The sequence below is a fragment of the Apium graveolens genome, chromosome 7 (assembly GCF_009905375.1).
Source record: "Apium graveolens cultivar Ventura chromosome 7, ASM990537v1, whole genome shotgun sequence".
NCBI lineage: Eukaryota > Viridiplantae > Streptophyta > Magnoliopsida > Apiales > Apiaceae > Apium > Apium graveolens.
This window is the reverse complement of record NC_133653.1, coordinates 86,758,781-86,830,869: the sequence shown is the minus strand read 5'-3', so window position 1 is coordinate 86,830,869 and position 72,089 is coordinate 86,758,781. Positions and strand designations below refer to the sequence as shown.

General features: G+C 36.7%; 1 protein-coding gene and 1 non-coding gene across 3 annotated transcripts; one reads left to right on the top strand and one right to left on the bottom strand.

Moving 5' to 3' along the window:
* Positions 1-28,410: 28,410 nt before the first annotated feature.
* On the bottom strand, positions 28,411-38,489 carry LOC141672837 (uncharacterized). 2 transcript variants are annotated; one of them, XR_012555717.1, is made up of 3 exons: positions 36,358-38,489; positions 30,389-34,545; positions 28,411-29,052 (listed from the first exon to the last, which is right to left on the bottom strand). XR_012555717.1 is itself a non-coding variant. In XM_074479520.1 (2 exons), exon 2 carries the CDS (start codon positions 31,870-31,872, stop codon positions 31,057-31,059), a length of 816 nt encoding a protein of 271 aa, XP_074335621.1. In that variant the 5' UTR covers positions 31,873-34,545; positions 36,358-38,489; the 3' UTR covers positions 29,871-31,056. The 2 variants fall into 2 exon arrangements, 1 of the variants encoding a protein (XP_074335621.1); XM_074479520.1 differs by lacking the exon at positions 28,411-29,052 and having other exon boundaries at positions 29,871-34,545.
* LOC141675503 (small nucleolar RNA R71) lies at positions 32,597-32,703 on the top strand. The gene has a single exon (XR_012556152.1). It is a non-coding gene; the product is annotated as a small nucleolar RNA R71 (small nucleolar RNA).
* Positions 38,490-72,089: the final 33,600 nt, after the last annotated feature.

Here is a 72,089-nt window from a genome sequence, read left to right as displayed (position 1 = left end):
TACTAGTATGACAATCGGTATGACAATTGATAGTCATACCGAAAGTCATGCTAATTCAGTTGATTGTCTTGATAGAATTATTATTTAGATTAAAATCACTTATTAATTCAGTAAAACAATTTCATTTGAACTAATATGACAATCGGTATGACAATCAATAGTCATACCGAAAGTCTTGCTAGTTCATTTTAATTGTCTTGCTAGCTCTAAAAATTGTCACACCGAAAGTATTATTGGACAAAGGATTGTCATACCAGTTCATTAATCTCGGCTGTGTTGATTAAAAAGCAGCAGAAGCATCCAATTAACTTACACACATACAGAGAGCAATCAAACAGAAGCCAAGAACAAAAAGAGAACAAGCAGCCAAATATTTCATCTTATCTGCTAATTCAAGATTACAATTTCTAGCTTGTAAAGTTAAATCCAATCAACTAGAAATCACTCTCTTGTTCTTGTGTATCAATCTAGCGGATTAAAATCCCTAGAACTTAATCTCAAATCGCATTTAGCATTTGATCTTTTAATTACAAAAATAGAAAAAGTTCATGTCGAATTTATTCTAGATTTGTAATAATTGATTTGAGATTAATCCCTTGTAACCGATACCGTAGTTGTAACACCTTTCAAGTTTAATAAAAGTTTTATTTAACTTGAATTTTGTTTCACAATTTTATTCCGCATTTTATTCGACTAAACGGTATTGTTTGCATTCAACCCCCCCTTCTACAAACAAATTGGGACCTAACAATTGGTATCAGAGCCTTCTGATTAACGTACAAATCTAGATCCTAGACTTTTGTGTTTCTTTCACTTCTTGAATTTTTTATTCACTCAAAAAATTCATAATGACTACACAAAAAGTTGGAACCGTTAAAATTCCACTTTTCGATAAAGAAAATTATGTTATGTGGAAGAAGAAGATGCTACTGTTTTTACAGGTTGCTAATCCCAAATATTTGCAAGTGTTGAAGAAGGGTCCAAAAATTCCTATGGTTATGGAACCAGAGGTAATAGAAAATGATGTGGTGATCACCAAAGCGAGAACTTATGTGAAGGATCCTGAGGACTTCTCTCCTGCTGAAATAGAAGAAGCTTCCCTGGATGCTAGCCTTCAATTAATCTTAGTAGATTCCCTTAATCCCCTGATGAATAGACATGTGATGAATTGTAAAGATTCCAAACATATCTGGGAAACTATTGAGATTATTAATGAAGGCACAGAGGAAGTTAGGGAGAACAAACTAGAAATCCTAACCTCTGAATATGAATATTTCAAATCAAATCCAGGAGAAGGAATCACTGAAGTGTTTGAGAGGTACAATGCATTGATCAACAACCTGAACATTAATGGTAAATACTATTCCATCAGGGAGGTCAACAAAAAGTTCCTTTTAACACTGCCAACTCATCTCGAACATAGAATCACTGCCATAAGAGAAGCAAGAGATCTGAGTGAGATTTCTTTGGAAAGGCTCTATGGTGTGTTAAAGACTTATGAGTTGGAGCAGATTCAGCAGAAGGAAGTTTACGGGAAAGGAAGAGTGGTCAGCACGTCTACTGCTCTAGTAGCTGATGAACAACAACAACAACCACAATATCAACAACAATCTCAACAGTCAGAAAGAATGGTACAGTCTTCCAAGGTTGAAGATAATGTGATAGTACCAGAATTTGATTCTCCTACTACAAATCAATCAGGAGATGATTATTATTCCTTGGAAGAACTGGAGCAATTGGAGGATGAGTCAATGGCCCTGATTGTCAAGAGATTCTCAAATGTCAGATTCAAAAGGAATCCCAAGTTCAAGTACAAGTCCAACTACAACAGATTCCAGAAAGGTGGATCTTCATCCTCTAACACCAGCAGTGGTGGGTATAAAACAGGGATGGTTGATCGAAGCACCATTCGATGCTTCAACTGTAATGAGTTGGGACACTTTTCCACAGAATGCAGGAAGCCAAAACAAGCTAGGAAGAACTCTTACGATTCTAATCAGAAGAGTAAATCTGAAAGGGCGTACCTGGCAAAGGGAAGAAGCTGGGATGATACTGACAGTGAAGATGAAGAAGTTGGGAATCTTGCTCTCATGGCTAGTAATGCAAGCACCTCATCGTCAAGAAAAGAGGTAAAACTTTCTGATGCTGAAATGGTTTATCATCTAAGAGGTAACTTAGATTGTGCTCGTCGTGATAATGAATTGTTAAATCAACAAATCAAAGACCTTGAGAAAGAGGTCAATGAATTAAGACTTGTGCACATTAATCAAGATAAACTAAAAGAACAAGTATCTTTTCTAGAGAATAGAGTTGACTGTTATAGACAACTCGAAACTATTCTCAAAGACAAGATCACCGGTCTTGAGGCTAAGGTTAAAGCTTACTTTAATTCTTGTTCGAAGTCCAAAGAGTTTTACAATAAGCAAGCTGTTAATCAAACACATGGAATAGGTTATGATTATAATGCTGCTATTGGAAAATTAGGCATAAACTCCCCTCCTCATGTATGTGCTAAAGGCAGGGAAGTACCACATGTGCTTAAGGGTGTTGATGAACCCCTCTATAAAGAATCAATTGCTGAACCATTTGATGAGACCTCTTTTATTATTCAAGAAGAAATCCGTGCTGAAGATAATGCTAATGGGAAAGCTGTCTCCAAGTCAAGTGTGTCAAAAGTTCCAGTCAAGGTTGTGAAAGCAACTGAGACTAACTCAGACACACATGAGTTGGATAACACAAATGCCATGTCTGCCATGCATAAGTTGCCTATTGTTAATCCTTCTCATAAAGCATGTGGTGTTCCTGATTGTATGTCTTGTGCTTTTAATCTGTTGTTTGCTTATTTTAATGGTAAGCATGTTTCTAATGATAAGACTACTCCTCGTCAGCATGTGAATAATAGAAAGCATGATAGGTCTAAGACTGCTAGTCCTCCTAAAGCTAGAAAGGAGACTTTTGTACCTAAGCCTAAACAGAAATTTGATAAGGCTATTTTAAAGGTCAAATGTTCAGTCATTGAGAATGTTGAGAATAGTGAAATTAAGAATGTTGTTTTGCCTGATAAAGGCCAATTTTACAAGTATGCCGGACCCAGCCAAGCTTGGGTTCCGAAGAAGTTCTAATCCATTTGTATTGCAGGGCATTAAACAGGTACAACCGGTAGTGTGGATTCTTGACAGCGGATCGTCAAGACATATGACCGGAGATAGAGCCCTGCTATCAAATGTGGTTGAGAAAGCTGGCCCAGTGGTTACCTTTGGAGATAACAGCAAAGGTTTAACGGAGGGATATGGCTGTTTGCAAGCTGGAAATGTTATCATTGAAAATGTATATGTTGTGCAAGGACTTGAACACAATCTGCTTAGCATTAGTCAGTTCTGTGACAACGGCTACAATGTTTTATTCGACAAGCTGAAGTGTCAGATTCTGCACAAGAAAAGTGAAAAACCCTCCTTAATGGGAATCCGGAAAGGAAATCTGTTCGTAGCTGACATGAACTCTGGAAGCAATCTTGAAGTCAATTGTTTCTATGCAAAGGCATCGTCAGATGAGAGTTGGCTATGGCACAAGAGACTTTCCCATCTCAATTTCAAAACAATGAATTCTCTTGTCAAAAGAGAATTGGTAAGAGGTTTGCCTCAGCTGGAATTCTCTCCAGAAGGACTATGTGAGGCTTGCCAGAAAGGAAAGTCAAAGAAAGCAAGTCACAAAGGCACTGACACATCTTCCATAACTGGTGTTCTGCAATTATTGCACATGGATTTATTTGGTCCAGTTAATATCCTTTCTATGTCAAAGAAGTGTTACTGTCTTGTGATAGTTGATGACTATTCCAAGTATACGTGGGTTTTATTTCTTCACTCTAAGGATGAAACACCACAAGTTGTGATTGATCATATCAAGATGATTGAGTTAGATTCTAACGTCCCTGTTAGAGCAATAAGGTCAGATAATGGGACAGAATTCAAAAATACACTTCTCAATGGATTCTGTACAGACAAAGGGATTACCAGACAATTTTCAGCTCCTAGAACCCCTCAGCAAAATGGAGTGGTAGAAAGGAAGAATCGTACATTGATTGAAGCTGCAAGAACAATGTTAAATGAATCAGGTCTTCCAATGTACTTTTGGGCTGAAGCTGTCAATACTGCATGTTATACTCAGAATCGAACTCTAATCAACAAAGACTTCATGAAAACTCCTTATGAGATTTTGAATGAACAGAAACCTTCTATCAAATACTTTCATGTATTTGGTGCCAGATGCTTCGTGCTCAAGGATGGAGATGATCGTCGTGGTAAGTTCGAGGCAAAGGCATATGAGGGTATTTTTGTTGGATATGGAAGAAGATCATATAGAGTGTATATCATTGATCAACACAAAGTAACTGAAAGTGTCAATGTTACATTTGATGACACTAAACTCCCTAGTATCCAAACTGAAGATCCTTCTGAGAAACTGAAGTTTGATGATACGTCAGATTCAGAATCAGAACATGGTCAAGAACCTGAGGTTGTTGCTGGTGAAGAACCTGTTAATCCTGATGATACTCAAGGTAATAGTGATGGAAACTTTGGCAACAATGGAGATACCACTGCTACTGACGGAGAATCTTCAAGTCAACATGGCAACAACTCAGGGGGAGATGCTGAAGGATCATCTAGTAGGACACAACATCACAATGAATTTCAAGGCGAATCATCAAGATCACATCTTCCAAGACAGACAGTCTGGAATAAAGCTCACCCTTTTGAGTTGATTATTGGTGATCCAGATGTTGGAGTTAGAACTAGACGTGCTACTCAAAATGAGTGTCTGTTCTCAGGATTTCTTTCTGAGATGGAACCTAAGAAAATTGAAGAAGCACTGACTGATCCAGATTGGGTGATTGCTATGCAAGATGAACTCAATCAGTTTGAAAGTCAACAAGTCTGGAAACTGGTACCTAGGCCTGTACACAAGAAAGCTGTTGGTACTAGGTGGGTATTCAGGAATAAACTAGATGAAGATGGTGTGGTTACAAGAAACAAGGCAAGACTGGTAGCTAAAGGGTATTCTCAAGCTGAAGGCATTGATTATGATGAAACCTATGCTCCAGTGGCTAGACTTGAGGCCATCAGAATATTTCTGGCATTCGCAGCATTTTCAAACTTTAAAGTTTATCAAATGGATGTCAAGAGCGCCTTTCTGAATGGAAAGCTGGATGAAGAGGTATATGTAGAGCAACCTCCTGGTTTTGAAGATCCAGATCATTTGGATTTTGTCTTCTTTCTTTTCAAGGCTATCTATGGGCTAAAACAGTCTCCAAGAAAATGGTATGACACTCTCTCTGAATTTCTTATTGAAAATAGCTTTATTAGAGGTGTCATAGACAAAACTCTCTTTTCTAAAAAACATAAGAATGATACTATATTAGTCCAAGTCTATGTGGATGATATAATATTTGGGTCTACTAATGATAATCTCTGTAAGAGATTTGCTAAGTTAATGCACAGCAAGTTTGAAATGAGCATGATGGGAGAGCTGAAGTTCTTTCTTGGATTACAAGTAAATCAAAGGTTAGATGGAACATTTATTTGTCAATCCAAGTATCTCAAGGAACTCCTCAAAAAGTACAATCTAGAGGATTCTGCATCAGCAAGGACTCCATCAACTACAGCTGTCAAGCTTGGACCATGTGAAAACTCCATTAAGGTAGATGTCACAAGCTACAGAGGTATGATTGGCTCGTTACTCTATCTTACTGCAAGTAGACCAGATATTATGTATGCTACATGTTTATGTGCAAGGTTCCAAGCGGATCCTAGAGATATTCATCTCGTTGCTGTTAAACGAATCTTAAGATATCTTAAGGGAACACCAAATCTAGGTATTTGGTACCCTAAAGAATCTGGTTTTAACCTTGTCGGATATACAGATTCAGATTATGCAGGAAGTGTTGTTGATAGGAAAAGCACCTCAGGAAGTTGTCAATTCCTAGGAAGCAGGCTAGTCTCATGGTACAGCAAGAAATAGCAAACAGTTTCCAACTCAACGGCCGAGGCTGAATATATTGCTGCTGGAAGCTGCTGTGCTCAGATCTTGTGGATTAGGAACCAACTACGAGACTATGGCTCTGTATTGAACAAGATTCCTATTTTATGTGACAACACAAGTGCAATAGCCATCACCAACAACCCTGTGCAGCACTCGAGGACAAGCACATTGACATCAGGTATCATTTTATTAGAGAGCACGTCATGAATGGTACTGTTGAACTATTTTTTGTTCCAACAGAAGAACAAATAGCAGATATTTTCACTAAACCACTTGACGAATCCACATTTACCGGATTAGTTGGTAAATTGGGCATGTTGAATAGTTTTAGTGATTAATTTAGTTAATATCTGGGATCTGTTCTTGAATGAATTTACAAATGAATTTTTCATAAATGAAAAATTCATTTGCAAATTTATTTTATCATTTTATCATATTTCTTGCTTATTTCTATGTAATATATATTATCTTATCTATTTTTATTTTCCCTACTTGTTAATTTAAAATACCTCAGAATATTTTATTTCCTCTAAAAATATTTTTCTATGAATTTTATTTGCTAAAATTCAATAGAAATCTATTTTTGGAATAAAAATAATAAATTCTGATATATTGTCTTTGTTTCTGTAAAAATTATAAGTTTTATTTTAGTTTTACTATTTTGTAATATAGTTTCAGTACATATATAGTAGTCTGTTCCTTTTATTTTATTTTCTACTGCAATGACAATCGGCAAGACAATTGAATTGTCTTGCTGAAAGTCATTTCAGTATATGTTTGTATATGTTTGAATATGTCAGTATAGTTTATACTGGCAAGACAATCGGTATGACTATCAATTGTCTTGCCAGTTATAAACATTATATATATATATTTCATTTTATTATTATACTGGTATGACAATCGGTATGACTATCAGATTGTCATACCAGTTATAATTTTAATATTTATTTTATTGTTTTTCTTTCTCCTTCTTTTGCCTGGTATGACAATCAGTATGACAATCCCGGATTGTCATACCGGCTGTAATATAAAGGCATGTGTTTGTATTGTTTTTAAACCATTTCAACAGTTCAGTTCATTTCAAAAAAATCGAACAGTTTTTCTCTCTTTATTTTCTCTCTTCTCTCTCTTCGAACTAAAACCAACAATCTGCTATTTCCTTGCTCGAGTTTTTACTCAGCAAACTAATTCATCACTTTGTGATATATACATACAAGTATATATATACAGAGGTGCTGTTGGATTTTTCTTAAATAAAAACAAAAACAAATAAAAATCAGTTTGCCCCTTCAAATTCAATTTGTGTTTGTTGATTTTGAACTTTTTATTTTTATTTTCAATTTCTGATTTGTGTCTTTTGGTTTGTCAAAACTGTGTTTGTGAGTTAGGAATTTTAACGAGATACATTTCTGTCTAAATTTTTCGATTATAATTAATTTAATTCGAATTATTAAATTAATTTAATTAATTCGAATTTTCTTAATATTATTCTTAAAATTCTGAAAAGCGTGTGTCTTATTATTATTTTAAATGGCTCTCAATTTCCAAATTGTCGCGCATAATCAGGTTGGTTATTTTAATCCGGAAAAATGTGATGTTGAAAAATTTAAGCCATGGATTAGATTTTTAAATGACCATTCGATTGTTAGCTCTGCTATTAAATCAAATGTGATTTTAAACGTCGATCTACTTAGACTGATTTGCACAACTTCTACTGTGGCCGATGATTCAAAATCTTTTTCATTCACCGTCGCAAACACACAGTATGTAGTTGATGAAACAGTCGTCAATCGTGCGTTAAATTTTCCACTAGACAATTTCTGTAATTTACCCTCTGAAAATGATATCACAAATTTTTTCAATGCTATTCACTATCAGGGGGTGATCAATTTAACCAAACTTTCTAAATCAAATTTGGTGTCTGAATGGGATATTTTCTTCGATACACTTTCCAAAGTGTTTGCCAACTGCACAAAATCCAATTTTCATAACATCACTTCCACTCTGCAGTATATTGGTCTTGCGGTTGTTTTCAATCAAAGGATCAATTTTGGCAAACTACTTTTTCCCATTCTCTTGAGACGTCTAACTTCTGCTTTACGTGATCATTCTACAAATCGTAGGGTATCATGTTACTATGCTCGTTTTCTCATGCTTATAGCAGATCATCTACTCACCCCTGAACACAAAGCCCTTTTTGCTAACTCTGCAGTAACCGAACCCCCTCCAGTTAGCAAAAAGATTTACACTCGCCAAGACACAACCTTCAAATTCATGCAAGTTCCAGTACTTGTATCTGCTTTCATGGCCACTTATATTCCTTTACCTATTTTCAATCTTCCCGGCCATGAACAGCAACCTCAACCTCCAGTGGTTCAAGCCACCCAGGCTCTTCCATTACAGGTAGTAATTCCTCACTCTCACTCTCTTCCTACTTCTGTTGAAAGACCCCCAGTGGTTGATAGGGCTGACCATGAAGTTGTAGAACCACAGCTTCAATCCCAGGTCATAGAGCCAAACACAGAGTCACATTCTATCTCAACCTCTCCCCCACTGTCTAAAATGTTACCCAGGAGATTACTAGGAAGTAGTACATTGTTAAATATGAGTGAACCCTCAGCTCTGCCTCCTCCTAAGAAAAGAAGAACATATTCTGAGGCATCTGAAAGCCCATCCTTGTCCTCCCAACAGGACATGGACTTTGAAATGGCCAATGAACAGTTACTAGAGGCATTCTCTCAACAGGATGCATCTATTGAAATTCGCCATAGGGCCATGGCATCTTGTACTGAGTCAAGCACAATTCCATTACTCACAATGGAACCATACACTTCCCCAGCTCATACTCAGGACACACAGCGAGGAGTGCACGTAGAGTCGGTTACAGTGCCTGCCATAGTTACGGCAGAAGAGCAGTCACATGCTTCAGAGGGAAAATCTGACTCTCCGCCATCTTTAATAGAGTCATTTTCTCCCCTCCCAGATCCAACACCTCTGGCTCCCTTATGGGATTCTCCACTCGCAGCTTTATCTGGAGAAAGTGGAGGGCAACTCGGTCAATCTATCCCTGAAGCAATTCAAACATCTATTCCAAAAGATTTGATAGGTTTGACTGAGGATCGGGACTCGCGAATTCCCATTGCACCACCACTGACCTCTTTTGAAGAGGCTAGGGTGATTTTTAATGCAGGTACAGAAGAACAGCAACTGGAAGACTCCTCACGAGCAATTATATTGAGAGAAACACATGCACGTGAGATGAGTGAACCAAACACGAGTGAAGTTCAGGTGAGAGCACACACAGACACTGATACTGTAAACCTGTTAGCTCAGATTGCTGCCCTAAAAGAAGAACTTGCTAAAAGCCAAGCTGAAGCTCAAGCATTCAAAGCACAAGTGGTTGAACGGTCTTCTTCTTCCACCTCTGTCAACAATCAGCTTGCAATCATAAGGAATGACATCTCAGATCTAAAGACCACTGTAATACCAAAGCTCAATTCTATTCAGGACACTCCAAATTTATCAGCTGATGACATATCCAACTTCTGCTCTCTACATACAAGAATGACTTCTCTTGAAGACCTCGTTGAGATGAATCATTCACTGGACTCCTCAAGATTTCTAAAGATAGAGATGGGCATGGAACATCTCAATGAAGGGATGAAGCACCTATATTACATGATCAAGAATTCTCATTGCCCTAATGAAGAACAAAGAGCTTATTTTGAAGGACCGTCTGGTGGAGGATCAGGCTCTGGAGGTGATGGAGGTTCCAAAGGAAAGTCAGTAGAGGATCCCTCAACTAAGGGGGAGAAGAAAGGGAGTAGTGCCAAAGGAAAGGAAAAAGATACCTCTGCTGGAAACAAAGGAAAGGCTGATGATGTCTACTACAGTGGAGAACAGGATGACTTTGACATTTTTGACATTCCCACTGAACCAGTTCAGGAAGATAAAGATGGGTTATTTGAAGCTGAAGAGGAAAGTGATTTTGAAGATTGGGAAGAGGAAGATACAGTGGATCCTAGGTTTGAGAAAGAATTTCAGAAAGAGCAGTCAGAGATGCTAAGAAAAGAAGCTGAACTCAAGAAGGTCTCTCAGATCATTGACAGGAGGAAAGACATACAAAGAACAGAAACTCTTCAAAAGCAACGTCTTCATGACATTAAGGCTCAAGAAAGGAGAAGATATGTCAGACTAAAGATTGGTGAAAAATGGGATGAAGCTAGGAGAGTACTTGATATGCCTCAGCTGAGCACTAACAATGATAGGCAGTTCTTACATCTTCTTGACAAGCTGGAAATCTCAAATCCTAACAATGACATGTACATGAATGCTATCAAGACTGAAGTCTCAAGGATCACAGCTGCTTTTGATAGATCCCTAAATGAGATGAGCATTTTTGTATATTGTCAGAGTGAAGGATCATTCAAGGTGTCACTTCATCTATTTGAGAATCGTTCTTTGTCAGAGATTTGGGTTCTTTTAAACAAAGTCAAAAGAAGCTCAGAATTGAATGAAGTTCTTCGAGAAAGGCTTAAAGAGTTTGCCAGCAGGGCTAGTCCTCAAGTGGTCAACAATCCTCATCAGGTGAGATTCTTTAAGTCTGATTGTCTTCAAATCTGTCAGCTAGATGTACAATCTCTTAAAGACTACTCAGCTAAGCATCTGGTCTGGATGGAACATCATTTGAGAACTGCTGGATATTCATCCATGTTGAAGACTCAAGCTGCTGACTTGATTCAAGCTTATTGTGAAAAGAATGTTAAAAGGTACAATCAACTCAAGAATAAGCTGAAGTCAGTTGGAGTTCAACCAGTCAGACCAGCAAGCTTCACTTCAGAAAAGGATCGTGTCTTTGACAAGGAATTGCTTCAAGATTTAGAAGAAGGTGAAGTCAAAAAAGAAGACAACTGAAGTCAATTAGCTCAAGACTCAATGTAATATGATTAGAGCTTTATGAATCAAGATAGTCTAATGTAGTTATATGTTCAGGCTAGAGGAACATCTATCTTGTATTCACTTGTAAATTTCATTTGGAATCTGGAAAATGTTAAATATAATCCAGAACTTTTCTGCTATTTACTTTACATTACTGTTTATATCTTTTTCTTATTTGTTAGTTGAGTTATCCTCTAGGTATTTGTTGTTATTGTCTAACAAGCAAATAGGGGGAGATTGAAAGGCATATGTCATAGCCTACTCGTTTATTCGAGTATTTAACTCAACTCAAATAAGAATGTAATAAGTAAATAGTGGATCTATCATCAGAGAGATCTCACAAAGTAACATCTGTCAAAGAATAAAGAAACATTGTTCATCTGCAGACTTGAAGATTCACTGGAAGAAGTTCAAGAATTTGATCATGCCTCAGTGATATAAATCAAGATCGTGGATTTAATCAAGTGACAGAGATCTCGTCAGGGTATCATTTATTACAAGGATTCAATCAGAACAACAAAGTCAAGACATGAAGAAATGTCACGAAAGTTAGTCACTCATGAACCAGACAGTACATCGAGTGTCAGCATTGAAGTGGCGGAATTGATTCATAAGTCTCAGTGACTTTCAGAAGATTGTCAGAAGAATGGATGCTGCTCAGGGTTAGTATTAATTCTCTATTAATTAATTAAGTCATATAATTTAATTAAGAAAATAAATTATATCTGCAAGGATTAATTTATTGATTAATTGAATTAAATTGATTAATTAATTTAGAATTAATATTAAGGATTTACAGAATTTTAATTGGTTAAAATCTGTTTTAATTCTAAAAAGACAACTGATTGTACTAGTATGACAATCGGTATGACAATTGATAGTCATACCGAAAGTCATGCTAATTCAGTTGATTGTCTTGATAGAATTATTATTTAGATTAAAATCACTTATTAATTCAGTAAAACAATTTCATTTGAACTAATATGACAATCGGTATGACAATCAATAGTCATACCGAAAGTCTTGCTAGTTCATTTTAATTGTCTTGCTAGCTCTAAAAATTGTCACACCGAAAGTATTATTGGACAAAGGATTGTCATACCAGTTCATTAATCTCGGCTGTGTTGATTAAAAAGCAGCAGAAGCATCCAATTAACTTACACACATACAGAGAGCAATCAAACAGAAGCCAAGAACAAAAAGAGAACAAGCAGCCAAATATTTCATCTTATCTGCTAATTCAAGATTACAATTTCTAGCTTGTAAAGTTAAATCCAATCAACTAGAAATCACTCTCTTGTTCTTGTGTATCAATCTAGCGGATTAAAATCCCTAGAACTTAATCTCAAATCGCATTTAGCATTTGATCTTTTAATTACAAAAATAGAAAAAGTTCATGTCGAATTTATTCTAGATTTGTAATAATTGATTTGAGATTAATCCCTTGTAACCGATACCGTAGTTGTAACACCTTTCAAGTTTAATAAAAGTTTTATTTAACTTGAATTTTGTTTCACAATTTTATTCCGCATTTTATTCGACTAAACGGTATTGTTTGCATTCAACCCCCCCTTCTACAAACAAATTGGGACCTAACACTTTAAGTCACTAAAGCTCTCCGAGTTCCAAGGAACAAGTTGACCCAATGAGGCAAGAGCCTGGCTAAAGGGAATAGAGAAATCAATTAAGATTCTAAATGATTGACGAAGTGAAAAAGACTGTTTTTGCCACTTACCTTCCTAAGAGAGAGGCCACTCGCTGGTGGAAGGCTAAGGAAGATAGAGAAATAGTGTAGAAGTTTTAAAACCAGGCCAGAGGCAGACAAGTATGATGAATCATGAATCTAGGTTGTGAAAGTCGTCAAGGTTCGTCTGAAGGACATGAATCCAGAATGACGGGATGTTTGAAATCAATGCTTATGTTGTGTTGGTTCATGAATTGGTTGTAATAGAAACGAAAATAAAAGACTGAAAGGGGAAGGAGTATATAGGGATATAAAGGAAATAGAGTTGAGAAGCGATAAGGGAGTTAGGTATGTGAAACCCTAGCAATAAATATAGAGAAGTGTGTCATCATCAGCGCAATGGTGACTGATCATGAGATAAATTCAAGGTTGAAGGCGTAAGCGATACACATAATTAATCCCCTTTAAGTTGAGAGTATTCGATGAAACTTTGAGATAGACCGATGGATTAATAAGGAAACACAGATGGGCTAAGGAGACAGGATAACAAGATATTATGAAAATGGGATGAAGGAAGTGACCTTCAATAATGGGAAGTGTATGTAAGACCTGTGACTGATGCCCAAAAAGGGAGATGCCGAGATAGAAGATATCTCAACATTGAGATGACTGTTGAGATAAACAACAAAAGTAAATGAGGATTTAGTAAAAAGAAGTTCACGTTGAACACGACCAATATCTTCCAGAACATCCCTGTTATCATTACCAAATCAGGCAAGAAAAGTGGATAACCGTTGTTATCTTTTGGAGGCCATATGGATTGACCTCATTTTGGATAAGGATATTATTATGAAATTAGGCATAGACTATCAATGTGAGAATGATTGAATAAAATACCCTTATTAGGTATATATGACTTGATTCACCTATGAAAGGATACAAGTACCTTTTTAAAGGTGTAATTAAGGATGGAACCACGATAACTTGAGATGAACCATGGGGGAATGCATACATGTTGGCATTTCACCCTTAATAGGGATAATATGAGTTTTGAAAATAAGAAGTGGAAAGGATTAAGGTAACACCAACCTTTAAGGATCAGTGGAGAAATTTTTTTCAGAAGTATATTGACAATGGTTCTAGTATCAGTAAATGGTGTCTTGATATGCCCTGTACCTAGGGAGTACATGAGGGATGATTTAAGAATAACCTTGGAGAAGTTACAAAAAGAGTGGTGATATTTAAGTTTTTTTTTACAAATAGAAACTTTGGTAAAGGAAATATGACGTAATAATAATGCCAAGTGGGGCACGTGTTGAACCATGAGAAAGTATGGATCAGACCATTAAAGGTCGAAATTGTTTAAGGCAATTAAGATCTAAGATAAAAGATGTCCTAAGTATGACCGAGAGTCAGTCGTGACAATGTTAACCTCTAAAGACGGAGGCAATAACTTTTGGGAAAAAATGGTGATAGTTTTTTTCCTTACCAAAGCGTAAGGAAGAGCATTTTCGCACAAGCAGTGATTGGAAATGAGTTAGAAAATTTAGTTGGAGATCGTTCAAAAGACATTGATTATAAGGAACTATTACTATCAGGAAAGGCCAATGAGGTGGCCGACACTCGAAGTGTAAGAAAGCAATTACAGGCGCTCGTGCCAGAGGAATACAATGATGATGATTAAAGCCGTAAAGGTTGTATTATGGTGTGAAAGATTGACATTCCTTCTAATGATTATGCGATACACAACCATAATAGTAGTTGGGTAAAGATTTAATTCATGTAATCGTCGTGAGCGGGCTATCTATCTTAGAAAGTCCTATCTAGAGAATAAGCCAGGACCATGTTACGAAAGGACTAAATGAACCTTTGAGCTTCATGTCTCCTAATATAGACATATGGTTAATAATTGTATTAACCTGCTATCGTTGCTTTCATTGAAACTCCTCTGTAATTTTATCTGCTTCATGTCATATGTACGTCAAGTTCAGGAGTGTTCTTCATGAATCATGAACGGTGATCATGTTGCCTCCTTAGAAGAATTCAATACGATAGCTATGGATTTTGTATGGTTAGATATTAAGATTTCATGGAAAACGAATGACTATAGTAGGTCTGTGGTGGACTATAGTAATGCATCAACGATTCTTTGAATAATGAGCCGATTACAACCGTGAGAGTTGTATTGTAATGGATGTTGAGATTGGGTACCATTAATCGGGTTGTGGTGATGTATAAGTTATCATTGATAGACTAATTAAGTCGATTATCTACCTATTGAATATTTATTCCTTCTTATGAATAGAGAGCCATATTAGTATACGAGGAAGGTTGTAGTGCAAGCATAGAATTCTAGTAACGATGATGTCTAGAATGAAATCCCAGATTCGATTTTTGCTGTCGAGGGAGTTTCAACGGTGATTGTTTATAAGCTCGAGCAAGAGCATGGGTCCATAGAATGATGGACGGAATAGTGAAAGATTCAAGAACATGAATTGCGATGCTATAATACTTGATGTTGAGATATATACATACACATATATATATTGTTCTCCAGTGATAAACCTCTATAGTTCAGAGGTAGATTCCAAGCCAGATATTTTGTGGTAGTATATTTTTTTATATAATGCTCTTAAATTCATTCTTTTCTCTCCTTTTTATTTTGTATAAGCTGAGAAGAACAACCCTTCCAGAAGGGGAGGTATTTCCGAATAACTATCTATCTATGTGATAGAAGCCTAGTAGGATACCATCTATTGTTTAATTGCTTATCAAGTACTAAAGGCTGGCCACCTTCTATACTAACTGTGCGATGTAACAAGTGTTCATGATCATAGTGATCTCTCAACAAAATCTTTTACTTCTATACGATGGATCAAGCTTTCGAAGATGGAAGCAGCTAAAGGAATCAGTGCGGTGGTATTCCGAATCTAACGCATTCGTGATACTAAGGTTGACACAATTATTAAAAGGTTATAGAATACTAACGAGCAAAAGTGTAACCAGTATAGTATTATGTACGGAAGATAGTAATGACTATAAACTGGAAAAGAGTGGGTATTGAGAAGTAAAACCTATAGCGTAAGAAGCTATGATGAGAGTCTGTGCGATAGACTTGAAAGAATTTGGAATGATCACTTAGCACGTATCGAGTTTTCTTACGACGATGGATGATATGACAGTGTCAGACTGTCGCCTTATGAGGCCCTATACAGAAAGAGATGCCGATCTCCCTTATATCGGAATGGAGTTTGAGAGCGCAAGATGCTCGGACCAGCAGTGGTCCAAAGGACCAAGGATATAATAGATCTAATCAGAGGACGGCTGGGAGTAGCCCAAGATGGATATAAGAAGTATGTTGATTTGACAACGAAAGGACAAAGAGTATGAAGTAGGGGACCTATTGTTGTTAAAGGTATCCCCTTGAAAAGCCTTGGAAGGGAATGATAAGGTTCGGAAAAAAAAGAAGCTAAGTCCACGATTTATTGGACCCTTGGATGTATTAAGACGTATTGGGAAGTTAACATATGAGCTAACCCTACCCCGAACCTGTAGCAAGTTCATAACGTGTTCCACGTATCAATGTTAAGGAAGTGTAATCCGGATGCCAGACAAATAGGGGCGTATGAGCGCATAGACATGCAACCAGACTTAACATATATGGAGCAACCAGTGAGGGTTACGAATCAAAAAGGAACATGGTGATCAAGCTAGTCAGAGTTTTGTAATAGAATCAAAATGTGGGAAAATTGACTTGATTTAGAAAGTGCAATGCTAGAAAAGTATCCACAACTGTTTTCTATCTGATTCTGGGACGGAATCCTTTTAAGGAGGGGAGACTGTAATAACCCCAATTTTTGGAATTTTTGAAACACTAATGAATAGTAACTTTTGTTGATGATGCTGATTAATGAAAATTATCAGACCACGCTATATAGAAGTACTGCTATGGAAATTCTAAGATCATATTAGTATTCCATAAAGTAAATGAGTGTATATAAAGGTCGTCAGAATTCAGATTCGAAAAGTTTGATTTTTCCCAAAATCCACCAGATACCGAAAGAATTGAGTATAAGGTAATAAATTAAAAGGATTTAAATTCAAGAATTATAAGAGAGGATCATAAAAGGAATATAAAATATTGATAAAGGTTAGGGAACCCAAGTAATAAAATCACGGATACATTTCCTCGAACGACCAACGAGAACGAACGATAAGCGAATCGTATAACCATTAAGCGATTAAGAAATGCAAGAGAGATTAGTGCAAAGATCAAGGCTATAAATCAAACAAATAAGCAAGGAGTAAGCCAAGGATGCTTCCACCACCAAACATGGACAAGTGGCAAAGAAATGAGGCCATCATTGTGACACCAAGCTTAATTATCATCCACTCAATTAATCAAGCCATTAACCACATAAATATCAACAACACTTCATTTCTCACCACACAATCAACCAAGATAAGTCAAAATACTCTCTTCCGGTCTTCCCCCTTTTTTGCAAGCTCTCCCCCATCTTTTTTCAAGAAACCTGAGAGGAGAAAGAAATGAAAATGGAGGAAGATAAAATGCTTGTATCTTGAGTTTCCCTTGGCCGTTTTGCGCGTTCTACCTATCAAATTGAATCCCTCGAGAAGATCTACACAATTAGGGTAATCATTATGCTCACCTTCTTGATTTCCATACCCGTTTTTAACGTTTTACAGTTCATTGGAATAGTGTTTCAAGAATTAACTTTGTGTTCTTGATTTTGTTTTGAGGTTTTAATCATTATAAGGCTAGTTAAGGATCATCTAAGGTTTGTTAAGAATTACCCACTCTCCAAGGAAGGTATAACCTCTTCTCCTCTTTGTGTTTAAGCCATACCATGAGTTTTAAACTTGTTCTTTAAGAGTTCTTGGATGTTTGTATGATTTTAGAGTAGTTATGAACTTTAAATGGAAGTTATGAGTTATTATGTAAATGGATGATTGTGAGGAACTTGTTTTGGTGTATGATGAAGTTGAGGGGCTGTTCGGAATGTTATAATGTAGTACGTTGATTGTTGGGTTGGTTTGGTATGGTTGTGGTCTTGTAATAAAATTTGGTAATCGCGTAAACATAGCCGTCGTAATGCCCGTTTTCATTCAACTGCTTGTTTTAGTGTTCGGGACATAAATCTAACTGACCAATCTATAACCTTTCCATGTTTAGCTATATCGTGTCGTAAGCTTCATTTTGGTATGTGGTTCGCTTGAATCCGATGTACAGTTTAGGAGAAACGACCGTTTTAAGTAACGGCGTTTCGTGAACGAACCATTACCCCCCGCCTTACTTTGAAACCTTGGTTAAGATCCTTAAATGACTAATTGGAGTATGAAACAATTATGTAATGTTAATAGGTCAGTTGGTAGAGTATTCGCGAAAGATTCGCCTTAAAATTCGTAACGGTTAATTTATTAAAAAAGGTGGAGCCAAGGGTACTCGAGCGACTAATGTGGTTCAGTAAGCGCAAAAGCGAACGTTAGGGTCCAATTGGTTAAAGTCTAGTTTCTTAAGCGATCATGGTTTTATTCCAACTTATATGTTGTTTATAGGTTACCAGACTCTCCCCAGGCCTTTTACCACCCCAGTCGCTTAGGCAAGTTTTCTACCTGTTATACTGTTGTTGTGATGTATATGTGTATATGCATTATCTTGTGATAAGTGCATGATTGTTATTAGCAAATCTTGCGATATATTGGAGCATGTTGATATGATATATATATATATGCATTTCTGTTTCACTAGTCAGCATCGCTAGTCTATAAATACAACTCAAAAGTCTACTGATACACACTACACACTACTGTACATACTATACAACCATAACAACACTGCTCAGCATCTCCAACTTTGAATCTCTGTCTCAACTCCAAGGAAACTCTGGTCCTGCCAGCCTCTCAAGGTCCTCCATCACCTCAGTAGCCCAGCCCATCAGTACATCAGGGCCTCTGCCAGGTAGCGTAGCTCCATATAGCCTAGCCTCAAGAACCCTCTGTGTCACATGAATCTCCTCTCGAAGCTCCCTCACACCACGATCAACATCTGCAGTCCTGATGATATATTGTAGCTCCCTAATCTGAGCCAACAAGGAATCACGCTCCAATATAAGAGCCTCATACCGGTAATAAGGAACTGGGGGCAATGTAGACTGGAATGGGGCACTCGCAACTGAATTCCCAGTGGAATCTGAATCAGCTGGTGGGGGTCCTCTAACAGGTGGCCTCATGCCTGGGGGTGGAATAGCCTGCAGTGGTACGGGCTGCAACACCGGTGGAGGTAAAATAGCCAATGCTGGTGGAATAACAGGACGTGGATCTGATGCTGGTGCTCCAACTGAAGGCTCTGAGTGATCAGCTGATACGGGAATAAAAAAGTCGGCCATCACTGCTATCTGAAATCATATCGCAGTATAAGAATCTCGAACCATGACGCGAATTATACTACTACTAGTTATAGCATAACACTCAACCTCTCGACGTTCTATCATTCTATTACTTACTTCTAATCCTAACCCTCTACCCATTCCCGTCAACCTAGGCTTGTGTCAGTGACTTATAACCTGTAGCTCTGATACCAAACATGTGGCGCCCCCCAAACCCAGGTCAGAAGTTTGGGGTCCACACACACCTTATTTATAACCTGCTTATATCAATAATCAAGATAATAATAATATGCAGTGACCCTACTTACCAACTACCACGGATCGCAACAGGTTAAAGTATGCACACAAGCCAAACACATCTACTTATATTACATATCGTTCAAATCCCAATCATTCAAACTCAAACTGAGTATTAAACATTATTACAAACTTTTACAAACTTAATTTATTCCAAAAGAAGCCTACTAGCTCAGCTTCCTCAACCTTAATCCCTAGCTCTCGCGCTGGACTGGGGATCCTTGCTACCAACTGGTTCCTTTTTAACTGGAAAGAATATAAACAACATCGCACAAATGAGCTAACTAGCTCAGCAAGTCACAATGACAAAACTGAGAATAATGATCATCAAGTGAATATGGTTATGATATCAAGTGAACAATGGATTATGATTTAGAATTGGATACTATATTTTTATTTTAAAAACCAAGGTTAGGCTGCTGATCAGTCACGCACTAACCCCGAGCAAAGCACACAACATTGCTATAACTACTGGATCCAAGGCACACATTGGCCTAACTTGACGACTATATGGTCTGACCACAAATCTGGTCCACAATTTTATAAAAACAATCCAATTCTAATATAATAACAGAATAAACAATAATAAATAATAACCAGAATCATTAACAACAGTGAGTGTTTAACAATAAAAGGGTTTCAATCCTTGTAAGGATCAATAAGGTAAATTTCAAAGCTTGGATGCTGGGTAATGAAAGAATTGGATAACAAAGGAATCAACATTTCAGGGTTTTAAAGATTTGGTCCTTTCAAAGCATAAGATACAATGGGTTGAGTATATAAGTAATTCAGTTCAGTGGTTGGGATTTTGTTTGTATGTATTTGTGGAGTAGTATCCTAGATTTGTGGTTCGTGTTTGGGTATAAAATAATCAATGGCTTAGAAAGAATATGGTTTACGGCTCAAGAACAATAACTGGAATCAAGGTTTAGGTTTCAGTGCTTCAAATCACTTGCAATATTAACAGGACTATCAAGTACTACAATATCTCGAGTAAGTTCAGAACACTTGCCTGGTATTAGCTAACTACACTGCACTCGCTTCCAATCACAATCGTCTTACTTCTCAACTACCTGTTTCCCTTTCCTATGTCTTGCCTCTTCTGCTCACATATCATATGCATTTATCAATAACCAACTCATACGATTCTATTTAACACATACTTCTATCTACCCTTCGTTTCACCCAAATCCGATTAACGGATTGAAAGTTACGCGATAATCAAGTAAACACTGAATATATAGACCGATAGTCAATCAACAAGTCACGTATAACACATAATACATCACGTAATCAATGAAATATCATTTATGAAGAAGTCTCGGGTCATAAATAGGCTTTCTGATATTTAAAATGATTTTTAAAACATTTTTCGGAATCAAAACGGGTCGTTGGATCAATTTCGAGTAAATAAACAAGGTTCGGTTAGCCAATTCTGGCTTCGAAACAATTTTATAATAATTATCGAGCCTTGGAAATAATTTAGAATAATATTTTAAAGCTCGAAACTATTTTTCGGAATTTTTAAATCATTTTTAAATAATTAAATCTAATTAAATAATTAATTAAAATCAATTAATAATTAATCAAATCAATTAATCAATTAATTTTCAAATTAATTGACCAATTAATCAATTAAAAATTAACTGAAATTAATTAACTAATTAATTCAGATTTATTTTTGAATTAAAAATAATTTTTGGAATTAAAATAATAATTTTTAGAATTTTCAGAAATTAAAAACAAATTTTTTTATAATAAAAATAAATAGGAAATATGATTTTTAAATATTTTTAAAACAGGAATCCTAAATTTGCAAAGTCTGGAAACTTCAGGGACCTAACTGTATCGTTTTTAAAACTACAGGGGCCTGTTTGCAATTTTGCCAGCCCTGCCGTCGACTTCGCCAGAGTGTGGTCGGAGAACACGATTCCGGCCACCTCAGGCCACCAAACTGTCCAGATCACAACTACACTTCACCAGGAACATATTCATGCAAACAAATCATTCTAATCACTCCTGTTCTGGCTGGAAATTGGCCAAGAACATCGCCGGTTTCCGGCGAACATCGAAAACCTTCAAAACACAACTCCCTTCGATTCACTAATCCTCTGTTAACGAGCTATATATCAATCGATTGCAAATTTCATAAGGAACACAACCCACTATAAATCAACAGCTAATAACCCCTAAATCAAAAACCCCCAAATTTCAATTGAAAACATTCATACGGGTTATAAACCCTAATTTTAAAATTCGAAAATTAAACTCAAATTTGAACATATTATTGAACTCCAAATCAGACGTATAATATACCAAAATCATCAGGAAAATAAGCTCTACAACATGCAATCATCAAATCATACAAAAATCATCCGAACAAAAATTCATATTTTTAATCAAAATAATTCGAAATTTAATAAAAATATATAAAATTAACCTTTGATTCTGCAGTAAAACAGGTTATGGAATCTGATAGAGCTCTTCAAGACCTTCAAATCTGGTACTCGAGCTTTTCCAACAAAGATCAATAACACCTTCAAAAGTTGGTTTGATTCTTGGAACAATTTATGAATATATGATTTTTCTCTGTAAAATTATATATTTATCTGTCTGCAAATGATTTTTGATACGAAATAAAATACGGTAAAAGGCTATTTATATTTACGGAAAATTAATATCCCGTTGGATCATTTCGGATATAAAACGGTACATTTATTTGTAAAAACTGATCCAAACGGTATCGGTTTTCGGGATAATTATCCAAATCAGTACAATTTGTACTGCGGTCTTGGTCTCAGCGCCTGGTTACACGTATTACAAAGTGATAATTGTGATAGTTTAATAAAAAGCTCCCGTTTATCGAAAATGCAAGTTTTATTGATTTACCGAAACGAATATTGTATCGAAAATGTTGCGCCGGGACCCGCGCAGGACAAACCGTACGCCGGATCGAAAAAGTCGAAACATGGAAAATGCTCGGAATATTACAATTAGGTTAGGAAGGAGTTCTCGGAAGAGTTTCGGGTTCCAAAAACGTAACAACGGGTGACGTCGGTTGGTTCCCGTTTTTATAAAATAGATTTTAAATACACGGAAAAAGATTTTATAAATTTCATATGATTCTTATAAATTCATAAATCAACATAAAAATAATTAGGAAGATATGACAATTATCTATATTTTATTTTGAACATATAAAAATTAAAATACTCAATTAATATTATTTTTGAATATCCAAATACGAATAACACTTAGCAATTAATTCACAATATAGATACTGAACACACATAATAATTATTTAATTAGCAAAAATAATTACATGATACATCCCGGATATTACAGTCCTCTGCAGCCTTGAGCTTCTCATTCAACCCAGATTCCACCGTCCGAATGCTCTCCCGGGCCTCATCCAGCTCATCCTTCAGATTATCAGCCCGCAACTTCTCAGCCCTGGTCCGGTTATTTGCCTCCCGGATCTCCGTAAAAGCAACATCTGAACATATAGAAATAACACTCCCAAGCTGAGGAAAGACAAAAAAAAATTAAGTACTGAATAAATTGGGGGGCACAACCCGGAACCAAAGCCAAGTAAATTTGAATACCTACCCCCACTGGCCGGTCACCCTTTTCAAGGAAGCGGCCATGTTGTAGCCCTCAACTTCTTCCCAGTCTTCCTCGGAGGGAATGCTAGACATGAATCCGACCAGGTCAACCAGGCTCTTTGTCCCTTTCTTGATGAGACCCCCGTCCGGGCCCTTCCCTTTCGAATCACAAACGACCCGGTCCGCAACAACAGCTTTTCCGCGGGGAAGCTTTCCCAGGGCGGATTTCCTCTTCTTCGAAGGAGGACCATCTTCAGAAATTTCTTGGATGTCCGGATCCTCGGCCAATGGTGCATTGACCGGATTAGCTACATTCCGGGGGCAGAAGACTCGGCTCCACCCTCTGCGTCCGTAGATCCGGATCCGGTCCCAGGGGCCCCTTTGGTTGTCTTATACGCCAATCCAAGGGAGTTGAAAGCTGCTGTGTAAGCTAAAGTAGACATGATTGCTCTGGATGAAGGGTTGTAATGAGGCAAACCTGAAAAATGGGAAAAGAGAACTATCAGCAGAGGATAAATATACTGGACAAAGCGACCAAAATTGGAAAGAAAATACTACAGTAAACCCTGGTCAAAGGAGAACAAAGCTAAATGCATCGTGATCCGGGCTATGGGAAAGCAGAATGGACGTTGGTCCGGGTCACTAGAAAAATGAAGGATCCGGATCAAAGGCCAAGCAAAGACTCCACAATAATAATTACAAGTTAAAAGAAAAAGGAACCGTAATCTGGATCGCCAAGCAGGGATGGGGACCCGGATCACAAGCAGAACGTTTTAAAGAAAAACTTACATCCGAGTTGGAATAGCAGTTTATGGTTCATAAAGGTATCCCGGGTCGGATGGAAGGCTGGAACCCGAGACTACCACAAAATTTCCTAATCTGATCTACAGCCTCCCCCTCTAAGATCTCCGGGTTGAACTTTGTCTTAACTTCCCCGGTTGTAAAATATGGGAGAAACTCCAGGTCGAAGCCCTTTAAAATCAAAATCTCCCCGTTCCAGTGTTTCAAAGAGGTCTGATGCATAACTGGTTTGGACCTACCCAGACCAAAGCCGCACTCTGCTGCCCGGAACCTGAGCTCATAAAATGGTTTCTGGCTAGATCTAGAGAGATAAAAAATCTGGTGGAACAACTTGAAGGTGGGCAGGAGCACGGCCTTGTTGCAGCAAGCTATGAACCAGGTCATAGACTTAATCCCGTTTGGAGTTATTTGCATTGGGGATATCCTGTAGACGTACTTGCACAAGTGCTTGATAAACATGTGGCAGCGAGGACCCCATACGGACCTTAGGTGCTCCATCAAGACCAGAACGAAACCGTCCGAAGGGCGATGGAAAATCCTCTCATGAGGCTCGGGCCACCTCCAAGCGATATCAGGAGTTAACTGAAAGGCAGCCCGGATTGCCTTGTCCATGTCATCCGGGTCGGCTTCAGCATAGAAATCTTTCAGCTGGTAATGATCCCGGCTGATCCCAAATGAAGCAAAAGCTGCCTCCAAAGCACCTTGGTCGTACACACCCGGGTGCCCGTCCTCGTGCCTCTCGTATCTGATCCGGGCATAGTAAATGCTATCTTCGAACCCGGGTGGCTTTCTCACAAAATGATACTTAATATCGGACCATCGGCCCTCTGGTGTAAAGATAACTGAATTCTCTGAAAGCCTCTTGAACCGGAAACTCATGATTGTTCCCATAGATTCGGACCCTTTCTTCACCATCTCGCCCCGGATCTGTTCCCTGCCAGACAAATCCGGGTCGCTCTCTTCTTCGGAAAAGTTGGGGTAGCAGTTATGGACTTTCCTAGCCCGCTCCGTGGTCCGGACCATATACCTATTAAAATGAGGGTCAGTTAGCCTGGGCCCTACAAATTTTATTTGTTTTGCTAATCGGTCCGGATCAGGTACGTTATGTTAGCTTTCCATAACCTAATGATCCGGACCCCCAATGCCAGTCCAACCCGGAAAAATATCAATGATCCGGATCATGTTAACTATAAACAAAAAACCAAACAACCATGGACCCGGATCTTGATGGCAAATACACAGATCTGGATCCATAGCAGCCAAAAGCTTAAAAACAACCCCATGTACCCGGATCACCATGGCAAACACCCAGACCCGGATCCAGAGCAACCAAACACAAACTACGAAGCCCAAGGCATGCAATTCTACCCAAATATACTACCCGGGTCTGATACCCCCTACCCGGATCAAAATCGATAACCCAAACCCACAAACAACAAGATTGAGAATTAAAAACCAAGATACAGAACTTTTGCATATACACACAACTATTTCCTTCCAAGAACACGAAGAACAACCCAGAAAAATCAACAAATCGACATCAAACCAAACCAAAAACAAACCAAAAACGCCAGAAAAGCACAAATCTAAATGCTTTTAAACACCAGAATCAAACAAAATCAAACACAACCACTACAAAAACAAGCAAAAAAAGGGGGTATCTACTATCAAGTCGAAGCATACAAAATCGAAGAACAAAAAGCAAGAACAAAATCGAAGACAAAAACCAAGGAATAAAACGAAGCAGCAAATGAAGGTCTTATAAATTAATGGGAAATCGAAGTAGAGGCCGGAGACACAACGGCAGCAATCAACCACAGGCACCGCATTTTGCTAGAAAAGCGAGAGAGAAAAGGAAGAAAAACAAATGACTTTTCGGCTTCTTTTGGTAGAATAAAAAAAGAAAAGAAGGGGGAGGTGGAGTCTTTTATAGAGAGACGGAGAGAGAGAGAAAACCCCCTGCCACGTGGCAGAACCGGATTGGAAGAAAAAACGGTTACAAAAAATAAAAATAAAAGACATGTATATATACACATGTATGTATATATACATCAAAGCACATTTAAAACCCCATAATCATTATGGGCCGAATTTTTAGGAGGTAACTGCCTGAAATTCAAAATCGAAGGGGGGAAAATGAGCAAAACCGTTTGAAAATCCCAAACCTTTCGAATTCTACAGCCCAAGACCCGGGTCAATATCCCTAATCCGAATCATTGTCAACCAGATACATTTTTGAAGCATCTACTCTACCTTAATCCGGATTGGAATCTACTACACCATATCCGGATTGGGGGGCAACCAGGAGCATATATTTTTCTAAATCTAATCTACCCTAATCTGGATTGGCATCTACTACATCAGATCCGGATTGGGGGGCAACCAGGAGCAGAAAATTTTCTGAAGCAACTATTCTACCTTAATCCGGATTGGCATCTACTACACCAGATCTGAATTGGGGGCAACCAGGAGCAGAAAATTTTCTAAATCTAATCTACCCTAATTCGGATTGGCATCTACTACACCAGATCCGGATTGGGGGGCAACCAGGAGCAGAAAATTTTCTGAAGCAACTATTCTACCTTAATCCGGATTGGCATCTATTACACCAGATCCGAATTGGGGGGCAACCAGGAGCAGAAAATTTTCTAAATCTACTCTACCTTAACCCGGATTGGCATCTACTACACCAGATCCGGATTGGGGGGCAACCAGGAGCAGATATTTTTCTCAATCTAATCTACCCTAATCCGGATTGGCATCTACTACACCAGATCCGGATTGGGGGGCAACCAGGAACAGAAAATTTTCTAAAGCGTCTACTCTACCTTAATCCGGATTGGCATCTACTACTCCAGATCCGGATTGTGGGGCAACCAGGAGCAGATATTTTTCTCCTAAGGCAAATATGCAATCCTACTATATTTCCTCATCCAGAAAATCTGCATAAGGGAGTGGGGGGCAAATAATAGGGTATAAGAGACCCGGATAGGCGTCAACCTGGACTAAAGGAATACAGGCTCAACTAACCTACTAAGACCCCCCTCTCCCAGGCCAATCGAGCATAGGAGCCCAGGCTCGGGTCTATCCTATTACCCAGATCCGGATCCACCTGCATACCCGGATCCGGATCAGGGCTAAGACCACCATGAGGGGGGACCCAGCAAACGCATGCACATCCCACAACCCGCCAAGGAAGGGTACGTGGGCACGTGACTATGACAGCTATCAACAACCAACACACCAGATAAGCACGGCGCGTGTCAGAAGGCCGTTAGGACACTATGGAGGTGGTCCTCCCCTGGAAACGTGTAAGCAATCCATCCAAGCCAGGCGTCCTCCGCTCCCAAATCCAACGGCCCAGATTTAGAGGTAACTACCCCTAAACCCTACCTTTGGGCTATATATACCCCCAGGCTGAAGGGTTTAGGGGTTAGAAATATATACACTCTTGCACATTCACTCTTTCTCATATATTCATACACACACAGCAGCCTTTCCATTACACACATACATCTTCATCTTCTCCAAAGCCCTGTTCTTATTCTTACACCGGAGGCGCCGTGGGAGCCAAACCCCCCCTTCCGGTGTTATTTTACAGGCGCCAAAGCAGCAGCTACACCTCATCCATACCCAGAAGGTCCAGGAACGGTGTCAGACGGAGTCGCCCGCTCACCGGAGTTATCAATCATTACTCTCAACATTTTTTAAAATGTTTTCGAGTCTTCAAAATGATTTTTAAAAGTTAGAGCAGATCCCAAAACTCATTTTCAGATTTAAGATCTTCCTTTCGAAGGGGGTTTAAATACTCGCTCAAAACCTAAGGGATCTGGCTCCGTGGTGTATTTTTGGAGCAACGAAGTTGCTAACTTGATAAAAGAGTTTGATTAATTGCCCAACACTCGGGAAGTAAGCCCAATCGAAATGCGTCGGCATAAACAACTGTTAGGGTGAAAACACGCGCTAATATTCACACAAGTATATGCGTTCGCAAGTAGTATAAGATATAAATCAGATTCATTCCCACAGAGATTGGTTTAGGTTAAGTTCAATTTATGCATCTATGCAACAATATATGGTTATAGTTCAATGCTAAGACAAATAACAAATTGGGTTTTGATTAAACTAAGAGATTATACTAAATAATATTAACTAAGAGATTTGAGGTTGAATTACTATATATGACAAACATGGGATCCTAACTTCATTAAATACTTCATTCAATAGCCTTTTTATTCTTAACCTTAGCATGTAATGGTGATGACACTAATCAGATAACACGAAACTAGTAAATGCCAACTTTCGTTGTTCGAATACCCTACTACTAAGCATCCACAAAAGAGATAGAAGTTGAATATACACCAATTATGCTTAGTCCTTACATGTCTATAAGAATTGAAAACATAACGGTTTAATGCACAGGTTATCTATCGTGATTACATAGGGCAAGTAAGATGTTTAAATTACCTACGAATCATGCATAACAATAACACATGAACCTATGCTAGCATGACAAGTTTTAAATCTCTATATTCACTTTCGCTTCAAAAGAGATTAACACGCTATCTTATATGTTAGCTACGCACATAAGACGAATAAGCACAACCAATACTAGGATTTTAATCAATCACCACACACCAAGATATTGAAACAAATTAACTAAAGAAATCCATAAGTAAATCCGTTAGAACCCCACGATAACGATTAGTTCATAACTGAACTCATCGTCACCATGTGTTCCAATGAAAGCATGATATAAAATAATAAAGAGTGCTAGGGTTCAAAGACAAATCAAAAACAAGCATCCAAGTATCAACTATATTGAAGAAAATAAGAGTCTTCTTCTCCGTGGCCATCCCGTGCTCTCTAGGTCTTCTTATTGCTCTCTCTAAGGCCTCCTTCTTGTTAAAAACATCTTTTTATGGGTATATATAGGCTCCAGGATAACCAGGACTCTCAAAATCTTCAATTTCGACTAAAATCAGGATTCTGGGGCAGAAACCGGCCGCGGCCGCTCTGAAATAGTGTTTCAGCGGCGCGGGCGCGCTGCCTTCTGGCGCGGGCATGCTGCCTTCTGGCGCGGGCGCGCTGATATTCTGGACTTTTTCTGACAAATCTTCTTTTGGCCATATCTTGAGTTCTGCTCGTCAGAATTAGGCGATTCAACTGCCCACGTGAAGCTAACGAGATTCTCTACAACTTGAGAATGGCCTAGGCTTCTAATTCTGATCTTTTTTCAGCATATTTCCTTGAAAAGCTCCTTTCTTCATATAACTGATGCCTGAAATGCAATAACGCAAAAACACATCAAAAATACCAACAACTTGAGTCAAAACACCAACTTAAGCCTATAATGAAGTGTTCCAAGTAGATATAAAATCCACTTATCACACCCCCAAACTTGAATCGATGCTTGTCCTCAAGCATAAACAAACTCAAAACTACAAAACAAACCTAATGTGTGAATGCAACTAAATGACAATGCAATTGATCCCCTCATAATAACCATAATCAAATGAATAAGCCAATGCCTCTAAGAATGCAATGACTCAAAATAGAGCTCGAATAAATCCCACAAACCAACTCACAAACCAGAAACGTGGGTGTGTGGGATGCTTAACAGATATACTCTCGATACTAGATCAATAACCATAACTTATCTATCATCAAAATAATCACAAGTTTATAAATTGAATAGACGTTGAACGCATAATGACTCGCAACACCTCCTTCCTACTAGAGTTATATAAGGATTTACGCTATTATTGAACACATAACAAATATTCTTATTTGACCGTGTAATGAATGAGGTCCCAAAAGACTTATACAATAATACCCATGTAGCGAGCGTTAGGTTAGCGGATCCCAGACTATAAAAGCCTTAGGTCACTAGGCAGAAAGTCCCCTAGAACTTAATAACTCGAGTATTAAAGAGCTCACTCTTGATCAAATATGCATAAACACATACTTTTTTCTTTTCTTTTTTCTTTTTTCTTTCTTTTTTTTGTTTCAACAATTTCTGAATGAGTGCGTTTCGCTCCATCTCATTCAACCCTAGACTACTCATAAAACTATGAGCCGGCTACTAGCCATTTGACGCCTAGCCTTATAACAACTAGTAATGAAATCAAAGTTTTTCTTCAGTTTAAAAATTCAGTGTTCTTTTTGTCATTACGAGAATATCACAAATTCTAAATATAACCAAGTGATTAAATCTCAACAACAAACAAGTATGATCATGATCTAGATCAAAAGCAACCCTATAAGACTTTGTGAAAATATTTGTTTCTGGCATGCAAATCAATTCATTAGGACTTAAACATCCCTCTATTCGTCATTACCATACTCAAATCAACATCAACTTATCAATCAGAAATAGCTCAACCTAAGGGATCATGTTATATGCATGCAAATGCAACTATATGAAATCACATAAAAAACAAACAAATATGTCCTATATGAACAATCATGCAACACTACGAATGAAATACAACTATATGCAACATGAATCTATATGAACTATATGGACACACATAAACTAATCCTTACATTATCACCCCCAAACTTAAAATTTTCAATGTCCTCATTGAAGGTAATAATAAGGATTTCAGGCATACCTAGTCGTCAGAATGATCACCCTCTTCGAGTGGAGGATCAGGTAGCCAATCAACCTCGACACCAGTGGCTCGAAAAATAGTGCCCAAATCCTGTATCAAATCTGCAACAAAACGACGGTGAATGTCATGTATGGCCTCCATACGCCTAGTCACTCACCTGTATTATTCATCACCAGTACCAGTCCTATCAATTTCATGCTGCACATGAGAAGAACCCTCTGTAGGCACGAGAAAATCCGTCCAACCACTCTCTACATCTTCAAAAATATATCCCAACCCCTTATCATGAGGTGCACTAGGAATGAATAACTCAAGTGATATGGCAGTCGGTTGAGCTCAAGTGTGGAAACAACTTCAATAGACGGCTCGAGACGCTCCTGAGAAATTTTCAGCTCTACTAACCCAAGAGAATCGAATGGCATATCCAACTTCCTCTTCCACGGAGGTGCATTCAAAACTTGCAGTTGCTCTGCTCCTTCCTTGTCATCAATAACTGATTTCCCCATTAAGGATCTCTCTATGGTCTCTAACTTTGGCAATTGTTCAGGCTCTGAATTCATGACAGAGTTGACCCACTCTACTTTAAAGCACTCCTCTTTAGCTGTGGGTAACTTTATTGCCTTTAACACATTAAAAGTGACCTTTTGATCGTGAACCTTCATCGTAAGCTATCCTTTTTGCACATCAATCATAGTTCGGCCAATAGCTAAGAATGGTCTCCCCAAGATAATGAGAATCTTCTTATCTTCCTCGAAATCAAGAATTATAAAGTTAGCAGGAAAGATAAGTTTGTCCACCTTGACCAATACATCCTCCACAATGCCTCGTGGATATGTAATAGAATGATCGGCCAACTGCAAGGACATATATGTCGGCTTCGGATCAGGTAGACCAAGCTTCTTGAAGATAGACAAGGGCATCAGATTGATGCTAGCTCCCAAATCACATAAACACTTGTCGAACGACAAGTTTCCGATGGTGTAAGGAATAACGAAGCTTCCAGGATCTTTAAGCTTTGGAGGCAACTTTTGTTGCAGTACACCACTGTATTCCTCCATTAGAGCAACGATCTCTAAGTCATCGATCTTCAATTTACGAGAGAGAATACCTTTCATAAACCTCACATAGCTAGGCATCTGTTCAAGAACTTCAGCAAAAGGTATGTTGATATGAAGTTTCTTGAACACCTCCAGAAACTTAGCAAATTGCTTATCCAACTTCTGCTTTTGCAGCCTCTTAGGAAAATAAGGTGGAGGATAAACCTGTTTCTCCCATGTATTACCCTCAGGAGGAGTGTGTTCCACAGTTTTCTTCCTTGATTCCACTTCTGCTTCCTTCTGCACATCTTCTTCAGCCAAAACTTCAGATTTCGGAACTTGAGATTTTTCAGGGCTTGCAACCTTCCCAGACCTTAATGTAATTGCCTTAACCTGTTCTTCTTCTTCTTCCCTCTTTCCTGGAACTTCTGTATCACTAGAAAGCATTTCTGGTAGTCGATTCAATAAGGCGTTAGCAATTTATCCTATCTGGTTCTCCAGAGTCTTGATAGAAATAGCCTAGCTTTGGCATATAAGAGCCTAGTTTTTGCACATAAGCCTCAACTCCTCCAATTCAGATTTTTCATTCGAAGATTGACTTGCATCATGAGTTTATTGTTGAAGTTGGAGTTATTTTTTTGGTGCAAATTGTTGTTGAAAACCAGGAGGATTGAATTGATTGGATCCAAACTGCTGATAAGGTTGTTGTACCACATTCTGATTGTTGCTCCAGCTAAAGTTAGCATGATTTCGGTTGTCAGGATGATAAGTGTCTGGAACTGGTTGCTGCGATCTCTGAAAGTTTCTCACAAACTGAGCTGATTCACTAGATATAGTGCATTGCTTCATCGCATGCGAACCTGCACACAGCTCACAAACTCTGGTTATCTGATTAACACCATAGTTAGCCAGAAAATCGATCTTCATAGACAATGTCTTTAGTTGAGCAGTGATAGCCGTAGTTTTATCCACTTCAAGAACTCTTGCTACCTTTCCTTGTGGCAATCTCTAGGCTGGATACTGATATTCATTAGCAGCCATCAGTTCAATTAGATCATAAGCTTCCTCATAGCTCTTTGCCCATAATGCTCCACCTGATGCTGCATCGATCATGGGTCTTGACTGTGCTCCCAAACCGTTATAGAAGCAATTGATGATCATCCAATCAGACATTCCATGATGCGAACACTTCCTAAGCATCTTCTTGTAGCGCTCCCAAGCTTCATATAAAGATTCTTGTGATTGCTGCATAAATTGAGTAAGAGCATTCCTGATTGCAGCTGTCTTTGCCATAGGGAAAAATTTAGTGAGAAACTTTTGAGAAAGATCTTCCCAAGTAGTAATCGAACCAGCTGGTAGAGAGTGTAATCAGCTCTTAGCCTTATTCCTCAGAGAGAATGGGAATAGTCTCAGCTTCACAGGATCTTCAGAAACACCGTTGAACTTGAAGGTGTCGCATATCTCAATGAAATCCCTAATGTGCATATTGGGATCTTCCGTGGAGAACCCCCAAACTGGATTGAATTCTGCATTCATTGAATTATGCCAGGCTTGATCTCAAAATTATTAGTTGTGATAGTTGGCCTAACAATGCTAGATTGAATGTCATTGATCTTGGGTAGAGAAAAATCCATCAAGGCTTTCGTTTGTGCTGCTGGATCTCCCATTGTATTGAGTACCTGAAACATAACAAGTAAACCGTGAAAGTAAAAGAATCTGAGTCAGTGAACTTTAATGACCACTGATGACAAGCACATAAACTAAAAATTAACACCGAGTCCCCGGAAGCGGCACCAAAAACTTGTTAGGGCGAAAACACGCGCTAATATTCACGCAAGTATACGCATTCGCAAGTAGTATAAGATAAAAATCAGATTCGTTCCCACAGAGACTGGTTTAGGTTAAGTTCAATTTATGCATCTATGCAACAATGTAAGATTATCGCTCAATGCTAAGATAAATAACAAATTGGGTTTTGATTAAACTAAGAGATTATACTAAATAACATTAACTAAGAGAATTGAGGTTAAATTACTATATATGACAAACATGGGATCCTGACTTCATTAAATACTTTATTCAATAGCTTTTTTTTCTTAACCTTAGCATGTAATGGTGATGACACTAATCAGCTAAAAAGAAACTAGTAAATGCCAACTTTCGTTGTACGAATACCCTACTACCAAGCATCCACAAAAGAGATAGAAGTTGAATAAACACCAATTATGCTTAGTCCTTATATGTCTATAAGAATTGAAAACATAACGGTTTAATGCGCAAGTTATCTATCGTGATTACATAGGGCAAGTAAGATGGTTAGAATTACCTACGAATCATGCATAACAATAACGCATGAACCTATGCTAGCATGGCCAGTTCTAAATCTCTATATTCACTTTCGCTTCAATAGAGATTAACACGCTATCTTATATGTTAGCTATGCACATAGGACGAATAAGTACAACCAATACTAGGATATCAATCAATCACCACACACCAAGATATTGAAACAAATTAAATAAAAAAATCCATAAGTAAATCCGTTAGAACCCCACGATAACGTTTAGTTCATAACTGAACTCATCGTCACCATGGGTTCCAATGAAAGCATGATATAAAACAATATAAGATTGCTAGGGTTCAAAGACAAATCGAAAACAAGCATCCAAGTATCAACTATATTGAAGAAAATAAGATTCTTTTTCTCCGTAGCCTTCTCATGCTCTCTAGGTCTTCTTATTGCTCTCCCAGGCCTCCTTCTTGTTAAAAACGTCTTTTTATGGGTATAAATAGGCTCCAAGATGACCAGGACTCTCAAAATCTTCAATTTCGACTAAAATCAGGATTCTGGGGCAGAAACCGGCCGCACGGCCTCGTTGAAATAGTGTTTCAGCGGCGCGGGCGCGCTGCCTTCTGGCGCGACCGCGCTGACATTCTGGACTTTTTCTGACAGATCTTCTTTTGACCATATCTTGAGTTCTGCTCGTCAGAATTAGGAGATTCAATTGCCCACGCGAAGCTAACGAGATTCTATACAATTTGAGAATGGCCTAGGCTTCTATTTCTGATCTATTTTCAGCATATTTCCTTGAAAAACTCCTTTCTTCATATAACTTATGCCTGAAATGCAATAACGCAAAAACACATCAAAAATACCAACAACTTGAGTCCAAAACACCAACTTAAGCCTGTAATGAAGCGTTCCAAGTAGATATAAAATCCACTTATCAGAAATATGGGCTCAGTGGGGGTCCATGAAAGTGTATGTGGCTCAGTGGGAGTCCATCAATGCGTAAGTGGCTGAGTGGCAGTCCAGCATAAGATCCTAATGTGGCCAGGGTGATGACCAGTGGGGGATTCATCCATATACTAGTAGAAAAGGTGACTTAATTGGTATCTTTGCCTGATCAGCAAGATATCAGGTTTATGCCAAAGTTTCTTCTTTTCAAAATTCTTGGGAATGACAAACTCTACTTATACTTCCATAGCAAAAGGGTGTATGAAATGTATATATATATAGGTGTATATATATATCAGGACTTAATGACGTATCTCGTAACTTTATTCTTTATAATGATATTTCAAAGATTGAATCTATTCAAGTCTTATCTTGTAGTCTCATCTATGTGATGAACTTTTGAAACTGATTATACCTTGAACGGTGGTAGTTCAAGTAGTATTCGGAAAAGATATAAGTATATTGGAGTATCTTGTAACTTTATTTTTTCAACTTATATCTGGTTAATGATTATCTTATGCATGACAAAGATTTTTAGAACAATGTTAAGACAAGGTTAGATATATGAGATTACCTTGCAACGATACTTTTATACAATTATAAACTGAAACTCTGTGTATATTATACATGGAAGAGGACTTCCAAGATTTTGAAAAGTATATATACATATATACTGAATATTTTATGATTTGGTCGCATTAAGATATCAAACTTGGTTCATTTCTTCTTTACTAAGACTTTCATGAGTACTATGAGAATGCTCATATATTGTTAATTATTACAAATATTATTTCGGTGGGCTTGTTGCTCACCCTTGCTTTCTTCTTTCATCACACAACAACAGATAGACAAGATGGACATGACCAAGCTCCCAATTCGCAAGCGGATAGGAAATGTTCCGCAGTTTCCTGTAGGCGTTAATGCCGCTGTAGCTGAGGTAGGATCTACCAATAGGCTAGGGTTTCAAATGTTGATGTACCAGACTTATGAATATTTATGAATTGTAATAATGGCAAAGAATATGTAAATTTATTCAGAAACCCTTTTGAGGTGTAATGACTTAAAATTGTGGAATAAAATGACTTGTGTTATTTTTGGTATTCATCTCTGAGACTATAACTTGTGGTATGTGTGTATATTATGGGGTCACAGTACGCTGTAGTTGGTTGTTTATTAAGATTAAATGTTATTAAGGGAAATGGAACTCGTGACAACCCGAATCTCCGACCCCGGATTTGGGGGTGTTACAACCACTGTACTGGAAGCATTTAACTAGAGTTGTACCCTTAATTCAGTTTGACATTGTGACAAGGTGATTTTCTGGTTCTCCCAATAAATGGTAACAGTTTCTTTTCCGTAATCGAAAGTTACGGGGCTCATTAATGACATCCATTCCACACCAAGAATGAGGTCATAACCGCGAAGGGGTATTATGTTGACATTTGCAGAGAATGTCTTTCCCGCCATAGACCAAGAGAATTGTTCTATAGAGTTATCACATTGCAAGTGATCTCAATTTGCTACAGTGATTTGGAAGGGAGTACAAGGGGTCATTCTCAGTGATAATAGTCTGGCTAATCTTTGAGATACAAAGTTATGGTTGGACCCGCTATCCATTAAAATGTTTATAGGTCTATGTTGCAATATCCCTTGAATTTTCAGTGTTCCAGTACAGTAAGAGCATGAAAGGATACCTTAGCTGCAGTTTCAGGATCATCACATTTCTGCAGCTGCTCTTCATCATTCCAAACAATAGCAAGCTCTTCACCCTCTTTGTTTGTTACAAGATCTAGCTCACCCATGATGATGAACAATTTCTTCTTCCTACAATTGTGCCCGAGATTGAATTTTTGGTCGCAATAAAAACACAACCCCTTTTGTTTTTTTTTTCTGATATTTCAGCAATGGTGAATTTCCCGTAACCATCACTGGAAGGCAAACTAGTAGCCTTAGATGCAGATGACTCATTTGACTTTGGAGGATAAGATTGAGGTTTATACGAAGTGGGGTAGGAAGAAGTATACTTTTGGGTGCTTACTGCTGCTCTATAATGCTTATCTAAAACATTTAGATAGTGTTCTTGTCCTCTTGCAAGTTCTCTGGCCTCCTGGAGCATTTGCGGCTTGTTATTATAGAGGTGTTGAGCAATTTCATCCTTGAGGCCGCTAATGAAATTGTCAACATAATATGATTCCCTATGAAAACCTTCATCGATCATTACATAGTTACGCAATTCATCGAACTGACAAATGTATTCATCCACCCTTCCTTTCTAGGTCAGTTTATTGAATTGACCGACAAGATTTTCATAGCCTGTTTTAGCAAATCTCTGGCAGACAAGAGTAATGAATTCAGGCCAGAGGAGGTTATACTTATCTCTTTCAATACATTTATACCATATATCCGCCTCACCTTTCATATGAAGAGAAGCACACAACACTCTTGATCTTAAATCCGTGGCTGGGAACAGCTGGAAAAATTTCTCGCACTTACCAATCCAGCCACGAGGGTCCTTACCTTGGAATTTAGGAAAATCTAGCTTGGGTATTATGTATATGGGTTGGTTACTAGGGTAAGTTTGTGATAGTTGGTAAAATTTTCATTTGCTTTAGTATGAACAATAGAACTTGTGGGTGTAGTGTAGGGTATTTGTTGCAGAGTAACATGTGTGGTGTGATGTATAGAGTATGGTTGGTGGTACGAGAAAGAGTTATGGTGAGATGGATAAAGAGGTGGTATAAAAGCATTCAAGGGTGAGAACCCAGTGTTTGGATGCAGGCCCCCAACTGATAATGGAACAGAACTGGTTTGTGGGTGAGTAACAGGGGAATTTGGAATCGGGTCAACATAACGAGTAATAAGCTCAAAGGGTTGCGTACTTGTGTGTGGCTTAAGCCCTTCCCAATTAACACTTTTTAGATCTTGACAATATATTACTGTTGGAATCATTATAAGTAGCAAAATGGGTTGGAGTTTGTGGAGTGTGACTTACCATGATGGTATGAGGAAAAAGAAGACTAGAAGTGGGTAACTCAGGCGTTCCTTGATGCCTCTGCATAATTTCTGACCGGAACAACTCAGTGAGTTCATTAATGCCTCATTTAATATCCTTGTTATCTTTTGCAAGAGATTCAAACTCCGATTTCAAAAGGGAGATTTGTTCTTGAGTCGCTGCTTGACCTTCTTCAAAGGAGCTAAGCTTATCAGCCATGGTGGAAATAGAGCTTTCATATTTTTGTAAACTTGATTTGTTTGCCATTTATTTTTTTGGGTTTTGGATTTTTTTAAGGGGTGGACGTAAAGGTTAGGGGCGACCAAGGATTTGGCTCTAATACCAAATGTCAGTATTAGGGTTAGAGGTAGCTATCAGACAAAAATAAGAGAAGGAAAGGAAACAAAATAAAATGTATTTCTTGATTCATGCCCATTTCAGTATATTCTCCAATATATATAGCAAGGTGGCTAGACACGTGCCCCTTAGCTATTGGAAATTAAATGACTGTCAATAATCCTATCAGCCTAATAATATTGTAAAACAAAATGTGACATTTCATGACTAAGTCTGCAACATGACATCATACTGAGAAGCTGTAAATGACATCATTTGAGTAGATAGGATATTCCCACCAAATAGGATCGTGACATTTTCGTATGTTGTATTCTTGTATTTATTTATGATAATGATGCCAGTTTATACATATAGTATAAATGTCAATTTCAAGCTCCAATTGTCTAGAACTTTAGTTTAAGCGCCTTGAAGGCTTGAAGGATCTGACTGTATTTAACACCCGTCTTCCGTAGTTATACAACTAAAAGAGTCATACTCAGCAAAGATTCTTTGGATTTTGCGACTACATTGCTGGAGAAGAATTGTGTATTATGAGAATAAAGGCCTAACCTAATAGTTCTCAATATCTCGATTTTGATTCCTCTGATCATAGACCTGACTCCATTCTCGAGCTCTCCCGAAACATTGGATTGCCCTTATCCAGTATTATCAAAATTATTACTTCTTGTCCTTGCATTCTTTAGTTCTATCCCAAAAAGTTTCATACAACTAAATCTTGATCTTTTGTTTTGCATTTCCCAATCTCGGGCTGAGGTAGTTGTTGTGGTCACTCAAATCCCCTGTATCATGGCTATAAAGTCTCAAAAACATTTCATACCCTCTTCTCAAATTCAGTCCACATGCTACCTAAAAGTGATGACAAGATTGAATATTTTTTGCTAAATACGGAGTTTATCCTTGCACTTGGTGTGTCCTATTTCCAGTGTAGCATTCATAAGATAAACATGTTATATGTAAATGAAAAGTCTTAATTTTAGTATCATCTCGTTCTTTCTTATGACCAATTAGAAAGAAGTATTCTCGCTGAGAAATAAATATTCCATTATAAATTTGGCTATTTAAGTTGAAAGACTGTTCTCTGTTTTAAATCCTATAACACCGAGAAAATGAAATGATGCTGAGATTTGATACATACACTTATTATGAAAAAGGGACAGTTAGTTTGATACCATCATGATATTGATTCAGTATTATGTTCATGACGACATAAAAGTATGTAAAACTATATATTGTGATGAAGAAATGAACAAGACATGATAGATGAACTAATCAGGAAAATAGATCTAAATATATTGAAATGACTTAATGATGAAGCAAGTATGTTACAAGAGTATAATTTCTCATTCAGTTGTTCAACTTTGTGATATTTAGTTTATATTCGATCTATTTATACCTTTTACAATAACAGGTTTGACACCACATCTTGGAGGTCGTTTATGGCAGCAATATGTTGTGGATGCTTTCACCGCAATTGAGCAGTACAGATTGGACTGGATTAGAGACCATCAAACTACTATAAGATCTGATCTCTACCATAATATCAGAGATGCAATGCAAAAGGGATATAGAAATCCATCCAATATTGGTAAAGCATCATCAGCCCTCCCTTTTGATGATACTGAGATATCCTCTCCATAAATTGGAGACATAAAGGAACAAAGTCCCAATTTGGACAAGAAAGACCAATGCAGCATCTTTCCAAGACCTTTTGTTAAGATATCAGCAACATTGTCTTTAGTATGAACTTTATACACCGTAACCAATCCAGAATGAATCTTCTCACGAATAAAATGACAATCAAACTCAACATATTTAGTTTAAATATGATATACATGATTTACAGTTAGATTTATGGCTGCTTTGTTATCACAGTAATTAGGCAAAGGTCCTGAAGGTACCAAAAGAAATTCTTTTAGCAAATTAAAAATCCAAAGTACTTCACATGAAGCATTTTTAAGAGCTCTATACTTTGCTTCTGCTGAGCTCCTTGAAGTGACATGTTATTTTTTTGTTCGCCATGAAACAGCAACAGATCCTATGAATAAACAGTAACCACCAATAGATCTCCTGTCATTAGAATTTCCTCCCCAGTCACTGTCACTAAACATTTTCAATTCTAAAGAATTATCTGATGAGAATAACAAACCATGCCCATAGTATATTTGAGATATCTGAGAACTTGGATGGCTGCTTGCACATGTTTAACCCTAGGAGCATGCATGAAATGACTCAACAAATGTACTGAAAAGGATATGTCAGGTCTGCAAGAATTGAGATAAAGTAATTTACCAACCCAAGCTCTATAAATGATGGGATCATCAATTAATTTCCCAGATCTGTTATCATTATATAATTTCAAATATGGATCTAAGGGCACTGATAAGGGTTTGCAATCCATAATATCCGCTGCTTTTAGAAGATCAACAATAAACTTTTGTTGAGTAACCAAGATCCCCTAATCATTTCTAGATACTTCAAGACCTAGATAGTATTTAATTCCCCCTGGATTTTTAATACCAAATTTGTTGTCTAGTCCATAAGTGCTTTCAAAGCATCAATATGTACATGACTGCTGTCTGTGATCAATATGTCATCTACATAAATGACCATAACAATGAAAATTGAATCTTTATTGTAAGTAAAGAGAGAATAATCAGACAGAGACTATTTATATCCAGCATCTATCAAACAAACAGTTAGTTTATCAAACCATTCCCGAGATGCTTGTTTCAACCCATAAATTGACTTGATAAGCTTACACATCAAAGTTCTAGTGGTAGCATTACTGAGATATCCCAAAGGAAGTTGCATATAAACCTCTTCTTTTAATTCTCCATGCAAAAAAGCATTATTCACATCCAATTGTTCAACTACCCAATTTCGAGTTGCTGTAATAGTCAACAAACATTTCACTATAACTGTGACGCCCTCCAAACCTGGGGTCTAGATTTGGGGGTCACTAGCCAATAAACCATAATAAAATAATCATAGCGGAATTATATAATAAATATGACCCCTTGAATGCAACTGGATCGATCACAGGTTATAGTATAAAATAGACACTAACATAAACTAACTGTTATTACAAACCATAAGTCTAATTAGTTTTACAGATTATACAAATTTTATTACAAACCTCTACACTATTCAAGTGTCCCAAAACAGTCTACCTGGGAAACACACCAAACTATCTACAAGCACTTGACTTCTGATCAAACCTGAAACTCAAGCTTGCTCTGGCTTAGCTGAAAGATTAGATTGATAAACAAGTATGAGCGAAAGAAATGCTCATCAAGTAGTATAAAGTGTGCTTGAAATGATAAACCACATTTTAATAATAATTGATTAACAGGATAAAATCAGTGATATTTGATCCATAATAAAAGCTTCACAAGCTATCAGCAATAAACGATAATTTTTAAATTAGAATCTAACTCCGACGGACGTACTATCACATGCTCATCAGCCCGTGTGATAGCACAAGGTCATGATTCATAGAAACATGTCCCCAAAACATGAGTACTCAAATAAAAAGGCAATATATCTGCATGTGGCACAAATTGTGTCATAATATTTCATATAATACTTAAAAATAGCCCTCCGGTGGACTGTCCGTCCCGATCACTTACGCATTCATCTAATCCATAAAACATTTTGATCAAAGGAGCCGAATCAAACGACATCCTTAACAATATAACTCCCCATTTCTCATGGTCCAGAGTTATCTCTACAACCAGTGGTGAAATAACTAGAATAATTAGTTATTCGCTAATCTCAATTCAAAATTTCACTATATAGAGTAATTTGTAGCGAAATGTAAAAACATTTAACTATTCTGAACTTAGAATAGTATAGGAATGGAATAATAGAGTCGGAGTAATCATCACTTGAACGATAAGTGAAGGTATAGATACTTGGAGAATAGAATTTATAATAGAATCACTTGAAGAATAAGTGAATGTGGGTATACTTACATAATATAATTCGAAATAAACGTCACTTGAATGATAAGTGAAGTTAGGGGTACTTGCCTGGTATGCTCAAACACCTTTCACTAAAACCCTGCTTATAACTGCTGGCTACTAACTTCGTCTAACACTTGACTGCACTCCTTGCTACTTGATTCTATAAACAAAAGGACTAATTTAATTGACAAAACCAAACTCAATCGACGTAACTATACGTCTTGACATCTACCCAATTGTTTTTAACTAAACATGTCATTTTAAAACTGTAAACAGTTAGCATGCATATCACATAGCACATAATCATGGTATTCATATATCACGTAATCATATATTTCATGTAACACATAAATCAGATCGTCATAAGGTATGTCTCAGTACGTTCAGAATTGGAATCGGGTCAATAACAGGGTTAATCGATTAAATACTGACTCAGAACGATATACAATTCAAATTACATTGCAATATAATAGAAATTAGGTCTCAAAAGTATTTTTATTGAAAGCATAATGCTTTTCTGAGTCTGTACGCGTTCGTTTCGTATTAAACGGACGAACGGTTTATTTATTATGAATAAAATAAGAATTAAATAGAATTAAATCAATTAATAATAATCTTAATTAACTTTTAAATACCAAAATATAATTTTTAAAAGTTTAAAAATAATTTTTAGGAATTATTTGAATTAATTATAAATAATTTATCTTTATTTAACTAATTATAAATAAAAATAATTGATTAATTGAATTAATCAATTAATTAAATTCATAAATAATTAACTAAAAATAAATCATAAATAATTAAATCAAATTAAATTTTTAAAAATAATTAAAAAAAATAATTTTAGGAATTTAAAATAATTAAGAAATAATTTTTAGAATTTAAAAATAATAAATAAATGATTTTTGGAAATCAAATAAATGATTTTTAAAACTAAAATTGAATTTCTAAATTAAAAATAAAAAGAAAATTCCAAAAACACTTTTTAGAATAGATTTTCAGAAAGAGGGGGATCAAACCCGGGTTGGTTTTAGACCCAACCGGGTCACCAAGAACCCAGGCGGGTTGGGGAAAAACACCGCTGGAGTTCTGGGTTTTCCCAGAATCCGGCCGATGACTTACCAACTCCGGCCGAGTTCCGGTGGTTCCCTGGGAGTCAAAAAGCCGGGCTTTTATGAGTTTTCTCCCCTCGAATCAATACAACAAACCCAGCAGCCCAGAATGCACAACAACAACAACAACAACAACAACAACTGATGCTGCAACTTTGAACTCCGGCCAAAAGCCATTAAAGCCGGCAGTTTCTTCGAGTTTTCCGGAGAAAAACTCGATTCCCATCAATCCTAAACCAAACTTCGCGAAACATGGCTCAAATTAAAGCTAGCAAACCCAGAAATCTATTGCCATGATCCGAACATACAAATAGTTCGCAAACAACTCACAAAATCGAATAAAAAAACTATAAAACCAAGAACTCGGTTTTAGTTAAATCCTAATCAAAATTAACGAATAGTATCACTTAAAATTCAAAAGCGAATTCTCAAGAACAAGAATACCCAAATTCAATTTTTCAATATACATCACCTCAGATTCTGAAATTGGTATGGACGTATAGAGCTTGAAACAAGGATTAATTTGATATGCAGAACGTCTGATTTGGTTTCTAGAATCAATCAAAAACAATGATCAAAGTTGGAGAAAGAAATTTCACCCCCAAAATTGTTCATGATTTTCTGAAATTTTTATAAGAAAATTGAATAAAATAAATAATTTGCTGGTATTTATATTTTTACAGAAATTATACTTCAAAATAAATTAAGGGTGTTTTTATCCCCTAATTATAATAATTAGATCCAAAAATAATAATTACGAGGAATAATTTAAAACGATAAAATACAAAATTAATGTCAAAATTCCCCAAAAATTGTGAATAATTCAAAAATGCAGAAATACTGGGTATTTGAAATACGAAATTTTTTATAAAAATAAAAACACAGATTTTGTGGGGTTTTACGTCCCGGTGGGGTCCCGGTCCGTTTATTTTTGAAAAACAAAACTATACTTAAATTAATAGAAAAACCCGAATACGAATAAAATACATTCAAAAGCACATAAACGAGATACAACAGATGCCTTCATAAAGACGTAATTAAATACGAGTCCAAATTGCAGATCGATTCATATAATTACATTTTAACACTTATTAATCAGTCGAAAAATTTTCTGGCCTGCACGGAAACACACATAACAGTTATAATATTTAATATCATGACAATAATCATTTTAAACTTATAAAACATATAATATTTATTTATTTAACATAAAATATTCACATAATTTTCCCGGATATTACAGTAACCATCTTAACTACAGGTGAAAAGGTATCATGATAATCAATTCCAGCTGTTTGAGTATATCCTTTAGCCACAAGTCTGGCTTTATACCTCTCTATTTGACCATTAACATGATATTTAACTTTATATACCCATCTACATCCAATAGCCTTTTTTTATTACCTCTCTATTTGGTTTTAGCGCCTGCTATGTTGCAATGCTTAATCGCATGGAACACCGAATAGAAGATTGATGAAATGATGTTGTTTAAAAAAAATAACAGTTGATTTCATCTAGGTTATGGATCATACCAACTTGCCAAGTTATCTTGTTTATTTATTGTTGCTTATAACCTAAAAACTAGTAGTCCGAGGTGTTGGGTTTCAAAAACTTTGAAAGCTTTGTGCTACTAAGAATGTTGCAGGCGAAACGAAATTCTTCATAATCATTTTTGTAGTTGAACATAAGGCGCCCATAAAGGTGAAGTGTGAAGTTCCTCAAGTACAGGATGCATAAGGAGGAAATCTAAGATTTTATGAATACAATATGAAAATTGGAAGGTAAAGTCTAAATAAAATCTATAACTAATTTAGCTCTACTGTTAGACTTTTTAACCGTTTGATGATTCCTCACGATATAAAAATCATTACTTTTGAGTTGTTCTCGGTTTTTCTATTGTAATAGAGCGTACCCATGAATTGTTTAAAGAGCGTGCTCATGAATTGTTTTGTAATCATATCTCGAATCAAAGCAATACTCTAAGTTTCTTTTTAACTCCATGAATTGTGTTTGGGAAAATAAACTACAGTCTGCAGATGTATTGGGCAAATAAATCACGTTTGGCTTGATTTTAATATATGTCGAGATAACTGAAAAACTAACTCACACATAATCGAATTTAAAAATATTTAAACAAAAGTATACTGTTTTCCAACAAAATTAACAAATATAGCCGATCTTGTGGAGTTGGCCAATTTTGACAGCTAAATTATGCATTCACTGTTGGTAAAAAAATTAAAATTGAATATGCATGTGTAAAGGGAATATAGTCATGGAGATGGTTACACACATGCCAGTAAATATTAACACGCATTCTTCAGTAGTGTAATGCGTAAGATTTTTATTTAATTCTTTGTTTCAAAAAATATAATTCAGAATTTGGAAATAGAAACCGTAAATCTTAAATCCTAAATCGTCGTGCCTTTTATTTAATTTTTTAATACTTATAAAATCTAAAAGAGATTATTAAAGCCTAAAAAATTTAAACTTATTCAATTAGGATCCAAGAAATAAATTAAAGTTTGGTTTCAAGGGTTTAGGCCCTAAAATAAATTACGGTTTAGGGTCTATAGTTTAGGGCCTAAACTCTAAACCTAAATGCTAAATCAGTGTATCTTTTATTTTATTTTTTAAAATATTTTTAAAACTCAAAAGTGTTTGGTAAATCCTAAAATGTTAAAAATTGTTGAAATGAATATATCTTTATTCAACTTTTTAATATTTCTAAACAACAAAAAGGGAATTATTGAAACCTAAAAAAATAAAATGTTAAATTATGATACATACTTAAATTTAAAATATTAATTTAAAAATATGTGTTTAAAACATAATATTAATTGATATTTTCGGTCCAAAAATAACACAAAATAAGAAGTTAAAAATAAAAAAATTGGTGAACACTCTAATAAGGTGGATATGCAAGTGAAAGTATTATTATAAATTTAATCAAAGAAATCCTAATATGCATTCGGTATAATAGTGTTTAATGATACGAATTCCCATTGAGACATTCTCTGAGAGGATATATGAATAAAAATTTGGTAATATTAATTTTTGCATAAAGGGGCTGATTTGTGTAATACGCAATCTGAAACGGAAAATTGGAAGGACCAAAATAGACCAAATTTACATAATTGGCTACTTTTGTATTATATAATAAAAAATAATCTATGTGTCAATTTTTGGGAAACATACGGGTCCAATGGGTCGGATCGAATATAAGAGGTTTACAAGCCCTAATTGAAGATGAAGACTGAGTAATTGCATTCTCAAGTCTCAGCACATCAATTTATATTCAAATATGAAATTGTAAGTTCTTTCTTCTCTTGCTATACACTGATCTGAATTTTATGCACACAATCATGATGATGCTTGTTTATTTGTATAAATGTCAATCTTTAACTCTAGTTACCAAGCATCTAACTTTCCGCAATATTTGTTCAACACCACCCATTATTGGTTGTTATAGAACCAAAACAATCATACCCACCAACGTAGATTCTTCAGATTTCAAGATTTCATTTCTAAAGAACAAATGTGGCTTATCTGGAATTTCCCTTATTCGTGTTTGTAAATGTGTTGATTTTAATTCCTCGGATCAAACACCCATCTTCGTTGTCGACCTCTTCCAATCCTTTGGATTCCCTAAGCCTAATCTTGCCAAAATCATTTCTACTTATCCCCACATTCTTATTAATTATCATTCCCGAACTATCTTAAAGCCAAAGCTCGATTTCTTGCTTTCTATTTCCCAATCTCAGGCTGATGTTGTTGCTATTATCACAAAAAACCCGATTCTTCTCATTAGAAGTCTGGACAACCACCTCATACCCTCTCTCAATGTGCTCAACTCTGTCACGGGCTCTTACCCAAAAACAGTTTCCGTCCTTAGATACAATCCTTATATTATAAGTCACGACCTTCCCAATACTTTGTTGTTAAATACTCAGTTTCTCTCGACTCTCGGTGTGCCCCATTCCCATATTTTAAAACTCTTAAGAAGTTACAGTGTGGTATTAGGTACGGCACATGGCAAATTTTGTAATTTTGTGTTGAAGCTTACGGACATGGGTTTTGATCTCAAGTCTTCATATTTTTGCCATGCTATACATGTGTTGTGTTTTGTCTCTGACTCAACTTGGGAATCTAGATGGGAGTTGTTTAGAAGCTTCAGTTTCTCCAATTCTGAGATTTTTTCCATGTTCAAGAAGCTACCACTTGTCATGTGTTACACTGATAAAAGTATCAAATTAAAGATGGAGTTCTTTTTGAAGAAATTACGGTGGACATTATTCAGGTTGTCAACTTATCCAGCTGTTCTTTCCTATAGTTTAGAGAAGAGGATAATTCCAAGGTGTTCGGTTCTGCAAGTTTTGGTCTTGAAAAACGTCACTAGTGAGAGCTATAATTTATTGAGTATATTAGTGAAGACTGATAAAATCTTCTTTGAAGACTTCGTAACTGCATACAAGGATGAAGTTCCTGAGGTGATCGAGGCATACCAAGGGAAATTGAGATTTGATGTATACACTTTCAAGCAGACGGGACAGCTAAGTTTGACACAATTATGATATTCATTTAGCACAAGTTGTATTACTAAAACAGCAGTGAACATAGAGGTGAGTTAATGAAATGTTCTTTGCGTAATTACATAAAAGAGACTAAGCTGTGGAGTATGCAAAGTTATCTTAGTTGCAAGTGTAGAGAAGAGGATTTTTCAAAGGTGTTCAATTTTGTAATCTTTGAGGGGGGGGGGCAACAAAAAGTGAATTGTTGGCCTGTGTGAAGAGATGGATTTGGGGAGTTATAGCCACCTGGTTTGTTAATTAAATCATGTTCGTAGTTGCGGTGTTTGCTTGGAGAATGTTAGTTATAATTGGTAACATATCATGCAAAATATGAAGTAGCATCAGCTATTTTAAACTCTCAGTTATTAGAAATAGAAGTCATTTGATGCGGCATTTGAAGAACTTTGTAGATGATATATATAGGCGGAGTTGATTACAAGGCATGAAATATTTACAATTAGCCCTCCTATTTGCATATCCACTAGTAGTCAACATGACTTATAATTTCCCATAACTTCTAAGAATTATAACTTAAATGCAGAGACTGAAATGTGCTACAATACTAGACTTATTTCTAAGTAAAGCTACTCCATCAACGGATAGACAAGATGGTCTTATCCGTTGAGGCTACAAATACTAGATTTCTACTTAAGTGTTTTGTTTAACTTATCATCAAACTAATACACATATTCCTAAAAATCTCCCCTTTTTTATGTCTACTAGAATTGTAGGCATAAATTCAGGGTTAACTTGATGATAACAAAACACTTAACAAATATATGAGCTGAAATCAAGTAGAAATTCAAAAGTGCTGCAAAAGTGTATGTATTGAGATAAAATTGAAGATTTGCTGTATTTCCAAGGGTGCTCCTTTAGTCTGAGCAAATCATTTTCTTTTCCTTTGTTCTCTTATTTTCTTCCCTAGCCTCCTGTCATTTTCCTCTACTTGAAGTTGGAGTTGTCTGTAGAAGTCATCTTCATCTTCTTCACTGATGTCCAACTTAGATTGCATGTCCTTGAGAGTTTCATTACTGGCAATTTTAAGCTGGTCTTCAATTCTGAAAAATCTTCTGACTCCTTTGTTATCTTTGAACTCCATCAACCAATGAGGTGATTTATGAATTGTGATTCCATGCTCAGGGATGAGTAATGTTCTAGGCAAGGAATTTGACTCCCACCAATTCTTTCTTATGATGGCAATCTTTTTGAGAATCTCAGTTTTGGCAGTCCTGGTAAAGCCAGTATCCCTTTTGATAGCTGAGTAGACTCTAACCAAGGTAGAATAGCCCTCATTTAGAATTCTTTGAAGAGGCCAAGTCCTTTCCACATTTCCTTTATATTTGAACCCTAGCCTTTCTGGTAGCTGTCTATAGGCACTTATTCCCCTTACTTCATCCAGCTCATCCAGGAAGAGTTCAATATCTGTATGTTCTTTTATGTCACAAATGTGAACATAATCATCCTTTGAGGCTTGTGGCTTAGGCTTAGGTTTATGTTTCTGAGTGAATTTACTTGAGGTTAGGGGAGGTGTTGATTTGGATTTTCTTTTCAGTTTCTTTGGTGGTGGAGAGGTAGTTAGGAAGGTAGGCAATTTGATGGTGTCCCAATCAATAGGTTCCTCTTTAGGGATGATTGTTTCACCATGAATGTTTATACCGGGATCAGCCACAACAGGTTCAGGAATAGAAGGTAGTGGTTTAGATTTTGATTGGGTTTCCTCAGTGTCATCTTCACTCTTCCTTTTTGCCTTGACCTTCTTTCTGTTCCCTTTCTGCCATTCCTTTTTCCTCACTCCTTTCCTCCACACTCTCACCAATCATATTCCCCATATCCATATTTATGCTTTCAGTCTTATCTCTTTCACTCTTGTCTTCAATTTTCTTCTTTTCTTCAATTTGACTAGACTTTAGCTGTTTTTCAAGCTTTGCTTGTGCACTTTTGTCAGACTTCAGCTTTTTAGCTTCTTCCTTTAGCCTTTTGGTCTCTTCCCTCTTGGCTATTGAGAATTTGGGATGTCCTTGTATCACACAGATACTCTTTCCCTCTCTATAGATGATAGCCATATTCATTCTTTCCACTACATCCTTGGTCTCCTTGTGCTTTATGATGTTACCACCCAAAACTTTGTCTTCATCAGGCTTTGGAAAAGGAAAATCCACTTCTTTTAGTTGAGCAAAGCTTAGAGGGTTCTTTGTAGAGTCCTTGTTGAATCTAGTGGTTGGCTTGAGTACTATGGGCTTCAGGTTCCTGAAAGAAGTTTCTCCAACCTTATTCCTCCTTACTGGCTTGTGCTCCATAATGATTGGCTCAACTTTTGTGCTATGTTTCACATATAAGGATTTTGTAGTTGAAGAGCCAAACACTTGTTGCATCCTTTCATCAATTCTTCTCCTTTGCTCTTTCATATTCATCTCAGCTGCTGCTAGCTGGATTAGATCAATTCCATCAAGCTTTCCTTTGATTTGAAGTGTTGGAGAAGTAGTGATGGCTGGAACTAGCACTTTTGATATTTGTATATGTGTAGATGGCTCCCCTTCCCCTTCCCCTTTATTCTCCCCTTTTTGTTATCATCAAGGAGAGGGGTTAAGCCCTGTGCTTTAGCCAATGCATTAGAAGACTAGTCTGAGACTGTTGATTTTGAAGAATGGTGACCACAGAGTTTTCAATGGCTTGAACTCTTTCCTCCAATTTGGCCATCTTCTTTTCAGCATCTGATTCTCTTCTCAGTCTCAGTAATAGTTCCTGCATGGTACCAAAGGGCATGATTGAATCCAGCTTCTCAGAATTGTAAAACTTCAAGTCAGCTATATCCTTCTTGAGTTCATCCACACTTAGGTTCTGTCTTAATTGTTGTAGCTTCATGAGATGGAGAGAATCTAGGTGGGCTTGAAGAATAGCCTTGGTACCAGCATTTGAAGTTTCCTGAATGGCCTTTTGGATAGACATGACTTGTTTGACTAAGGATACATTGAAATGCCCTGGTGTAGATTCCTTTGTCAATGCCCATTCAGGTAATTCTGGAATAGAACTTGGGCCTTCATCTCCCCCTAAGTTCATGCTTCCATCAAAAGAATCAGAGTCATCATCATTAGAATTTACTCCAAATTCTTCAGATGGCTCACCAGCTGTAGAAGGCATCCTATTGACAACAGCTTTATCCCTTTATAGAGATTCTGAAGTATGTACTATATTTAAAGTCTTTTCTGCCTCCTCATTGTCCTGAATAGCCAACAGTTGATAGGCTGACACAGGATGAGTAAAAGTGTCAGCATCCAAGGAAATGTTATCAATTACAGCTTTGTAATGTTGCTGAAATTGTCTTTCCTTTTCAGCATCATCCACAATCATTGACTCACTAGCAATGGCTGGATCCACCCTTATACCTCCCGTACCTGCTTTTCTCTCAATTTCTCTATTTTCTTGCATCAGGGGCTCCCCCTGGCTCACACTCCTCACACCCTCACCTTCACCTACTAAGGTGGTACTCCTCTCACTTTCTTTTGCCATGCTGGAAGAAATAGCATGCATATGTAGACTCTCAAGCTCTCCTTTTGCCTGGGAGCAACCCAGCCTCTCACTCAAGTTTTCACTCCCTTCCCTCAATCCTAGAAGTGATTGTACAGTAACCATGTCTTCTACACTTGGAATTAATTCAGTTGTTTGTATAGAGACCATCAACGGATAGGGAATATCCGTTGAAGTTGAAACTGATGATATCAACGGATAATTGCTGTTAAGCTTATCCGTTGAAGAACAACCACTTGTCAACGGATGAGGAATATTCGTTGAAGAAGGAAAAGAAGTAGAAATTGAAAGTGACATAATTGTTGAATCTGTGTGGATTGATTTTAATTTAGGTGACACAGATTCTTCAACTAAGTCTGAAAGAATTGGTTGATGATCCAATAAATCATCTAAAAGATGATGATCACCAGTATTTGAGTGGGGATCCTCCCTGAGTTGTAAAGAGGGAGAATCAGGAATTGATGTGAATATCATGCCCACATCCAAAGATGGTGATGGAGAATTTGGTGATTGATGTGTGTCAGTTTTGAGATAATGGGGCTGTGACTCCACATTTGTTGCAGTCACATCAAGCTGAATTTGAGAAGGCATGGATACAGGTGGTTGTATATGTGCAGTGTGTGCACCCAGTGTGAAAACTAGGGTTTTAACCCTCTTTCTTCTTGTGAAGGCTTTTATAGGTGAGTGTGTGGCTTCAGTGTCCCTCCCTCTTTTGTTCTGTGTCCCTGGTTGGGGACTATTTTCAATAGCTGCACCCTTTTGGGAGGATGCAACTAGGGATGAGTTTGAATCCTTTTCAACCACCACAGTCTTTTGAGAAACTGTGGCTTGGCTAGCTTGGGTACCACTCACCTCTCCTACCTTATTCTGGGGGTTTTCTTGATGTTCACCCCTCCCCTCACCACTAACACCCTGTACACTCCCCTCAAGGTTCATGGTAGGTGTTACAACTGTTGTCTTTTGAGAGACAACAGAGGTGGCTTTCTTTGACTTGGGTTTTTAAACTTTAGGTTTGGTGGCCTTGGTAGGAATCTGTTGGGGCATTGACACAGATCCCATGGCCACACTTGAAGGCAAAGAAGTAATGGGGTTGGAAGAGGTAAGAGTTGAAGAAGTATTTACCTCACTTACCTGAGGTGCATTCATGATTGGTAAGTATACCAATTGCACCTGACTGTTGAGGTTAATTCTCAAAAGGTCTGCAAGGACCCTCTTCTCTTGTGCCCAACATTTGAGTTTATTACTCTCATTAGTTATGACCAAACCTTCAGCAACATGGTTAGCCAATAACATAAAGAATCTAGCATAGTAGATGTTATGAGGTCTATTAGCCTTGTTACCTAACCTAGTACCCAATTCTAGCATAACATAATTGCTAAATTTAAAGTACCTATCAGAAACCAGCATATAGAGCATATTAACAAGAGATGGAGTTATTGCATCAAAACTACTAATTTTCCCAGAGAAAACCTTGATAAAGGCACACTAAGAAAACTCCATTATTTCCTAAGGCCTTTTCTCCTAATACTGCCTAAACTAGTAGAATCAAAGGAATAGCCTATGGAATCTAACATGCTAGATACATCATTATCAGTGTGTGGTGTCATGGCATTATTTTCAGGTAATTTAAAACAGGACTGTATATCATCACAGTTAATACAGTAATCCTTACCTTTGAGAGAAAAAGTGATGGTCATATCAGTGGGGTTGAACTCTGCATTTGTCCATATTTCCTCAACTACCTCACAGTAAATCATTGGGGCTTCCAGCATTGCATAGCTTAGTTTGCAGTTTTTGATGAAGTCCATCATCTTGTGATAATCTGAGTGGGTTTCATTCTTTTCCACCAAGGCTATGAAATTGTTTTTCTCATAGACAAACCCAGATTGGGACATTATCTTTACTACTGGTGCCATTGTTGTGAGTAGAAGTTGCAGAGAAAGGTTGAGAGTTTTGGGAGAGAAAGAGAGTAAAAGCTTTTGAAAATTGCAAGAAAGCGTAAAGTGAAAATAAGAATTCAAAGGGGCTTTTATACTTTCTCAAATTAAAACATAAAGAGAATGATTAAACAATATTTTTAAGTGAATTACAGCCGTTTGAGAATGAAAGAAAAACTGTATGTATTCTAAAAACTGCCTTTAATACAAATACATACAACTGTGTATATATATATATGTATCAACAGTTAAGCAAATAGAATCAACGGCTGTGACTCACTCAAAATGACTGATGTGACACTTCAACGGATGAGGTAAACAGTTATCCGTTGAAGATTAACACAGTTTTATCTGTTGAAGGATAAAATTACCAGAAATGTATTTGTCTTTCAACGGATAATGGACATCCGTTGATAGAACAATTTTGGCTTTCAACGTATAGGGAATATCCATTGACAGAATAAACTTTACTGAAAGCCAACTTTGTTCTTTCAATAAATTCATTTCAGGCTACAAAACAAATTACAATTAGAACATGAATTTAGGAATAATTAAGCATACCTAGCTCACTTACTAATCTTGTGAATGTTGATTCATCAAGTGGCTTGGTAAATATGTCTGCAATTTGTTTTTCACTTGGAACAAAATAAAGTTCCATTGTACCATTCATCATATGTTCCCTTATGAAGTGGTACTTGATGTCAATGTGCTTGGTTCTTGAATGCTGCACTGGATTTTCAGTAATGGCAATGGCACTTGTGTTGTCACAGAATACTAGAATTTTGTCAACATTTAGCCCATAGTCAAATAGTTGATTCCTCATCCATAATATCTGTGCACAGCAACTACCAGCAGCAATGTACTCAGCTTCAGCTGTTGATGTAGACACGAAATTTTGCTTCTTACTGAACCATGACACAAGCTTATTCCCTAGAAATTGACAGGTGCCAGTTGTACTTTTCCTGTCTATTTTGCAACCTGCATAATCTGCATTTGAGTAGCCAATTAGATCAAAACCAGACTCTTTAGGGTACCAAATTCCTAGATTTGGAGTCCCTTTGAGAAATCTGAAAATTCTTTTAATAGCAACTAAGTGAGATTCTTTAGGATCAGCTTGAAATCTAGCACAAAGACATGTAGAAAATATATATCAGGTCTACTAACAGTTAAATATAGAAGTGAACCAACCATGCCTCTATAGCTTGTAATGTCCACAGACTTTTCAGCCTTGTTTAATTCAAGCTTAGTGGCAGTGGCCATGGGAGTTTTTGCAGATGAACATTCCATTAAGTCAAACTTCTTTAAAAGATCATAAATGTATTTAGTTTTATTAATGAAAATTCCACCACTAACTTGTTTAACTTGTAAACCAAGAAAATAAGTTAGCTCTCCCATCATGCTCATTTCATATTTACTTTGCATTAACTTAGCAAACTTTTTACAAAGTTTATCATCTGTAGAGCCAAATATAATATCATCTACATAAATTTGAACAAGTATTATAGAGCCATTAACATTTCTAAAGAAAAGAGTTTTGTCAACAGTAACTCTTGTGAAGTAATTATCTAGAAGAAATTTTGACAAAGTCTCATACCAGGCTCTAGGTGCTTGCTTTAGTCCATAGAGTGCTTTCAACAGATAATACACATGGTTTGGAAAATTTGGATCTTCAAACCCTGGAGGTTGGCTCACATAAACTTCTTCCTCCAATTCTCCATTCAGAAATGCACTCTTGACATCCATTTGATAGACTTTGAAATTGGCATGGGCTGCATAGGCTAGAAAAATTCTGATGGCTTCAAGTCTTGCAACAGGAGCAAATGTCTCATCAAAATCTATTCCCTCTTGTTGAGAGTAGCCCTTGGTAACCAATCTAGCTTTATTCCTTATGACAATGCCATTTTCATCCATCTTGTTCCTGAATACCCATTTTGCGTCAATAGAACTTTTGTTCTTTGGCTTGGGTACCAGCTTCCATACTTTGTTCCTCTCAAATTGGTTTAGCTCCTCTTGCATTTCTAAAATCCAATTTGGATCCAATAGAGCTTCTTCCACTCTTTTAGGTTCCTCTTGTGATAGAAAACTACTGTATAGACATTCATCTTGAGTAGCCCTTCTAGTTTACACCTTAGATGTTGCATCACCAATGATCAGTTCAAAAGGATGATTCTTGGTCCATTTCCTTTGAGGTGGTAGATTAGCTCTAGATGAGGTTGCCTCAATATTGTCATGATGTGAGATAGAATGTTTATTGGTTGAAACTCCCCCTGTGTTATTGGTCCTTTGTGAGGAACTGGGAGTTTTATCAACTGATGATGTAAATTGATTATCCGTTGATGAACTGTGATCAACTGATGCTCCATTATGTACTTTAACGGATGATGCACCTTGTCTTTCAATGGATGCTGCATTACTTCTGTCAACGGATGCTGAATTATGACTTTCAGCTGATGCAGCATTTTGTGCATTATCCAAAGGCAAATTTTGAATCCTTTTTGAAGTGTCTTCTCCATCATTCTCATCTTCACTATCATCACAATATATCTCAATGTTGTCAAATTTGAGTCCTTCATGATGTCCCTCATCTGTTAGTCCATCAATCTTTTTATCATCAAACACAACATGCACAGATTCCATAACAATGTTGGTTCTTAGATTGTAGACCCTATATGATTTCCCAGCAGAATAACCAACAAATATCCCTTCATCAGCCTTTGCATCAAACTTTCCTTTGTGATCAGGTTGGTTCCTTATAATGTAACATTTGCAACCAAAGACATGAAGGAAGTTTAAGGTTGGTTTTCTTCTCTTGAACAATTGATAGGGAGTCATGCCTTTTGCCTGATTGATTAGGGAAATATTCTGAGTGTAACATGCATAGTTAACAGCCTCAGCCCGAAAGTATGTTGGGAGTTTTGACTCTTCAAGCATTGTTCTTGCAGCTTCAATTAGTGATCTGTTCTTCCTTTTCACCACACCATTTTGTTGTGAAGTCCTTGGAGCTGAGAACTCATGCATGATCCCATTTTCTTCACAGAACAACCTCATGGTAGAATTCCTGAACTCAGTTCCATTGTCACTCCTGATATTCCTTACTTTAAAATCTGGATGGTTGTTGACTTGCTTGATATGATTGATAATGATTTCACTAGCTTCATCCTTTGATCCAAGAAAATAGGTCCATGAAAACTTTGAGTAATCATCTACAATCACTAGGCAATATCTTTTCCTTGAAATTGACAATACATTGACTGGTCCAAAAAAATCCATGTGTAGCAGTTGTAATGGTTCATCAATTGCTGATTCAAGCTTCTTACTGAATGATTCTCTCTTTTGCTTTCCTTTCTGACAAGCATCACACAGTCCATCCCTTGAGAATTCCACTAGAGGCATTCCTCTAACTAAGTCCTTTTTGACTAGATCATTCATTGTCTTGAAATTCAAATGGGACAGCTTCTTGTGCCATAACGAACTTTCATCTTGACTTGCTTTGCTGAAAAGACAAGTGATTGATTCTGCATCTGTAGAGTTGAAGTCAGCCAAGTACACATTCCTTTTTCTAACTCCAGTTAGAACCACTTTGTTGTCCTTCTTACTTGTGACAACACAGGCTTCAGAATTGAAGGAAACAGTATTCCCTCTGTCACATAGTTGACTGATGCTCAATAGATTGTGTTTGAGACCATCAACTAATGTGACTTCATCAATGATGACATTTTGCTTTGAAATCAAGCCATATCCCATAGTGAACCCTTTGCTGTCATCTATAAAGGTTATGTTAGGGCCAGCTCTCTCCTTGAACTCTGTGAGCAGGGTGAAATCTCCTGTCATGTGCCTTGAACAAGCACTGTCCAAGTACCATAGATTCCTTCTTTTTTCCTGCACACAACAAAATCAAATCAAGTTGATTTTGGTACCCAAGTTTCCTTGGGTCCAGCCTTGTTAGTCTTTTTCCTAGACTTCACACTTCCTGCATCTTTTGACTTAGGTAACTTTGAGTCAACCTTGATCTCAAATGTAGTTGGTTGAAGTGTAGGGTTAGTCACAGAATCATTTAGCACATTTGATTGCATTTGATAAGGCATAGATTGTGCAAAATATTATTCCACATAGGCATGTTGTATGGCATTTGAGGCATACTAAATGCAGCAAAATAAGGATTATTAACATATGGCATGTTTGCAAAATGTGCATGTCGATTCTGTTGAGACATAACAGGCATAGCATGTAGTGGTGACATAGACATGTTAGGCATGGAGGGAGTTAAAGGCATGGAAGCATTCTTAACAGATTTGTAGTTAGCAGATAGATGATTAACACTACTACAATACACACAACTTGTTAGGTCCCAATGTGTTTGTAGAAGGGGGGTTGAATATAAATAGTACTAAATAATCGAATAAATGCGGAATAAAAAATGTGAAACAAAATTCAAGTTAAATAAGAATATTATTAAACTTGAAAGGTGTTACAACAACTGTATCGATTACAAGGAATTAATCTCAAATTAATTATCACAAATTTAGAATAAATTCGACATGAACTTTTTCTATTTTTGCAATAATTAGAATCAAATGCTAAACGTGATTTGAGATTAAGTTCTAGGGATTTTGATCCGCTAGATTGTTACACAAGAGCAAGATAAAGATTTCTAGTGGATTGGATTTAACTTTACAATCTAGAAATTTAATCTTGAAGTATGCAGATGAAAAGATGAAATATTTCTTCTTGTTTTTCTTTTCTACTTTATTCTTGACTTCTGTGTTCTGGATGATTGATTGTGTTCTGCTTCTGCTTCTTTTAATCAAACAACATAATAGAATGAACTGCAATGACAATCGGTGAGACAATCCAATTATACTAGCAAGACAATCTGTTGAACTGGAGAGACTTTCGGTATGACAATTGTTTGTACTAGCAAGACAATCTGATTGAACTAGCAAGACAATTCTCTTCCAGTGTAACTTTCGGCAAGACAATTGTTTGTACTAGCATGACTTTCGGTATGACTATTGATTGTCATACCGATTGTCATACTAGTACAATCAGTTTGACTTGCTGAATTTAAATGAATTTTAATCCAATTTAAATTCTGAAAAACCTTAATATTAATTCTGAATTAATTAATCAATTAATTTAATTAATCAAATAAATTAATCTTTGCAGATATAATTTATTTTCTTAATTAAATTATATGACTTAATTAATTAATAGAGAATTAATACTAACCCTGAGCATCAACCAATCTTCTGAATATCTTCTGAAAATCACTGAGAATTATGAATCAATTCCACCACTTCAACGTTGACACTCGATGTACTGTCTGGTTCATGAGTGACTAACTTCCGTGATGTTTCTTCATGTCTTGACTTTGATACTTTGATTTTCTTCAGATTAAATCCTTGTAATTAATGATACTCTGACGAGATCTCTGTCACTTGATTAAATCCACACTCTTGATTTATATCACTGAGGCATGATCAATTTCTTGAACTTCTTCCAGTGAATTAATTCCTCAAGTCTGTATATGAACCTTGTTTCTGAATCCTTTGACAGATATTACTCTGTGAGATCTCTTTTGATGGTAGATCCACTATTTACTTATTACATTCTTATTTGAGTTGAGTTGAATCCTCGAATATACAAATAGGCTATGACATATGACTTACAATCTCCCCCTATTTGTTTGTTAGACAATAACACACAAATACCTAGAGGATAACTCAACTAACAAATAAGAAAAAGATATAAAAAGAAATACAAAGTAAATAGTAGAAAAGTTCTGGACTAGATTTAACATTTTCCAGATTCCAGGTAGATGTTCCTCTAGACTGAACATATCTTCAAGTAGTTCCATCTTCATTTGTACAACCACATTTCCTGTTGAGAAGCCCATATCTCTCTTGCTTCTCCCCCTATGAGAATCAACTGATTAAAGAAGATCACCTTCGTTTACCACCTCTCCCGTACAATAGGATCCGCAGATAAAAACCAATGGTACTCCCCTTTTGAAAACAGCTTCTTCCCTTACTAGAAAATCACCTTGTGTTTACCACCTCTCCCGTACAATAGGATCCGTAGTTACAAACAACAATGGTATGGTGTAGTGTACATATGATCTTTTTCTTCCTCCCTGCTATTTCTCCCCCTTAGTTGAGGAATCCTCCAAACTATTACTTAAGCTTTTATCTCCCCCTTAAAGAAGGAATGTATGCCGTCGTCTGAAGGAGTTCTCATATTTCACTTGGTTGGAAAAGAAATAACAAGTGTTTCTCTTTCTTCCTCACTGTGAGTGTGTGATTCTGTTTAGTGTACCTCACATGTGTTTCACTCTTCTCTCCACTCGTGTTTCCACTCATTCTCACAAGTGTATCACTCCACTCATAGCTCCAAAAATCAGCTGTACCTGCAAGGAAAATCGCCTTAGCCATCCTTAAGGAGGTCATAGGTGGTGCAATGGGAGTTCACAAATCCCCATCCTTGTTAAACTCGTCAGATGAATCTGAGTCATAATTTACAAGTTGCTAGTTTCCCTTTTAGGGTTCCAGATTTGAATTCTGGGAAGGTAAACAATGATCCAACGAATTTAGCATAAAGATCAAAGTTCCCTTCTAATGTCTGTGAAGACATTTCCTTGTGACTCATCAGGTAATATCTGAATCATTGTCAACAAGTTGCCGATCTGCGCCTATGTCAGATCCACTATCCGCAGATGCATCCAGGGGATTTAAGCCTGGGGAGGTAGACACTGACCACTGACATATGGCTTTTGGATCAGTATCCTCTCCTAACACCTGTAAAGGCAATTGGTCCACTAACGAACCTTGAACAATCGAATCTGACCTTAAAATGGTCGAAACTCTTGTTTCCGTCAACTCATCCTTTGTGTGTGTAAACTTTCCTTGTGCATCAAGAATTGTTTATATTTGAAGTGGTGACACTACATCGGATGCCTTGGCCGATAGGCAAAATTCAATAGACGCACCCTGTTGAGAGAATGAATCTAGTAACTGTTTTTGTGCCTTTTCAGCCATTACATCTTTTTGAGAAGATGTATGGGGGCTAGCAGTTGTCTCGGTTTAAATGCTACTCATCTATGTAGGAGACAGAGCTACTGGGTTGACTACAGAACCTTCCTTATGTGGTGCGCTAAGGCACTATCTCCCTCACGCTCATTCTTACTACATTTAGTGGTAAGAGAGTGTTGGTTGGTTCTATTTTTGTGTTTGCCTTTACAGTCTGGGATAGACGTTGTGGGTTTTCAACCTCATGACTGTCAATGAAAGAAAGTCAATGGAGACTGAACCTGTAACACAGAACATATGGTAATAGAGAGAAAATGATTTACAATAGTGATTTCAAAAGATTTTACATGAAATAAGAAATCACTAATGTAGAAAGAAGTTTGATTTTGTTTTTCAATATGAATGAGTTTTCGATAAAACATTGATCACTTAGGGTAAAGTCTAAGTAATTCTCATTCATGTCAAAAGCTTACAAATATCTGCAACATAATGTTAACATATCATTGACCGATACTTGTCAAGTACTTTAGATACTAATTGTTATGTTGCATTAGAATATATCACTGCACATATAAAACAATATGATTGTGCCTAATGATAAGAGAGTTAAAAATATGACGACTCTACTATTTCATATTAAACAATAACTTCAGTTAGAGTGTCATACCATGTTCTTGACGATTGCTTGAGTAGTACACTAGTTCATACCAACCTGAAGTGAGATTGTGAAGAAGAGATTGCATAGTCCAATAGATCTGCAGCTACAAAGTCCATGAACTGTGGTGCATTGACTTTCTCTTTTGACTCACCAACCAGGAGTACACTTGTACACATCTTACTAGAGTCCAATTCCAAGTGTAATGTGCAGCAGGTGCCTGATATATCGTAATATTCTCAAGTCTCATCACCGGTGCTATATGTTAGATGATGCTTCCTGATAATAACCTAGCACACTATACAAAATTTTCAATGATAATATATCCAGCTTGCAAACAGCCATATCCCTCGGATAAACCTTTGTTGTTATCTCCAAAGGTAACCAGGGGGCCAGCTTTCTCAATCACATTTGATAGCAGGGCTCTATCTCCGGCCATATGTCTTGATGATCCACTGTCAAGAATCCACACTACCGGTTACACCTGTTTAATGCCCTGCACTACAAATGGATTAGACCTTCTTCGGAACCCAAACTTGGTTGGGCCCGGCATACTTGTAGAACTGTCCTTTGTCAGGCAAAACAACATTTTTAATTTTAATTGCCTCAACTTTCTCAATGACTGAACATTTGACCTTGTAAACAGCCTTAACAAATTTCTGTTTAAGCTTAGGCACAAATGTCTCCTTTCTAGCCTTAGAAGGACTAGCAGTCTTAGACCTATCATGCTTTTTGTTATTCACATGCTGACGAGGAGTAGTCTTATCATTAGAAATATGCTTACCATTAAAATAAGCATACATCATATTAAAAGCACAAGACATACAATTAGAAACACCACATGCTTTATGAGAGTGATTAATAGTAGGCAATTTATGCATGGCAGACATGGCATTTTTGTTATCCAACTCATGTGTGTCTGAGTTAGTCTCAGTTGCTTTCACAACTTTGACTGGAACTTTCGACACACTTGACTTGGAAACAACCTTCTCATTAGCATGATCTTCAGCACGTATTTCTTCCTGAATAACAGAAGAGGTCGCATCAAATGGTTCAGCAATTGATGGTTTATAGAGGGGTTCATCAACACCCTTAAGCACATGTGGTACTTCCCTCCCTTTAGCACAGACACGAGGAGGGGAGTTTATGCCTAATTCTCCAATAGCAACATTGTAATCATAACCTATTCCAGATGTTTGATTAACAGATTGCTTACTGTAGAACTCTTTAGCCTTCGAACAAGAATTGAAGTAGGCTCTAACCTTAGTCTCAAGACCGGTGATCTTGTCTTTGAGAATAGTTTCGAGTTTTCTATAACAGTCAACTCTATTCTTTAGAAAAGATACTTGTTCTTTTAAATTGTCTTGATTAATGTGCACAAGTCTTAATTCATTGACCTCTTTCTCAAGGTCTGTGATCTGTAAACTTAACAGTTCATTATCACGACGTGCACAATCTAAGTTACCTCTTAGATGATAAACCATTTCAGCATCAGAAAGTTTTACCTCTATTCTTGACGATGAAGCTTTTCCATCAATAGCCATAAGAGCAAGATTTCCTTCATCTTCATCTTCACTGTCAGTATCATCCCAGCTTCTTCCCTTTGCCAGATAAGCCCTTTCAGAGTTCTTTCTTACTTGCTTTGGCTTTCTACATTCTGTGGCAAAATGTCCCAACTCATTACAGTTATAGCATCCGATGGTGCTCCGATCAACTATCCCTGTTTTGTATCCACCACTGCTGGTGTTAGAGGATGAAGATCCACCTTTCTGGAATTTGTTATAGTTGGACTTGTACTTAAGCTTGGGATTTCTCTTGAATCTGACATGGGAGAATCTCTTGACAATTTGGGCCATTGACTCGTCTTCCAATTGCTCCAGCTCTTCCAAGGAATAAAAATCATCACTTGATTGATTTGTAGTAGGAGGATCATATTCTGCTACTAACATATTTTCCTCAGCCTTGGAACACTGTACCATTCTCTCCAATTGTTGAGATTGCTGTTGTTGTTGACCTTCAGCTACAAGTGCAGTAGATGTGCTGACCATTCTATCCTTCCCGTAGACTTCCTTCTGTTGAATCTGCTCCAACTCATAGGTTTTTAACACTCCATAGAGCCTGTCCAAAGAAATCTCACTCAGATCTCTAGCTTCTCTAATGGCAGTGATTCTATGTTCAAGATGAGTTGGCAGTGTTAAAAGGAACTTTTTGTTGACCTCCCTGATTGAATAATATTTCCCATTTATGTTCAGGTTGTTGATCAACGCATTGTACCTCTCAAACACTTCAGTAATTCCTTCTCCTAGATTTGATTTAAAACATTCATACTCAGAGGTTAGGATCTCCAACTTGTTCTCCCTAACTTCCTCTGTGCCTTCATTAATCACCTCAATAGTTTCCCACATGTGTTTGGAATTTTTACAGTTCATCACATGTCTGTTCATCAAGGGATCAAGGGAATCAATTAATATTAATTGAAGGCTGGCATCCAAGGAGGCTTCTTCCTTCTCAGCAGGAGTAAAATCTTCAGGCTCTTTTAGATAGGTTCTAGCTTTGGTAATCACAACATCATCTACTATCACCTCTGGTTCAATAACCATCGGAGTTTTTAGACCCTTCTTTAACAAGTTCAGATATTTGGGATTTGCAACTTGTAAAAATAATAGCATCTTCTTCTTCCACATGATATAATTTTCTTTATCAAATAGTGGAATTTTAACGGTTCCAACTTTTTGTGAAGTCATTATGAATTTTTGAATAAATAAAAATTCAAGGAGTTGAAAAATCACAAAAGTTTAGGATCTTGATTTGTTCGTTAATCAGAAGGCTCTGATACCAATTGTTAGGTCCCAATGTGTTTGTAGAAGGGGGGTTGAATATAAATAGTACTAAATAATCGAATAAATGCGGAATAAAAAATGTGAAACAAAATTCAAGTTAAATAAGAATATTATTAAACTTGAAAGGTGTTACAACAACTGTATCGATTACAAGGAATTAATCTCAAATTAATTATCACAAATTTAGAATAAATTCGACATGAACTTTTACTATTTTTGTAATAATTAGAATCAAATGCTAAACATGATTTGAGATTAAGTTCTAGGGATTTTGATCCGCTAGATTGTTACACAAGAGCAAGATAAAGATTTCTAGTGGATTGGATTTAACTTTACAATCTAGATATTTAATCTTGAAGTATGCAGATGAAAAGATGAAATATTTCTTCTTGTTTTTCTTTTCTGCTTTATTCTTGACTTCTGTGTTCTGGATGATTGATTGTGTTCTGCTTCTGCTTCTTTTAATCAAACAACATAATAGAATGAACTGCAATGACAATCGGTGAGACAATCCAATTGTACTAGCAAGACAATCTGTTGAACTGGAGAGACTTTCGGTATGACAATTGTTTGTACTAGCAAGACAATCTGATTGAACTAGCAAGACAATTCTCTTCCAGTGTAACTTTCGGCAAGACAATTGTTTGTACTAGCATGACTTTCTGTATGACTATTGATTGTCATACCGATTGTCATACTAGTACAATCAGTTTGACTTGCTGAATTTAAATGAATTTTAATCCAATTTAAATTCTGAAAAACCTTAATATTAATTCTGAATTAATTAATCAATTAATTTAATTAATCAAATAAATTAATCTTTGCAGATATAATTTATTTTCTTAATTAAATTATATGACTTAATTAATTAATAGAGAATTAATACTAACCCTGAGCAGCAACCAATCTTCTGAATATCTTCTGAAAATCACTGAGAATTATGAATCAATTCCACCACTTCAACGTTGACACTCGATGTACTGTCTGGTTCATGAGTGACTAACTTCCGTGATGTTTCTTCATGTCTTGACTTTGATACTTTGATTTTCTTCAGATTAAATCCTTGTAATTAATGATACTCTGACGAGATCTCTGTCACTTGATTAAATCCACACTCTTGATTTATATCACTGAGGCATGATCAATTTCTTGAACTTCTTCCAGTGAATTAATTCCTCAAGTCTGTATATGAACCTTGTTTCTGAATCCTTTGACAGATATTACTCTGTGAGATCTCTTTTGACGGTAGATCCACTATTTACTTATTACATTCTTATTTGAGTTGAGTTGAATCCTCGAATATACAAATAGGCTATGACATATGACTTACACAACTTTTTCTAGGAGCACTTATCAGGTGTGTAATTGTTGTGTTTGTTAATCCCTACCTTCCCATTTCTATTAGATTTTCTTTTAGTTTCCTTTTTATCCTTAACCAACTTAAGCCTATTTTTCAACTGATCTAAAGTCATGTGTCCTATATTCACCTTACTGACATCTTTGGATGTGCTAGCTTGTAATAACCCCAATTTTTTGGAAATTTTTGAAACCCGGATGAATAGTAACTTTTGCTGACAATGCTGATTAATAAAAATTACCAGACCACGATATATAGGAGTACTGTTATGGAAATTCTAAGATCGTATTAGTATTACATAAAGAAAATAAGTATATGTAAAAGCCGTCGGATTTCGAAAACGAGCACTTTTATTTTTCCCCGAGATTTCCACTAGACATTAAGGGATTTAAGGAATTAATATTAAGATGAAGGATTTTAAATTCAAGGATTAGAAAGGAGAATTAACTTAGGTATTAAAAATACCAAGAAGATTTTATCAATAAAACCATTAAGGTATTTAACCAAACGATCAACGAGATTGAGTGATAACCGGACAAAGAAATGAATAACGACTCTTGTAAATACCTTTACAAGTGGCAAGGCAAGTGGATGGTTGATCAAACAAGAAACCAAGTGATAGTTAGGAAGGAATGGCTAGTTACTTATCTAGTTAACTAGGGATGATCTCATCTCACCACAAATTACCAACACATGGCAAATGATGAGATCATCTTCCACTAACTCCTTTGTTTATTATTAACCTAGCAAAATATCAAGACAACCCATCATTATCCACCACATTATTCCACCAACACAAGAAAGCAATAGCATTTCCTTCCCCATTTCCATTGCTCTCGGCCAAAACAGAACCAGCACATTAAAACTGCTGTATCTCCTTCATTTCTCACTCAAATGTTGTGTTCTATAGATCGTTGGAAAGGTATTGAGATGGCCTACAACTCTTGTTCACAAGTCTCGTCCAAATAAGCATGGTAAGAGCCTCATTTTTACAGTTCTTTCAATCAGACTTTTAGAAACTTCAAAACCTAACTTTGTGTTCTTGATTTCTTTGGAAAGATCAAGCTTGTAGGAGGCTCCCTAAAGCTTCCTAGCAACTTAACACCTCCCAAGGAAGGTATAAACTTCAAACCCTAGCCTTTACTTTATTTTTTAGTAAGTTTAATGGTTGGTTTTGTGAAATGAGAAGCTTAGATTGTGATTATTAGTAGTTTGGTTTGATTTGGAAGTGTTTTGGTAATTGAAGCTTGTAGTTCATAGGTCTTGATTGTGGTTGTTTGAGTTGAAAAACTTGGAGTTTATGGACTGATGTGGTATGGTTTAGGTGAAGTTTTGTTGTATTGATGGTTATGAGTTGGTTGGTGATTGATTTGGAGTTGTACAAATTTGGTAATAACGTAAGATGTCGTAATGCCCGATTTACCTTAGACTGCTTTTGTTCTTAACATCAGGACCCGTGAATTCACTGTTAGGTTTTGACCATTGCCATGATTAGATAGTTCATGTTATGAGCTTCGTTTTGATATGTGGTTCGCTTGAATCCGATGTACGGTTTAGGAGAAACGACCGTTTTAAGTAACGGCATTTCGCGAACGGACCATTACCCCTCGCCTTACTTTGAAACCTTGGTTAAGGCCCCAAAAGATTAATTGGATTATGAAACAATTATGTAATGTGGATTAGGAAGTTGGTAAAGTACTCGCGAAAGAATTGCCTTAAAATTCGTAATGATTAATTTATTAAAAATGGTGGAGCCTAGGGTACTCGAGCGACTTAAGTGAATCGTTAAGTGCAGAAGCGAGCGTTAGAGTCTAGTTGGTTAAATTATAGATTCTTAAGCGACTTTGGTTTAATTCCAACTTATATGTTGTTTATAGGTTACCAGGGTCGTCCCAGGCCTTTTACCACCCCCAGTCGCTCAGGCAAGTTTTCTACCCGTTATACTGTTGTTGTGATGTATATATGTATATGCATTATCTTGTGATAAGTGCATGATTGTTATTAGCAAATCTTGCGATATATTGGAGCATGTTGATATGGTATATTGCATGCTTGTTTCGTAATCTTGATATCTAATTGTTGATTCAAATGTTTATAGTTGCATAATACCTATGCTAGAGATAAGCAGTAGTTGCGTATACCCTTAGTATAGGGGACCCAAAGGTGAACATTTTCTAAAACCGGGAGTCGATGTTCCCGAGTATATTATATATACATTATATATATATATTGATATAGTTTTCAAAATTATTAATCGAATAAGTTTTATTCGATAACGTTATTTTAAATAATGAATATTAGTTGAATATTCATTCGAGGACTTATGACTCTATTTATTTTAATTAATGAATATTATTAGTTGAATATTCATTCGAGGACTTATGACTCCGTTTATTTTATGAATATTATTTTGAATATTCATTTGTGGACTTATGACTCCTCTTATTTATTAAATAATATTCTTTATTTTATTAAAGAATAATGTTTCGATAATCAAACTTATTTTCGATTATTCAAATAAAGATCATACTTTCGTATAAGTATATCTTTGGTTATTAATATCCATTCCAAGTATGAGTTTTAAAACTTCTACTTCAATTATTTTTATAAAGATTATTCTTATGGGAATATTATTTAAATAATAATATTCAGATAATTTCTAAATATATTGGGACTGATTTATTTTATTAAATCAGCATTACTCCAAACATTCTTAAAAATGTTTTCGAGTCTTCAAAATGATTTTCTAAAAGTTAGAGCGGATCCCAAAACTCATTTTTGTATTCAAGATCTTCCTTTCGAAGGGGATTTAAATATTCGCTCAAAACCTGAGGGATCCGACTCTGTGGTGTATTTTATATTCGTAACGAGGTTGCTGTTTTGATAAATGAATTGATTACTTACCCAAAGTTCGGGAAGTAAGTTCATCTATTGAGTCGGCATAAGCAACATGGGCTCAGTGGGCGTCCATGAAAGTGTAAGTGGCTCAGTGGGAGTCCATCAAATGCGTAAGTGGCTGAGTGGCAATCCAACATAAGGTCCTATTGCGGCCAGGGTGATGACCAGTTGGGAATTCGTCCATCTACTAGTAGTAAAGGTTACTTATTGGTATATTTGCCTGATTAGCAAGATATAAGGTTTATGCCAAAGTTTTCTCCTTTCCAAATTCATTGGATATTGCAACTTTGTTTATAATTTTCATAACAGAGGTTTTCAAGGAGTGTATGAAATGTATATATATAGGTATATATATATATCGGGACTTAATGAAGTATCTCGTAACTTCATTTCTTTCAAATGATATTTCAAAGATTGAATCTATTCAAGTCTTATCTTGTAGTCTCATCAGTGTGATGAACTTTTGAAACTGATTATAACTTGAACGGTGGTAGTTCAAGTAGTATTTGGAAAAGATATAAGTATATTGGAGTATCTTGTAACTTCATCTTTTAAACTTATATCTAGTAAATGATTATCTTATGCATGTCAAAGATTTTCAGAAAAATGTTGAGACAAGGTTAAATATATAAGATCACCTTGCAACGATATTTTAATACAGTTATAAACTAGAACTCTGTGTATATTATACATGTCAGAGGATTTCATAGATTGTGAAAAGTATATATGTATATATATACTGAATATTTTGCGACTTGGTCGCGTTAAGATAACAAACTTGGTTCATTTCTTCTTGACCAAGACTTTCATGAGTATTATGAGAATGCTCATATATTGTTAATTATTATACATATTATTTCGGTGGGCTTGTTGCTCACCCTTGCTTTCTTCTTTCATCACACAACAACAGACAGACAAGATGAACAGGACCAAGCTCCCAATTTGCGAGCATATAGGAAACGTTCCGCAGTTTCCTATAGGCGTTGATGTCGCTGTAGCTGAGGTAGGAACTACCAATAGGCTAGGCTTTCAACTTTTGATGTACCAGACTTATGTATCTTTATGAATTGTAATAATGGCAAAGAAATGTAAATTTATTCAGAAACCCTTTTAAGGTGTAACGGTTTATAATTGTGGAATAAAATGACTTGTGTTATTTTTGGTATTCATCTCTGAGACTATAACTTGTGGTGTGTGTGTGTATATTGTGGGGTCACAGTACGCAGTAGTTGGTTGACTGTTATGATTAAGTATTGATAAGGGAAATGAAACTCGTGACAACCCGAATCCCCGACCCCAGATTTGGGGGTGTTACAGAAATGGTATCAGAGCCCAGCGTTATAAACCTCGGAGATGATATGGCGTTAAGATAACAAGTTCACTAAGATAATAAGAACTCTTGCCAAGTTCATAGTCGGGCTACATAACATAGTACTGACAGTTAAAACCCTTATGGGAACCCTTATAAATATCGTGATAGAAGCGTAGTTCATTATCGTATATGGTAGTGGGACTCCGAACCCTAAGGTTGAGGAGCAACGACGCGATGATGTTTTATTACTTATTGGAGATCAGATTGTGGATCCGATAGAGCGTCCTAACGTGGGACCAGATGATGTTCATTTTGAGGATGTAGCGGTTGAGGATGTTATCCTAGAAGTGATTGTTGCTGAGAAGAATCCCGTGGAGGATCCTGACAAGAATGAATAAAGGACCACTGAGGAATTGATGACTATGGTTAGGGCGACTACCAGAGGTAGGATTGGCCGATTACTACCGGAGGTTCGTTCAAGTTCGTAAAGATAGTAGCCCCTTTAACGCGGCTTACTCGTATGACTGAGAAGTTTGAATGGACAGAGAAATGCGAGAAAAGCTTTTAAGAACTAAAGCAAAGGTTGGTGGCGGCCCTTATGTTGGCGTTGCCGGATGAAAAAGGAGATTTTGTGAATTATAGTGACGCTTCGCATAAGGAATTAGGGTGCTTCTTATACAGCACAACAAGGTAATCGCGTACGCGTCAAGACAATTAAGGGAATATAAAATTCGATATCCACACCCATGAGCTTGGGCTCATGGCAATTATTTTGCCCTAAATATTTGAGGCACTACTTGTATGGAGAGAAGTGCGAGATTTACATAAGCCATAAGTGCTCTAGTACATTTTCACGTAGAAAGAGCTCAACATGCGCCAGAGAAGGTGGTTAGAGCTAATCAAGGATTACGATTATGAGATTCTTTATCATCCAGGGAAAGCCAAAATGGTGGCTAATGCCCTTAGTATAAAAGAGAGACTCAAGATGAAAATGTCTTTGGGAGAGTTGATAAGAGATTTTGAGAAAATGGAAATAGAAGTGAAGGTAACCGGAGCTGGTACCGAAAAGCTGTTTGAGATTGCAATACAACCTGAATTATTGGAGAAGATCATATTATGCCAAGAAAAAGTGATGAATAGAGGCAGAGAACCAATGATCGGAGAAGAGATTAATACCTAGAAAGATGATGAGGGAATAATGAGGTATCCCTACAGAATTTGGGTTCCAAATGTTCAAGAGCTTAAGGACTGGATCTTAGATGAAAGTCATAGTTCGAGGAATAAGAGTTAGGGCAAACCCTGAATGTGATAGTCAGGGAGGACGCCATTAAGAAAGAAGGAGCCCATAATATAATGAAGTGGAAAACAAGAATTTTAACGTATAAGATAACCCTGATTGTGGGAGATGGATGAAACATTTCATACTAAGGAAACAGAAAGTTGAGTAAGGAAAGGAGACCCGAGACGGTACTCCTATGAGGCAATTCATGGACCTGCCTAAACAAAACTAATACTTTTACCCCCAAACACCACCCTGAAGAAATAATGTGGTGTGAAATTCTTTCAGGACCTTTAAGTCGCTAAGCTCTCAGAGTTCCAAGGAACAAGCTGATCCAGTCGAGGCAAGATCCTGGCTAAAGGAAATAGAGGAATCATTTGAGATTCTAAATGATTGACGAAGCACAAAAGAATATTTTTTTTGCCACTTACCTTCCTAAGAGAGAGGCCACCCGCTGGTGAAAGGCCAAGGAAGGCACAGAGCCAGAGGTTATGATAAAGTGATTAAAGTTCAGTCAATTGTTTTCGAGAAAGTAATTCCCAAGGTTATGGAGATAGTGTAAAAGCTTTAGAGCCAGAACAAAAGCGGACGAGTATGATGAATTATGAATCTAAGTTGTAAAAGTTATCAAGATTCGTTCCGAGGACAAGAATCCCAGAACGACGTGATGTTTGAAATCAATATTTATGTTGTGTTGGTTCATGAAATGATTGTAAGAGAAAGGAAAATTAAGGGAGACTGAAGTGGAAAGAAATAAAAAGGCAATACAGTTTGAGGAATGATAAGGGAGTAGGGTATGAGGAAACCCTAAAGACTCGTAGCAATAAAAATAGAAAAGTATGTAATCGTCAGGATGAGGGTGATTCACTATGAGTTAAAGTTGATGGTTGAAGGCATAAGTAATACATATTTTTATCACCCGTAGGTTGGGAGGATGCGAGGAAACCTTGAGATAGTTTGAAGGATAAATAATGAGACGCGGATAGACCGAGGAGACAAGAAGGTAATAAATTAGGAAAATTGGATGAAGGAAGTGACCTTCAAGAATGTGAAGTGTAAGACTGGGGGCATGATACCCAGAAAGGGAGACGCCATGTACGAAAGATATCCCAACATTGAGATGACTGTTGAGATAAATAAAAGAGGTAAATGAGTAGTTAGAACTAAAAGGTTCACGTTGAACATGACCAACATCTTCTAGAACATCCCTGTTATCATTACTGAATCAGGCAAGAAAAGCGGATAACCGATCTTATCTTTTGGAGGCCATATTGATTGACCTCATTTTGAGTACATATGTTATTGTAAAATTAGGCATATACTATCGAGGTGGGAATGATTGAATAAGATACCCTTATCAGGGATATATGACTTGTGTTAGATATATTTGATAATGTCATGGCTAATATGTTTTATGTTTAGATTTCAGATCTTATTTGAACAGAACAAATCAGTACTTAACTGATCAGTACTTATACTGGAAGTCAGAACTTAAGGGATATCAGTACTTATGTTATCAGGAGATAGATATCAGAACTTAAGTGCTGAAGGACGATCAGATAAGGATAGTAGCTGATTAAAGTTAAGAAGATCAAGATAAACAT

Coding starts and splice junctions, on each gene's coding strand:
- LOC141672837 (XM_074479520.1), bottom strand. CDS start 31,872: ATGCTTTCTAGTGATACAGAAGTTCCAGGAAAGAGGGAAGAAGAAGAA.